This window comes from Chenopodium album, chromosome 14 (genome assembly GCF_948465745.1).
Source record: "Chenopodium album chromosome 14, dcCheAlbu1.1, whole genome shotgun sequence".
Classification (NCBI taxonomy): domain Eukaryota; kingdom Viridiplantae; phylum Streptophyta; class Magnoliopsida; order Caryophyllales; family Amaranthaceae; genus Chenopodium; species Chenopodium album.
Genome location: NC_137847.1, coordinates 49,423,673 through 49,479,393, shown reverse-complemented (window position 1 = coordinate 49,479,393; position 55,721 = coordinate 49,423,673). Strand labels below are relative to the sequence as shown.

General features: G+C 32.7%; 3 protein-coding genes, 1 long non-coding RNA gene and 1 pseudogene across 4 annotated transcripts; 1 reads left to right on the top strand and 4 right to left on the bottom strand.

Moving 5' to 3' along the window:
* Nucleotides 1–7,472: 7,472 nt before the first annotated feature.
* LOC145578238 ((E,E)-geranyllinalool synthase-like) lies at nucleotides 7,473–17,831 on the bottom strand (annotated as a pseudogene).
* Nucleotides 17,832–23,450: 5,619 nt separating this feature from the next.
* On the bottom strand, nucleotides 23,451–31,679 carry LOC145578237 (S-linalool synthase-like). The gene is made up of 12 exons (XM_081635594.1): nucleotides 31,346–31,679; nucleotides 29,551–29,746; nucleotides 27,497–27,717; nucleotides 27,235–27,358; nucleotides 27,026–27,138; nucleotides 26,553–26,779; nucleotides 26,203–26,321; nucleotides 26,000–26,098; nucleotides 25,473–25,688; nucleotides 25,230–25,359; nucleotides 24,421–24,666; nucleotides 23,451–24,072 (listed from the first exon to the last, which is right to left on the bottom strand). The coding sequence occupies exons 1-12, from the start codon at nucleotides 31,677–31,679 to the stop codon at nucleotides 23,542–23,544; spliced, it is 2,556 nt and encodes an 851-aa protein (XP_081491720.1). The 3' UTR covers nucleotides 23,451–23,541.
* A 3,315-nt stretch (nucleotides 31,680–34,994) lies between these two features.
* LOC145578236 (uncharacterized) lies at nucleotides 34,995–46,770 on the top strand. The gene is made up of 5 exons (XM_081635593.1): nucleotides 34,995–35,445; nucleotides 35,521–35,634; nucleotides 36,498–36,796; nucleotides 45,732–45,816; nucleotides 46,652–46,770. Exons 1-5 carry the CDS (start codon nucleotides 34,995–34,997, stop codon nucleotides 46,768–46,770), a joined length of 1,068 nt encoding a protein of 355 aa, XP_081491719.1.
* Nucleotides 46,771–48,865: 2,095 nt separating this feature from the next.
* Nucleotides 48,866–50,311, bottom strand: LOC145579443 (uncharacterized). Its single transcript, XR_014099144.1, has 3 exons — nucleotides 49,638–50,311; nucleotides 49,446–49,520; nucleotides 48,866–49,348 (listed from the first exon to the last, which is right to left on the bottom strand). It is a non-coding gene; the product is annotated as an uncharacterized LOC145579443 (long non-coding RNA).
* Nucleotides 50,312–54,122: 3,811 nt separating this feature from the next.
* LOC145579442 (NAC transcription factor 25-like) lies at nucleotides 54,123–55,717 on the bottom strand. Its single transcript, XM_081636690.1, has 3 exons — nucleotides 55,534–55,717; nucleotides 55,097–55,410; nucleotides 54,123–54,702 (listed from the first exon to the last, which is right to left on the bottom strand). Exons 1-3 carry the CDS (start codon nucleotides 55,715–55,717, stop codon nucleotides 54,172–54,174), a joined length of 1,029 nt encoding a protein of 342 aa, XP_081492816.1. The 3' UTR covers nucleotides 54,123–54,171.
* Between the last annotated feature and the right edge of the window lie 4 nt (nucleotides 55,718–55,721).

The following is a 55,721-nucleotide window of genomic DNA, read 5'->3' as shown; positions in this document are numbered from 1 at the left end:
CGCGAAAAGAGAAGCTCACGAAGAAAAAAAGGCAGGCCCGATCGGGCGGTGCCTCGCCCGATCGGACGCGTGTTTCTGAGGAGAAGTTTAGGCGTCGTTTAAGTTGTTTTAACTTAGGATTTTCGAGCTTAGTTTATATACGCTTTTGTTAAGAGAGTTTAGTATTCTTTCCTCCCTTCCCTTAGTCTCTCTCTTTCTCTCTTTAACTTTTCTCTCTCTTTCTCTCTTTAACTTTTCTCTCTCTCTCCTCTTAAACTCTAGTATTATTTTCTCTCTCTACAACTCTTTGTTTAGTTCCATCTCTTGTTTCCTTCAACTTTGGTAACGATTTCTTCTCCTTTAATCTCAGTTATTTATTCTTTCTCTTTCATCATGACTTGTTTAATTGCTTTATTTAGTTTATATTTAATTATGTGTGAGTAGTTTTCTTTCTAGGGTTATGGGGATCCATAAATAATATGAAGGGGTAATCTATTATTGTTAATTGTCAATGCTTGATTAATTTCCTATTGATTGATTTAATGTTATGCGGTTAGATTTGGCCAGATTTAATTCGTATGAGTTTAGCAATATTGATTCGAGATTCGAGAGATGAGAATTGATGTTTAGGCTTAGTTTCAATAGGCAGACTAATTTATAAATGGTTAGGTCGAGATTCGAGAGATGAGATTTAATACCGGTAAATTAACTCTGTGAATGTAATACGTAGCGAAAGCCCTTTATGATCTGATTAATTGATGCATTGATGATTGATTGTTATGTTTTACCCTGGAATATTATTTATTGGTGAACCTATGCCCTAGGTCTTTTATTATTTGCTTTCTCCCTACTCATATTCTTCGTAATATAGTTCCTTTAAATAATAACTTTTGGTTACTTAATAATTTAGCTTATAATAATTAATTAGGAATAGAAAGACTCGTTTCCCTGTGGATTCGACCCTACTTCCCTATCTATTATTAGTTAGTGGTTTTGGGAATTACTTTTGATTAGGTGATACGACTCTAGCCTGTCATATGGCATCCTTCTCCTTCTTAGGAACGGCTGCCAGCATGGACCGGGCATGCGCCTGGACATCTGTCCATCGGGGGGATTGATCCGTACCATATGTGAAAGGGGGTGAGTGAGCTATATAGGCGGCACCAGCTTGATGCCGGCTGTCGGACGAAGAAGTCTGTTGAGAGTGAGATTTCACTCGCAACGGCCATCCCAGCTCAGGCGGGGATTCGAAGGGAATGTATTTACCTTTAGGAGCTTGGGGGATTGCACCACCCCCAGGCGCAGAGAGGACGGATGGGACCATATCAAAGCCCACTCTAAAGCCTCCAATGGTGTCATTTCTTCCCCCGACGCGGAGGCGGATCCTCTTAGAAGAGCCTTCAAGGCCCGTCTTACCTGAAACCGCTTTGGCGGATTTTGCAGGCTTGGTTTGGGTGGAGGCGGTCTCATCCCGTCCCCGTTTGGCTAAGTTCTTAGTAAAGGATTTAGGTGCCTCTCCACCCTGCAATTAGCGAAGTATTAAATACACAACCGGCAATGTCTGTTGGAAAAAATAGCTCAATAGTTAGACAATTCTTTACCTCAGCCTTCAGCTTGGCGACCTTAGCCTCCGCCAAGTCCCTCCGGATTTGTGCAGAGGACCACTTGGGAATCTTCTCGTTAGCCACCATGTTCAAAGCTTCTTCTGCAAAAATAATGAACACATGATTGGTGCAAAATCATAATTGGCTAACAATAGTACAAGCGGAGTTAAACCGGATGTATATCAAACATACGCTTTGGAAACATCGTGCTAAGCCCACAGGCTAATTAGAACGCCTCATCTATAAACCATGCGCACATGGGAATCCAATTATTAGGGACCTTTATTACGTCCCCGGTTGAGAGTGTCTCCGTATGGAGCTCAAAAAACTTGGTTTCCATGATAGCGTCATAGTCGTCCCCTGCAATCCGGGGAAGGGCACATTCGCGACCTAGTAGGTCGGGCTTTTTATTATATCGGCACAGCTCCTGGTTCTCTCGACGGCTTGGGACAGACAACAGATAGAAACGTGTTTTCCAACCGTCATATTTGGACATTTTGTCCAATGTCATTTGGTACTGAGGGAGAGTGGTCAAGGTGTACCACGCCCTCCAACCGCCTGGGTTGTGGCTAAGATAGTGCATGTGAGCAAAAGCCTCCCAGCTGGGATTCAAACCTTGCATCTCACAGGCGACAACATACCCCAGAATATTAGCCCATGAATCCGGGGAGAGCTGCCAGACGCCCAGGCCATAACCCCTGAGTATGGCTCTCACAGCATGGTGAAGCGGGAACCGGAGGCCTGCCAGGAATGCCGCCTCATAGCATCCAAACTAGGCGTTGGCGTTCTCCTGGTCATCTTTCCAGGAGATGGTGCCTAGATCAGGCGGCACCTGGATAGTATATCCATTTCCCAGAGGTCGTTTCTGTACAAAGCTTTCAATGCCTCTTAGCATTGTCCGCCTGTATTTAGCGGAGATATGGATCTTAAAGGGATCATCCTTTGCTTCCCATTTTTTCCTCTCTTCGGCCTCGCTATCCTCAAGCGGGGAAAGAGGGGCATCACTATCATCCTCAGAGCTAGACCCTGAGGCGGAGCTTTCGTCGTCACCCGTGTCGTCGGCTGACCCCGATGCAAACTCTTCCCCGTCTCTATCTTCGGGGCCAGCTTCATCAAGGTCCATCTGGGAGACGTCTCCCTCTCCGTCTCTACCCTCATCGTATAGGATTGTGTCACTTGGGGTTCTAGGAATCCCAGACAGGGAATATTCCTATGAGCTTTCATAGCTCTCTGACCCCTCAACCGGGGTTACCTCATCAGACGACACTTCCAAAGTACCGTCTCTTCGACGCCGTCTGGTGGCTGTTTGTTTAGTTCTAGCCATCGTGTCCTGCACAAACACATAGATGGTCGGTTGAGGAGTATAAAATTGCTCCATGCACCCAGAGCCGGCACTCCCAGTCCTAGACTCAGCCGTACCAGGAGACCGGCTGACTACTGACCTAGGCCGTGCCGTGTGTGTTGGTGATGAGTCCATTTATAGAATGAATTGAAGCAAATGTAAATGAGCTGAAGGGAGTAGAGGTGGTACCTTACGTTTGTCTCTGAAAGGGGGGCAAACGATGATGACCGACTGAGATGCTGCTGAAGTCGACTTTACTTGCTTGGGGCACAGACGGTCGTAAACCGGCTGATGCAGGCGGAAAATGAACAACGCTTGTGCACGCGGGCAGACGACAGATTTTCTCTCTCTAGGATTGGTGATTTTCTCTCTCTAGATGTTTTGGAAACGTCCAAAATGAGGGGGGTAAATTGTGTATTTATAGAGGGGTAAAAAACAGGGGCATCTTGGTAATTTCCCCGGAATGTGAAAGGTTAAATTTTCACAGTAAAAAAAAAACTATTTCCTATGGCTGAGTGACATGTGTCACAGTTTCCACGTGGCACGCCACGTCACATTTGTGAGGGGCAAATGTTTTGGGTAATTTTACCCATGCCACGTGGACCAATCAAGTCCTGACACGTGTCATACTTTGGTTGGTCCGAATTGGACTAGTCTCCAATTGATATGTGTCCCTCCTAGAGTTTGGGAGAAAAAAGCGACCTTCAAGGGGCCAGATCCTGAGAAAGCCGTAATATGGCGCAGCCCAGCAGAGCTAGGTCAGAGTGACCTAATCAGGGGCACGTTTCCCCATGACCCTATAGATAGGAAAATTCCCCCATTTTCGGGGCAGGAATTAATTGTTACAACAGACCCTACATTCTCTTACATCAAAGAAGCACCTGATCTCGGAATCCGAGAAAATCTCACTTTTCATTTTCCGCACCTTTTCCTACCCACATTTAAGTACTAACTTGATCGTTAGAGGCGGAGCTCCTACCACCAGAAGTCTCCGTTTTTTTGCAGGTACAGACGTAGTCGGATCAGTCCTCGAGTTGTAACTCTCCCGAGGGACAAAAACACCAAAAACAACGACCACTAAAGGAGGAAAAATAAAATTAAGTGATGGTTTAACTTGCTTTCAGTGTCTCAATTATTAGAAAAACAACAATTTATAATTCTTTTCACTAACAAGCTATGTACTATTCAGGACCGCACTTTGGAGAACCTGATTGGAGCGGGGGTGCAGTATAATGGGGTCTATCTCTTTCGACCGGTTCGTGCTCATAATTTTCAAGCAAATCCAGTAGAAATCCCAGATGCAAGTATGTTGTGGCATAGGCGTTTAGGTCATCCTTCGATGAAAGTTGTTTTATCTTTACCTGGAGTAGTTAGTAGTAGTAAGAATAAAAAGTGTGGTGTGTTTGATTGTCATATTTTTTTTATGGGTAAACAACCCCGTAACTCTTTTCCTTTAAGTATGAATAAAGCATCTGGTTTATTTGATTTGATACATTGTGATATTTGGGGTCCAAGTAGAGTATCATCTAGTTGTAATGCTAAATATTTCCTTACTATTGTCGACGATTTTTCTCGTGCTACTTGGGTTTATTTGATGGTTGGAAAGTATGAAGTAGGGAAATTAATTCGTGACTTTTATGCTTTAATCAAAACCCAATTTAAAGATTAAAGTGTTACGGAGTGATAATGGACAAGAGTTCTTGAGTTTGAAACCTTTCTTTGAAAAAAAGGCATAGTACATCAAACTTCGTGTGTAGATACCGCTCAACAAAATGGTCGTGTTGAAAGGAAACATAAGCATATTTTAAATGTTGCTCGGGCTTTACGTTTTCAAGCTAAATTACCAAAATATTTTTGGGGAGAATGTGTTTCGGCTTCGGTTCATCTTATTAATTTGACCCCGACTCCTATTTTAAAAGGCAAGACGCCTCATGAATGTTTGTTTGGGAAACCCCCCTCTTATGATGAAGTACGTGTTTTTGGGTGTTCGAGTTATGTTGTGAATAATTCTCGTGGTAAAGATAAATTTGATTCAAAGTCTCGTCGTTGTATATTTGTTGGTTATCCATATGGTAAAAAAGGGTGGAGGTTTTATGATTTAGAGACTCATGAATTTTTTATAAGTCGTGATGTGCAATTTATTGAGGACAAATTTCCTTTTATTGAGTCATTTAATGAGTTAGAAAAAATACAATGGGAGAATTATTTTAATCAAATTCAGTTGTGGGATGATGAGGATTATGTTGAAGAAATGCATGTGCATGGGGTTGACCCCACTAGTCGTATTAGTAATGCAAACACTTTGCATGAAGTTGCTCCTACTTTGAGTAATGGCAATTTAGGAGTAGCTACTTTAAGGAATATTAATGATGATGCAGAGGTGGTTGGTGCTAGTAATGTGTAATCATCAGGTGCTAATGCTAATGCTCCTACTGTTTTGAGGGGGAGTTCGTCTACTAGTGGTGAGCAGGTGGACAATAATTCTGCTACTGATGTTGAGTTAGGTCGTGGTCATCGTACTAAATTTCCCTCTTCGAAGCTTCGTGGTTTTGTGACTAATACGGTAGTTCATCAGAAAATAGACCCCACTTCCTCGACAAACAGTACTGCTCCCGCTCCTCCATCACGTTCTTCAGGTAAACAATTTGATATAGCTTGTTATGTTGATCATAACAATTTTTCTATGAGACATAAATGCTTTCTGACAGAAGTTACAAAGGGAAAGGAGCCTTCCTCATTTAGTGAAGCTATGAAACATGAAGGGTGGCGTAAGGCAATGAAAGACGAAATTGATGCACTTGAAAGAAATGGTACGTGGACATTGGAAGACCTACCCCCAGGTAAGAGAGCTATTGGTTGTGGTTGGGTGTATAAAAATAAATATACATCTAAGGGTGAAGTAGAGCGACTTAAAGGTCGTCTTGTTGTGTATGACAATCATCAGGTTGCAGGTGTTGATTATAATGAAAATTTTGCCCTTGTAGCAAAAATGGGTACTGTTAGACTTTTTTTCTGTTGCTGCTTCTTTAAATTGGGAGTTGCATCAAATGGATGTTCATAATGCCTTTTTCATGGAGATTTGGAGGAGGAAGTGTATATGCAGCTTCCTCCAGGTTATAATTGTTCTACTCCGGGAAAAGTTTGCAGATTGCGTAAGTCTCTATATGTTTGAAACAGGCTCCTCGACAGTGGTTTTCTTAGTTGTCTAATGCCTTGAAGTCTTATGGTTTCAAAGAATCATATGCAGATTATTCCTTTGTTCAGTTATATTCAGGGTAAAATCTCTCTGCATGTTCTTGTGTATGTTGATGATCTGATTATTGCGGGTTCTTCTCATGACGCAATTACTCTTTTTAAAAATTATTTGAGTTCTTGCTTTCATATGAAAGATCTTGGTGTGTTGAAGTATTTTTTGGGCATTGAAGTTGCTCGTGTTTCGGAAGGTATATTTTTATCACAGCGTAAATATGTTTTGGATGTGTTATCTGAAGCAGGAATGTTAGGCTGTAAGCCTATTGATACACCTATGGAGCAAAACCATCGTCTGACATATGCCGAGGGGGAGCCATTCTCTCAACCTGATCAGTATTGTCGCTTAATTGGGCGACTTGTTTATTTATCTGTAACTCGTCCAGAGTTGAGTTATTCTGTTCATACTCTTGCACAGTTTTTGAGTAACCCACATGTGCAACATTGGGATGCGGCAATCATGGTACTTCACTATATCAAAGGAAGTCCTGGTCAGGGTATATTGTTGCGTCCTATGAAAGGACATGTGTTTAACGGCTTTTTGTGATAGTGATTGGGCAGCATGTCCTTTGACTCGTCGTTCTTTGTCTGGTTATATGGTTTTTCTTGGTCGTTCCCCTATCTCGTGGAAGACTAAGAAACAACCGACAGTATCTCGTTCTTCTGCTGAAGCTGAGTATCGTGTTATGGCCGTTACAACTTGTGAATTAAAGTGGTTGAAATCTTTGTTGTCATCTCTTGGTATTTTGCATCCAAAGCCTATGAAGTTGTATTGTGACAGTCAATCTGCTCTCCATATTGCTAAAAAGCCCGTTTTTCATGATCGTACTAAGCATATAGAGGCAGATTGTCACTTTGTTCGTGATGAATTGGTGAATGGTAATCTAGCTACTGCGTATGTTCCTACAGGTCATCAGTTAGCAGATATTTTGACGAAGGCACTTAGGAAGCGACAATTTGGTTTTCTTCTTAACAAGTTGGGCATTCGTGATTTACATGCTCCAACTTGAGGGGGAGTGTTAGGATATAATTATGTTAAGTAAGATATATTTTGTGAATATATTTGTATATGTCTTGTTAGGAGTTTTTGGCATGTTAGGTTAATGTTGTAAGCCTATATATATGTGTTTAATGGTAAAGGCTCATTAAGCCGTTTTCTCCTAAAATTCTTGTGAGTTTAACAGGAGGATGGTGAAATCTTTATCCTTGATTGATAATTTCCCAATGATAAACCCAAAGATATTCCATGTATTGTAAAATTTTTCCTCGCGCCACAAATGTTTAAGCTTGTATTGTTATTAAACATTAATCGTCAAACACCTTTTCTTTTCTTGAAATGGAAGTGTAAGAGGCTTAGAAGATTTCAAAGGTACATGACGGTCCAAGGGAACGAGAATTGCTTTGTTAATGTCATTAAGTAGGGAGTCCTTTGAGTCGAAATGGTTAGTCGAGTTGTAGAACATATGAAACACTTTAAGTGCGGTTAAGTGTAGCATCTTGCAAGGTTTTGGCAAATCTTCATGATCAACTCCATTATTATCCGTTATTAATGCATGTTCAAGCAGCCTCATTTTTGTTCCTTCAAGTATTTTTTCCAAATAATCGACGGCTTCTTCCATATTAGCATCATGATTTTCTCTCAAGTATAACATTACCGAGTTGATTTTTCCATCCTTAATTTCTCTCTACAAGAATCGAACATGGAGTAATATTTAGTTAGCTTCTGAAAAAAATTAAAGATTTTTGTACGTGAAATTCATAATAAACTTCTAAGGAAATTTGTAAGAAAAAGGTAGTTGAGATTTTTCTTTATAGTAGCACTCAATAACACTTTTTATTCAAGCATTTCTAATGAAAGGTTGCTTATTTGACTTCATATAGTTAATAAAGACAATTTTAATTTATCAACAAGAGTATAAGATTGTTATACCTCATAACCCTGCATATCATTCAGCAATCGACACGATTTCATTAGAAGTTTCGTAATTGCTTCATATTAAGAAGGATTAAGGTTGTGAGGGTACAATGTTGGAGTCAGAAAACACGAGGCTTGAAGTACCATTGCATGAGCAGCAACAGAAATCATGCCAATTTCCAAGTAAGAAGACATAGATGGAATATGTCCTGTTTTGCTCCATGTTGCTTCAATTAACGATGAATCAACTGCTTCGTACCACTTCGACAAAAGAAATAGAAAGAAAAATCAGTCTCATAAGCAAATACATGACGAAAGCAATAGAGAAAATCAAATAAAGAGAATTACTAAATTTCGAAGACTAGTAGTTATGTCGATTTGATGTTGATCATAGTATTTTTTTGCTAATTCACCCACAAAGTTATCGAGGATATCGAACAGGATCTTGCTATGACTTGTTAAGCCTTTGTTATCCCATCTGCGTGCATACGTGACAAAATAACCATTTCTATGAGAAAAATATAAGTTATTGCCTAAACATACATAATCACTCACTCTCGCTATCTAGCTAGCTAGGGATATGCCTTTGCACAGTTTTTGCAAGGGTTTGTAGCTCATCGAGTGAACCTTTGGTGTCAAAAAAATCATCCACAATGGTTATAAGCACGACACTCTTTGCAACTATCAATCAAACATCAGATTCATAAGGGAAGGAAGCACTAGAGGCGATGGCAAAGTAGCAATACGTGGTTTTCTCTCGTGCAAAGCCCATATCCATTAGACCCCAATCCTTCGACCATCTATATATCATTCAAGTTATGATTGAATTCCAATAAACTAAAATTAAATATATAGGCTAATGCACGGTATATGATAAATTAAATAACACCCTAGCTATATAAAACCCAGATCTAATCGAGTTAATCAATTACCTTATGAGCTCGATCAATTCTTTCTTGTACACCATTTGTCGATACTCATAATTTTCTTTACCAAGTTGAAGCAAATCCATGTTATTATGACATGAAATCCTGTTATATATCAATAAACTCTTATTATATATATAGTGAAAAAGACAAGAAAAATGACTAATTAGGTCATTTCTAATAGTTAATTATAATTATACCTATAATATGAGGCTTTTCCTAACCAAAGAGTGTTGCCTTGGTTTGCTTCAATCCACTTCCTATGATCTGAATGATCCATTCGAGCCATCCAAGCTACAAGAATTTCTTGCTTAATCTATGTAGTAAACAAATATAATTACGTTAGAAATACTGAGAACACATATATAATTAACAAGGTACAATCATATTATATTTTGCATTGGCTTTTGATTGTCTAACTTGCTAATTATAAACAATATGTATAGGAACAAAACTGAATTACCCATTCTTGAAGACGCAGCCACATCATGATACCATCATCTATTGTATTGCTACATAGGCAGGATTTTTCAAGCAATCTTCTAGAAAATGATCTCAATTCTTTCAACTCTACTTCAGTCTCAAACATAAGATTTGTTGCTCGATAGAGATTATTGAGTGTGCTTGCGAACATTTCATGATTGTCTTCAATATGTTGAAGAGCATATTCATCATTAAGGAACCAACATAACCTCCCTGTCGATTTCATCCCAAAGATCAATTAGTAAATTAAAGGTAGATTATATATGTTTAGTAAATAAATGAAGTATATATTGTTGATAGATAAAGATTTATAGTCTTACTAGGAGGGACTTTATATCCTTGTAGCCGAAGTACTTCAAATGCTAAGGAGTTCTTGAAGATATTGGCTTGTAGTAAACCATGTTGTGATGTTTCTTCTTCATTATATTTACTGATAAATATGTTTTTACATGAAAAAAAAATGAATAATTATAATTAAAACATTGTCTTATCAATGACTATTCATTTCTAAGAGTGTGAAATAGTACCTATATATGTCTTTTGATAACACCGCCATTTCATCATGAAAATGGTCAGACAATCCTAATCTTTGTAGTTGATTGACCATGTAGACCTTTATGCAATCTTCATCTATGGGATATATTGATGGAACTACATGAACAAAGATAAAATAATCATAAATACCACTAGTATTAAGTCAAATAATTTAACACTATATTATGCTAAAACACTCTAAACTTAATGAATATAATCCTTTAGTGCTAATATATATATTTCCTCTGTTTTTGTTTTTTAGTTGCAACACTTCTCTTTTCACGTTTGCCGATGCATGTTTTCAATCGTTAATATCTTTAAATACCAATATGTTAAAATTATAACATTAGATATTAAAATTGTATAAATCGAGATGAATCTAACAAGATCTCACATGACTATATTTTTACTTGAGTATATATCGTCAAACTTAGTCAAAGTGAAACACATGAATAGTGTAAAAGTCAAACTGTTGCAACTAAAAAAAAAAAAAAAAAAAAAAAACGAAGGAAGTACGATACTAACAATAATAATGTGACATTAGTTGTTACGTAAATAGCTACAATTGTGACTTATTACTTCCATGCCTACAAGCTCGAACAAGGTTATGTAGGTATGACAATGTTGCTGGATTTCTGGTTGCAATATACGCGGCAGCTGTGGCCGCAGGAGATTGGAACAAGGAACCATCGGTACTCAAATTATTGATTATAGTTGCTTGATCAATTTGGTACGGTGAAGGCAACACCTCCAAATACGAAAGCAAAGGAGGATAGTGATACTTGTTAACTACTTCTTCCCTGAAAGATAATAAAGATATGTAGACAATATAGTGGAATTAGCCAAATTAGTATCCATAATACTAGCTCTCATATGTGAGTCCATATTTAATTATTTAATAAGTATGATAATTAATAATTTATGTAAGGAATGTCCACTTTCTTTAAGGTCATACCAATAGATAAGATCATGATGATAGTAATATTAGCTAGATGATGTAGTGATAAGTTATAAAACATATTCTTGGATCTCAACCATTAGATTAATTTTTTGGTTGATCGAGTTGGTCCACTAACATGTTATCAAAGCTAGCGTGACACAAAAGTCACAGGTTCAAATCTCACCCATCCCCACTTTCAAGTGAAATATTTTGTCTAAAGTATGCAGAGGGCTTATGCTACATCCACATTTCAAGTTCAAACGACTCTCATGTGAGGAGGTGTGAATGTGTGATAGAGTATAAAACATAATCATGAGACTGAAAGATGGGTAAAATACCGTTTATTAGGTGTAATGGAATTATAAAATTAAACTTGGTATATGTGATGCAACTCTAATATGGGGCGGCGTTTAGATGTTGCATGCCTTATATTATGATGCGTACTAGTGTGCGTCAGTGCACATCAACAGATTTTATTGCGCACAAGGAGTAAAGTCATTGCAGCGGGAGCTAGTCTATGTGTAGCCCCACATAGACATCCAATGAAATTGCGACACGTCAACGTTCTTAAAAAAGAAAGAAAGAGAGTTGAGTGGGAGAGTTAAGCGGTAAAAAGGTGTGAGATTCCCGCCTAAGAAGAGAGCAACGGTAAAGGATGAAATTATGGCGCCATTTTGTTAAAAAATATTACTTCCTCGACCAAGGTATGTTATGTACTTTTAGAAACAATTTATATGGTAATGGCCAATGAAATACTAGTCATTCGTTGAATCAAAGCTGAAGTAAGAAGTTCAAAACATTATTGGGCGACATTGACGGTAAGTTTTTTTTTTATCAATTAATCAGGTTTAAAATGTATAATTGATAGTTTTTCTCTTCATTTGACATAGTGTAGCGAGTAAATTAGGAAATATGTTATATTTGATGAAAATGGTTTTTACAAGGAAATATAATTGGTTTGAAGTTATAAGGGTCGAAGAAGATATGCTTTTAGTTTTGTAATGGAATTCGAATCCATGGATTTATTTTTGATAAAATTTGGAATTTTGTGTTTTGTAGTTAATAATGTATAATGTACCTTTCTCATGAGTTTTTAAAATTATTTTTAAGCAATTTCAGTGAGATATTAATTTTTTTAGTATGAATATAATTACAATGGTATAATTATGTATTATTAGATGTACGTAATATAATTATAGTGGAGAATAATTTATGAGTTTAATTGTGCTATGCAGGGTTGGGTTGTAGTGTAATGGCAAATGTGGAGGGCAATTTGGAAAGAATCATTGATCTAAATGAGGTGTTTGAGGACTGTGAAAAAGAGGATCGGGGAATAGCAAATGATCCAGAAGTTGGAATGACCTTTGTATTCGGAGAAGAGTATGCCCAATTTTGCCACAACTATGTTTTTAAAAAGGGTTTTATGTTCTTCACTGAAACTAGCAAACTAATGGATGAGTACAGGAACGACGGTGTTACTCGAACAGGGGTAGGGAAGTATGAGACAATGTACCATATGATGCAACGAATAAGATTTAAATGTAAAATGGGGGGGGGGGTGTAAACAGAGCAAAGGGTCAAACGTCACAGGATGCAAAGTGTTTATTGATGCTCATTTAGTAGATGGGAAGATGCAGGTACGTGGTTGTAAATTGGATCACAATCACCCAATTGATCCATCATGTAGCCGACCACCATACCAAATCACTTTGCCTTTCTTAAAACCCTCGGTGAGAAGTGTAAATTCAAAGTGAAAGAGGTGAGAGATGGAAGTAGCTAATGAAACCAGAGAGTAGTCTTGTCAATCATGCTTATAAATCTTTACAAAATCTAAGAAAATAAATAAGAAATAGGAAAATAAAAATTACTTACTCAGTAATAAATAAAAATTGTAAATTAAGGTAACAAAAATTGTAAACTTAGCACTTATTTCCTAATATTCTACAACTATAATTAATGTTGTGAATTTGGGTTGCAATTATAAAATATCTATGTTGGCGAATATTGCTAAAAATTAACCATATTTTATTAAATTATGGTTAATAGCATAGATTTTTTTTTCAAAACCATATTATATGACATCATTAGTGAAATTAAAACATTTTAACATTGTTAAATTCCATAACATTACGCTTAGTAAATCAGTATAATTTATATAAATAGAGTAACTTGAAAAATTATAGAAATTGTAACACTCAAAAAATTGGACAAAAACAAAACCAGACCAATTATTTAAAAATAAAATAATAAATGGTGTATGTATTCAATTTTTTAAAAAAATATATGGCTCGACTAACCCCTGACCGAGAAACTCAAGTAAGCCCGAAAACTCTAGTAACCCCTGACCAATAAACTCAAGTTACCCGAAAAATCAAGTAATCCATGACCAAAAAATTCAAGTAACCCCTGTCGCACGGTACAACAGGCCGCGCATAAAAAATTTGTGTTACAAAAAAAAAAAAAAAAAAAAAAAAAAAAAAAAGCCTATTGGGTTAAAGCGGTGACCATGAAAGAGAAAGAGTTAATATTAAATTGTATTTTTTGGAAAAAAAATGAAAGCATACCACCTATTAAAATACGGCCGCATTTGATAAGTGTATATTTAAAATACAGAGAGAGTAGGTAACTCTTACTTTTTACAAAAATATAAAATACTATATTCATATATGTCTTCACCTTATATACACCTTATACAAATCTTATTTCAATGCAAGCTAGTTGCCTTCACATTATACAAATTAGAATTTTGTTCCTTATAAAAATAAGTAAAATTACAATAAGGTTATTCAGGTCTAATAAATAATTGCAATAACTTTAATAAGCTCTAATAAGTATAAATAAAGTCTTATAACTTCAAAAAACTACAATACGTGTGATAACATAAATAAGATCTAATGAGTTCCAATAAGTTTAATAACGTCTCATAAGTTCATAAAGGTCTTTAATAAGGTCTAATAAATATAAATAAGGTCTAATAAATTCCAATAAGTTTAATAAAGTATAGTAAAATAGTTGAGTAACTAGATATCAGAAGTTATTTTTCCTAAACTAATAAATTTATCATATCTACACTTAACCGAGCTTAAGATTTTTTTTTATCACCTTCTTTTCAAGTGTTTCTAGTGTAACAAGCTTAGATAAGTTCAATTAAGGGTATGTTCTGTATAACTTATTTTCACTTATTCCACCTGTAAGAAGTTCACATTTGTTGGTACAAGTTTAATAAGTTTAGAAAAGAGTTACCCAAGTACAAATTACAACTAAAATAAGTTTGAATAAGGTCTAATAAGTTCAGAAAAATTAAAATTAGGTGAATAGAACACACCCTTAGTTAAAATAAGTTCAATTCAGGTTTAATAAGTTCTGATAAGAGAACCTAAGATCAAATTACAACTAAAATAAGATTTAATAAAGTGTAACAAGTGCAGATAATTTCTTATTAGCGGAAAAGAAGTGAATAGAACACCCCCTTAAACATTAATACACCTTATATAACTTAGAATAAGGTGAACAATTTGGACCCTAAGTTTCAATAGGTAAAATAAGGTATTTTAAGTTACAATAAATTCTAATTAGGAAAAATAAGTTCCAACGGTTTTATATATTACACTAAGGGTCTATTCTCATTGACTGAAATTAGCTGAATTAAACTGAATAAAACTGAACTTATTAGAGCTGCACTGAACTGAACTGAACTCGAATGAATATTTTATAAGAGAAAGAAATTAGGAGCTGAACTAAATATTATGTTTAAGAACTGTATTGGACAAAATATTATTTTTATAATTGCATTTTTAATTTATATTATCATATTAGTCTATTTATTAAAGAAGATGAATTAACATATTTTAATTCGGATTTTCAGATCGGATCCAAATAACCGAATTTTAATTCGGATTGGATTGAAAAAGTCATTCCGATCGAGTTGGATTGAAAAATGAAAAACCTAATTATATTTCAGATCGGATTGGATTTGGTCTTAATCCAAACCGAAAACCGAGCGGGACACCCCTAATGCCCACTATTTCTTCTCAAATGTTTTCAATTACTACAGTTAAAGAGAATTCATCTGCTGAAAGATCTACAACAATTAACTTTTCTAAATTCACTAATTGTTATCTACATAACTACATTCACAAACTCTTTTCATTTTCAAGTTGAAAATCACATATTACAACCACATCTAAGAATTACATTAACAAAATTGACCAACATACATCATAACATTTTTTGTCATTTATTATACTACAACTAAGACTTTGATATTAATTTTGAAAATAAACATTCTTTTTTTTTCATACTAATATAATACATATACTCCTAAAACAATAAATTTTGATACTAAAATAATACAAATGATGAATTACAAAATTTTTCAAAACATTTCAATACTACAAAAATACACTTGGTCACTGTCGTCTCTTTCGCTCGCTCGTCGGCACCTTTTACTTCACCCTCCATTATTCTAGACCATCTTATGGACCACATCACCTATGATTTCGCCGACCCTCATTTCAGACTCTAAACCACATCAATTTCTCAATACGTCGACAATCGGCCCTTCATTTCCTCTCAACACCTTACTCACCTTATAGCCACCGTCGTCCACCCTCGCCTTAAAGCCACCGTCGTCCACCCTCGCCTTAAAGCCACCTTACTCAGCTTAAAACCACCGTCGTAGACCATCGCCTTAAAGCCACCGTCCGTCGACCCTCACCTTAAAGCCACCATCGTCGCCCCTCCTAAGTCTCTTCTCGCAAATATTCACCGCCAAAAGTACAATTATTTTCAAATTTTGAATTCAAAATTCAAAATTTTCATTTGCAAAATTTTCAGAACGATATTTTCAAAAATATTGGGGTGGGACCAAGTGAGCCAACTATATCAGCCAATAAAAACTTTTGTCTATGTAGGATACACATAGACTATGTCTATGTGTACCTTTTTCACATTGGGGCCGCGGGAGGTTCATTCAGGTGAAGTTTATTGACACCTCATGACCCCATTGACCTCATCGTCTTGAATGAACTAACCACAAAAAGATGAATGGTAAGGAAAACGTGTTTGACGTTTTTTGTTTATTCAGTGGGGTTACGTTGTTCTACGTACAACATACTCTTCCTAATTACACCATGTATAAACACGCACATAACCATGTTTTTTTTTTCGGTAAAATTGACCTTAATAGCATCAACTATAGGCTGGGTATAAAGAATACTACAACCTTGATTAAGTTCGGTGCAAAAAATATCATCAAATACATTGAAGATCGGAGACTTTGTCAGAAAGCATATTATTAATATTATTTTAATATATTTAACCTATTTTTTATTTTTTATTTTTTTTATATTCTCTCACAAATATAATTACTTTACTATTTTTACCCCAAGTAGTAAAATTAATACTACTCCTTGAAATGTAAACAATGAAGAAGATGAAAACCAATCCTAAAATCCTAGTCAATCAATCGGCACACGACATTCTTTAAATTGTACTTTTGTAAGTTCTGAAATTCAATTTCTTTCTTTGTGTTGAATACATCTATTTGGTTATTTATTTTTTCCATAGTTTCATGAAATTAGGATATTAGTTGGTGATATGATGATCTATTAAAATTGATGTGTTGTTTGGATGAATTTTTAATTTGTGTTATTAGATTTTGATTTATTTTGTCAAACATAATCCATTCGTTGCAATTTATTATGAACGTCATTACGAGATAAGTTAGTAAAAAGTAATTAGGAAGCACGTGCTAGGTGTATTAAAGTAATTACAATATTACATAAGTTATAGAAGATTAAAAAGGGGTGAAAATTGGTTAAAAAATATTAAAATAATAAAAATACAACTTTTTTGCAACCAACTTAATAATTTGTGATGTAAAGTGCACCCAATTACGATTGTGTTATTCTCTGCACCCAACTATAAATGCTATTGAGGCTAATTTTATCTTCTTTTTTTTTGTTTTTTTTGGTAAAACATTATATTTATTGTAGGTTTTAGTTCATGTCATTGTTAATGACAAATAGAGTAGTATAAAATATAATACAATCAAAATAAAAGATGTAAACACCAACTTGAACAACAAAATTGCTAAATTTAAAAACTGAGAAGGTAAGAATTCTACATTTTGAATATCAATTGTTGTTGGTCATAGATGTGGGCAACAACTTTTACGTCGTCCGCAAGCATCACTCGTAAACCTGTTCGCCATGCAAGATCAAGCATTCCTGGAAAAACTATAGCATACCAACGAGGGTAGTTTTCATTGTTGCCTTTTTGTTTTAGTATATGTTTGCTTGAATTCCCCCCTAAAAATGACTTCCCTGAAAAAATAAATGAATCATACGTTCAATTATTAATACGAGTATTTTTTTTTTGAGGACGACATCTATTAAATTAATTACTATAATACGCCAATATTTATTTTCCAAATCAAACAAAATAATACTGTACTGTTGTCGTCTCTAAAACATAGGCTGGACCACATTTGGTTTAATCTCATTGATAAAGATTGGAATTGGGTAAATAGACATAATCTTAGTTTGTCCTTCATTAGGCAAGTGTCTGCGTCTATACGACTATATCATATATGCAACATGCTATTATAGACCTTTGTTACTCTATATGAACGATGAACTATTTTTTGTGCGTGCGTGCACGTGCTTAGAATCCATTCCAAACAACTCGTAAACATGGGTTTCTCATAGTTTTCATTAGGGTCACCGATCATGGCTAACCACGCGGTGTCATAAGCAGAAGGAGAGACAAAAGAGCTAGGGTTTTCGATAACTTTAACGAGCAAAGTTTCCTTCAACTTCTTAATTAGAGCTTGAATAACACCTAAGGAGCTTGCCATTTTTTTTTTTACAAAAATAAAATATTTATTATATGAAGCTTTTTAAAGTTTCTTTTTATGAAGAGCATTAGTACCGTAGGGAATAGTACTATTTATAGAGCTATAGATTGCCAGTACATAATAACCTAAGTGATAACGAAGTTAGCATATACTATAGTCTGCAGTGGCGAATCTTGAAACTTTTTTTTTTGGGGGTAATTCAAAAATATAATATGAACGAAAACAATAAACTAACTTTAAGCATACATACATTAGGAATTGATTTATTTAACAAAAACATATGGGAAAAAAAAAAAAAAACAATACTCATACGAAGTACGGAGTAGTTGAGAACAGAGTACATAACATGAATCAAGTTAATCAACGGGTACTTCCTCTGCTTTTTTATAGTTGCAACACTTCTCTTTTCACGCCTTCCGATACAGGTTTCGAAACGTTAATATTTTAGATTACCAATATGAAATTATAAATTTTAGATATTAAACTTGTACAAATCGAGACGAATCTAACAAGATCCCACATGACTATATTTTTATTTATGTATAAATCGTCAAATCTAATCAAAGTGAAACACATGAATAATGTAAAAGTCAAATTGTTGCAACTATTAAAAAAAAACAGAGGAAGTATATAAATATATGATATTGTTCAATTATTCTTGAAATGGAATAGATTCCTTGAAAAACGTGCAAATACAATTGTAATTTAATGGGTTGTCAGTACTTTTTTTTGGAATTGGGTAGTTATTTACTACTCCGTATTGTAAATTAGTACTCCACTCTATATTTAGCTTTATTAGGGCCTAGGCAGCTAGGTAAGAAAAGCAATAAGTATTCTTTTTATTGGGCCTTTATATACTAAGGGCCTATTCATATTTACTGAATTGAGCTGAACTGAACTGAACTGATTGGAGCTGAACTGAACTGAACTGAACTGAACTGAACTGAACTGAATTAAGCTGAAATGAATATTTTATGTGAGAGGGAAATTAAGAGCTGAACTGAACTGAACTGAACTGAACTGAACTGAAATTAAGTAAATATGAACAGGCCCTAAGTAATTTTTTTTATCCCAGTCTCTCTTATGGTCCGTCCCTAGTAGTCTGTACCAGTAGTAGACATTAGTATGAACACACCATGATATTTTTCAACTAATTTTTTTTGGGTTTTTCTAAGTTATACCACCAAATTTTTTCGGTTTTTAAGCTGTGTTCATGACTTTTCAAACGCCTAAGCTGTGCCTTCAACCTCACTAATTTTTATTAAACAATAACCTTTGACGTTAACCATAACTTTTTTTTATTATTATTATTTTATTTTCTGATTTTTTAAATTTTTTTAAAGTGTTAAACCAATTAGAACGGGACACGTGTCAAATTAATAACGCCACGACACCATTGTTGATAAAATAACTTAACTTTCATTAACGGATATGGTTGTCAAAGGGTATAGTTGATAAAATATCGTGAGGTGGAGGGCGCAGCTTACAACTTTGAAAATGCATGGATACAGCTTAGGAAGCGAAGAACTTGAAAGGTATAGCTTAGAAAAACCCTTTTTTTTCTTCTTCCTTACTTTTTTTTTTTTACAATAATTAACAATATTATACGAAGTATATTACATTGAATAAATTCTATTTCCTTAACATGCTAGCCTCCCTCGGAATTTAAAAGGTGGGCATCGTGCCGTGTAGGGCCACCGTGGGCTGTGCTTGGCCGTGCCTGGGGGTGGCTCATGCCGGGCTGTGCCGTGCCTAGTTTCTGGCGGGCCGTGTCACATTTTGGCACACCCCATCCCACAACACGACACGGCCCACGTGCCTGGCGGGTCGTGCCGTGCTGGGGAGCGGGCCACCCCGGGTTTTTTTTTATTATAAATAAAAAAAATCGATATATATTTGTTTTGAATAACTTTAAAAATGAGTATATTTAAATAATTTTATTAATTTATGTTTATGTTTTTGTATTATTATATTACTCCGTAAGCAAAATCAATAATGCATATAATTAAAAAATTTACGAGTGCGATGAGCCGATAACACAAAAATTGATGAATAACTTATTTTATTATATGCTGTGTGCCGTGCTGGGCCGTGCCACGGGCCGAGTTATCGTGCCGTCCGCCATGCTCGTGCCTGTTTTGAAAATTTTTGTTCACGACACGGCCTATGGTCCGCAAGTGGGCTACCGTGCCGGCACGCCTCTACCTCGGATTAAGTATATATATATATATATATATATATATATATATATATATATATATATATATATATATATATATATATATATATATAACATTTACTAGATGAATATATTAATGGCAACAAACATACGCTGCGTCTCCTAATTAGAAAACGACATTTTCATGTATCCCCTTAATTTGAGATTGACTTTTTTTCATTCATTGTTCTGACATGACCTATTCGATGAAGTGTCCGAAAAAGTGAGGGTTTAACCGGAGAAGCCTAAAAGCTTATTTTTATTCTTAACCCGAATTTGAACCCATCTTAATAAAAATCTGAAAAATCTGCCTTAACCTGGCCTGATCAATCCGACATTATTTTGCGGGTTTGGCACAAGATTTTAGGCCAAGATTCGGCCCGGCCTGATATTTTTATCACTTCTAACTGTTACCATTCCTAATTTAAACCTCCCTTTTTAAGCAACAACCTAGATAACAATTCAAGCAAGACATCTTAATTGCTTTTTATGGATTCTTGTTATTATGATGCATGGATGGATTCTTGGTATTATGATCCATGCATGGATCATTATTTTTTAGTTTTATATGTAAGAAAAAGAGCCCTATCGGGTCAAAACAATTGGGAGAGTGGAGGAAAATGTAAGGGGGTCCTCTCGCCTAAATTGCCCCTAACTGGTGTTGAACCTCCAATCTCAATGGTTGAAAGTTTCGCTCCTTTCTACTAGACCAATCTTAGTTTCGTATTCATGGATCATGTTTATGTTGTTCTTTGCCATAAATAGTACTCCATATTATACTATCCCCCCCCCCTTTTTTAATTTAGTGTTTCTTTTATCACGTTTAACATTAATGCATAATTCCAACGATTTATATATCTAATTATCAATAAGTAAAATTTATAAAATAATTTGATATTATGAAAATATAATTAAGTGAGACAATTCTAATAAGATTTCTCATGGCTTTGTTTTATCATAACTATAAGCTATAAAATCTAATCAAAGTGGAGTTTATAAATAGTGTTAAAAGTTAAAACTTGTCAATTCAAAAAGTGGAATAGATTAGTTTTAATTCTAATGATTTCCAAATTAGAAAATTTAATTGGCCTTTTGACCCTAACTTCTTTCGAAGCTTATGCAAATTCAACAAGGGAGGGGATATTAGTGGATGGTGAGATGCGACAAGGGGATATTAGTGGAGGGGACATTAGTTTATAATATATATATATATATATATATATATATATATATATAAAGAGTGCAAAGATCTAGTTAATGAAAATATATAAACTAATCTAGAATTTTTTTTGTATGTTTTAAGAAACACGTGGTTGATCAAAACTTCTTTATAAATAGTATAAAAATTGAATTATTGTAATTATTTTAAACCTGCTCCCGTTGGAAAAAAAAAATAACAAAATTTAAACTTGCTTGAGTCATACATTGATAATTATTTCGATATTTTTTTAAAAATAATTTACTTCAATAACAAAATCTAATTATTGTAATTATTCGATAGGGTATTTTCTTTTTTTTTTTTCCTTTTTTTTATATTTAAAATAATTTACTCTTTAGGTTTTAGCTAAAAGGAAAGACTTACTGTCGAAGTTGACTTATAAAGTCAAGATTTCAAGAAAATGACAAAATAAAGTGAGCAAATTTAAATTTTCAACTATATTGCGCGTTTAGTTTTGTGCAATTGCATTCTACTATTCTATACTTCGTTTTTATTAGTTGACCGCTTTTGTTACCTGATCGAAGTTTTCAACGTGTTTGCTATCATCGATCGCATAATCTTTGTAAGATCATGTATTTAAGAAATGTCATATGATTGAATGAATGAAGCTTATGTCAGTAGTGACATACGAAGTATTACATATCCCTCATAATTCATACTTTTTTGGACCGTTGTCAAAAATAAAAGTTAAAAAATAAAAATTCATACTTCATCCATTGTTTTTAGTTAATATATCTAGCTAACACTATTCACAAATTCAAGTTTGATTAGCTATTGTAATTTATAATTAATCTAAAATATAGTTATGTAAACTGTTAATTAATACATTCATTATATCAGTAACTTTTATATTTTAACTTACTAATAATTAGAGGTACTAAGCTTTGAGCTTGTGTGAATAAAAATGTAGGGAAAAAAACGTGTCAAATAAAAAGAAATAAATAATGTATTTTTTTTGAAAATACTGAGTACTTAGTATAAAAATATACTCTCTTCGTTTTTTAGTATCTAGAAAGTATTGAATGCATAAAATTATCATTCAAGTAGGATATGTTGAAAAAAAAAATAGAAAAAAAAAAATCAGAAAAACCATTAGTGGGTTATTGTAGGGAGAAGAGAGCTTGAGTGAATATTATTCAAAAAACTGAAATGTGGGGAGGAAAGCATTAAAATATCGTTATAACTTTTTAAAAATGGAAGTGGAACACTTATTAAAAACCAGCTAAAAATGTGAAATGAAACACTTATTTAAAAGATAAACTTTAATGAATGAAAGATACCCTGATATAATAAAAGTTATTTAAGCTTTAAGAATAAAAGTTATCCTAAATTCAACACCCCCGATGTATAGTTTATAATGTACATCGGATGTATACAAAAGTTTTTCTAGGAAAATGGTATATATATATATATGGAAATAATAAATGAAATGTAAAATTTACTAAATTGAACGATAAGTAATTTTGTCATATTAAGTCATTCATAAAGGTGTCAAATTCTTATTTGTAGCAAATAAACCTGGCCTAAAGACGTGTACCGAATATTTAGACCTTGTTTAGTTCACCTTATTTTTATTCATTACTGAATCCATATTCTAAATTAATATTATCCTAAGATTGTTAATAAAAAACGAAAATTCTGTAAAGAAATCTGACTTAAAGAAAATAAATAGGACGAGTTTACTCTGTCCTTAGGATAATATTAGCCCTCCCATCTAAAGTTGTAGGAAATAACTATGCTAATTTACCCCCGAGATTCTCCTATTACATAGAATGAAAACACATCATAAATTTCCATACTCCATGGACATGAAAATGTGAATCTTATTCAATACTATTAATTTAATTAATTAAAAAATAAAAAAATTAAATTAACATAACCAACAATGTTAAACTGCTTAATTAACCGCGCGCCTAAGTGCTAGTCTATGATTTGTAAATATTTTGATAAATATACTACTAAACATCAACCAAAAAAGCCATAACCAAAGCCCAATCAAATAAGCCCCAATCTGGCACACTCAAGTTAATAAAGACATCCTATAAATCTCAATCTTTCCATGTGGGAGAATATTTCCACTCTAAAACCACAAATTGAAGACTATATATAACAATATAAACAAACGGATAAATACTGAATTTTCTCCTTATGCTCCATAATCTTTAAAACATTATGGTAGTTATATTTCAAATGATCACTATAAAATTTTCATCTTATAAAACATGTTATGTACAATCAGCTTTAATACTGAATTTTCTCCTTATACTCCAGCTTTAATGTGTGACAAAGAAGTTGAACTTTGATGAATAAACCTTCATCAAAGGCACCATTCGACGACTTCCAGTTGATATAGCAGGAAAGGAACAATGAAATCGATGATTTGGTTTCCACGGGTCATGGATATGGTACTTCATCGAGACTTTGTTATACGAATTGATCACTAATCGCGGCTTCTTTGGAGGGCGAAGTAAAGTTTGAGGCTCTGAATGATGAAGAGAAGTGTGAGGCTCCAATGGAATAAAAATTGCCTTGTTGATATCATTTAACAAGGAATCCTTAGAGTCGAAATGGTTGGCCGAATTGAAGAACATTTGAAACACTTTAAGGGCTGTTAAGTGTAGCCTTTTGCAAGGGTTTGGCAATTCTTCACCATCATTTCCATCCATCAATGCTAGTTCTAGCAACTTCATTTTAGTTTCTTCAAGTAGGTTTTCGACGTAATGAATTGCATCTTCAACATTGGCTTCTGGATTTTCTTTCATGTATATATATACGGAGTTGATCTTGCCATCCTTAACCTCTTTCTGTAAAAATAAACATATGGATTTGATTAGTACACAATATTTTCACGACATCCTGCCAAAATTGTTGTACGTGTTTCACCTTTTCGGTCAAGAATATTGATTTTTATATCACTTTTTAATTGATCAAATAAATCGCAACACTTTCAATTCTAAGTTTTTGTCAAAGTATGTACTTAAAGAAAGTCTACGTTGCTTTTTGTTTTATCTTATTATTATGTTCCCGTCCTCAAAAACTGAATCGTCGTACATAAAAAGTCTGAGTCCAATACAATGTATTAACTAGTCACACGCCGAAGTAGCTAGTAATATTACTTTGTTGGACTTGGATGAAGTAAAGTAAAGTGTTACCTCGTAGCTTTGTAAGTCATTCAATAGACGACATGATATCATAAGGAGTTTAGTAATGTATTCATATTCGAAAGGATTAAGTTTGTGAGGGGATAAGCTCGGTGTAACAAAGCATGAAGCTTGAAGAACTAATATGTGCGCGGCTATTGATATCATGCCGGTTTCCAAATAGGAAGCCATCGACGGAATGTGCCCTGTTTTGCTCCATGTTGCTTCCATTAGCCATGAATCAACCACTTCATACCACTTCATATAGAACAAGCAAAATAATTAGTGTATCGTTTTTGCATTGCACATAGTGTATGTCTAAGGTAATACAAAATAAAATAACAAAATTTATAAACATATGTAGCCTTAAGGGCTATTATAATAAGCTAAAAAAAGTAAACATTGAGGATAAATTAAAATTAATTACACCGATTCACATATAATTTTATCATAAATTCTCAACTTAATTTCATTTTAGGAATTATATTTAATGTTTATGTATAGCTATAAGAGCTACATGTATCATTACCCATAAAATAATGCCTTACTCGTGTAATATAGTGCACCACATATAATTTTGAGTAGTGTCTTTAAAACGTGCTTAAACTTTGAACAAATTTATGGTACTTTCTCTGTTCTTTTTTGTTTGCTACGCTTTGATCATGGTTCATTCTCTCACAAAAAGATTTCAAACGTCACAACAACTAGGAAAGGAGAAAGTAGATTGCATATACATATGGTGTTTAATATATTAGAAAATGCATGTTACACATCATGGCTATAATACAAGTAATAGAACAGTGGAATTCAAAAGAACTTACGCTTTTTCGAAGATTATCAACTATGTCGATTCCATATTGATCAAAGTACTTGTTGGCTACCTCACTCACAAAACCATCGAGTGCATCAAAAAGGATCTTGCCATGACTTTTTAAGCCTTTGTTATTCCATCTACATAATAAAATTAAATCCATTTAGTTATATGCAATATAATTCCTTATTAAAATATGTATCAATTAAGCATCTTTTATATTATGTGTGCCTATATACATGTATGGCAATACCTTTTCACTGCGTTAGCAAGGATTTGCAGTTCATCAAGTGATCCTACCATGTCGAAATAGTCGTCGAAAATGGTTACAATCACGGCACTCTTTGCCACAAGAAGGCGAACATAAGAGTCATAGGGAAGGGAAGTAGCCGAAGCAACTGCAAAATAGCAATAAGTAGTTTTCTCTCGAGCAAAGCCCATATCCATAAGCCCGCAAATCTTGGACCACCTGAGTGTTATTGCAACCGATATTAACCGAATAGATGGAGTAAAGAGGAACAAGGGATAATCCAAAATATTTTGTTTTCGAATTACTCCTATCAAGTAATACATATGCTATATATTTTCATAGTTACTTTTTCGAGTTTACAGATAAATAATTAAATATATTTATGGTCAAACTTGTTTGATGATAAGAGTGCTAGTAATTTAAAGATTTTATGGGCCTATGAGAAGTAAACGTTGTCTGATGCTGCTACGACAAGAGAAAACTTTTAAGTTACAAACTTAAAAATCTTGAGCTTAGCTTAAATTCATTACCTTATGAGCTCTCCTAATTCTTTTTGATAAACCTTTTGTCGAAGCTCATAATTCTCTTTTGCAAGTTGAATCAATCCCCCATCATCTAGACATGGTATTCTGTTCGAACAAAAGAAACCCATATATACGTTAAGGTTAAGAACTTAAGATTGTATTCTTATAATTAACTAGAAGAAATTAGTGTTGATTTATTATAAGTATACCTAAAATTTGAGGACTTTCCAAACCAAAGTGGACTGCCTTTGTTTGCTGATTCAATCCATTCCCTATGCTCCAAATGATCCATTCTAGCCAGCCAAGGAGTAGCAAGTTCGCACTTAATCTACACCACAAAGGAGAACATATATATAAGATGAATACATAATAAATTTATAATAAGTGGAAACATACTGCCTTTGGCTTAAATAATTTGAACCGATATAATTTTTAGGTTGCATTTTTGGTGCTATAATTTTCACGTTGTTAGTTTAAATTACATTATCAAGCTATCCAGTATATGACTATTAATTATATTAGGCAGGCGTCGGGTGTACAAAAACAACGTCCAATATACCTTTTCTTGAAGAGGCGGCCACATAGTGCTGTCATCTAAATTGTGACTCAAGCTAGATTTTGTTAGCAATTTTCTTGAAAATGATCTCAATTTTTGCAGCTCATCCTCCGATTCAAACATAAGATATGTTGCTCTATAAAGATTGTAAAGGGCGCTTGTAAACTTCTGCCGATTCTCTTCAATATATTCCAGAGCATATTCATCATTAAGGAACCAACAAAACTTCCCTGCCATCAAATTCCTCAAATTGTCAGCATGCATGTATGCTACATACATCCGAATGACCATGTCAAATACAGGTTTGGGCCGCACCCATAGTCCAAGAGAGAGTCCAATTCATAAGATCAAAAGTGGTTCCATCCCAAAACCATATGATAAAAAGAGAAGTAACCCCTTAGCCTTATTAAGGGTGTTAACTCTCTCTTCTTTTCTCAATGTAGGACGCTTACATGTGTTATTTGGTAGTAACTTACTTGCAGAAACTTTATATCCATGTAATCGAAGAAGCTGAAAAGCCAAGGAGCTCTTGTAAATATTTTCTGGTGTTAAACCACATAATTCTGATGGTTTATGTGCATTATATTCCCTGATGAATATTTTTTTTCAACGTTATTGTTGATGATGAAAAAAAAAATAATCAAATTGGACAATTTAAAGGTGGTTAGAAGTGTATGTGAATTACCTATGAATGTGTTCTAACATGTCATTGATAAAATTAGGGAAACGCGTTGAGAGTCCTAGTGTTTGCAATTGATTGACCATGTAGATCGGTATGTAGTCCTCGTCGATAGGATACATAGAAGGAACTGCGTAACAAAAACAAAAACAAAAACAAAAACGATGGAATTTATACAGTGCATTACCTTACAATTCTTACTATAGTAAAAGCATACAAGGCGACATAAGTAGGACAACAATTGTACGTAGTATAGTAAAAATTTTACCTCTACCATTACAATTTTGTACGAGTTGACAGAGGTAGGACAACATTTGCGCGTTTCGGGTGGCCATATATCCAGCAGCAGTGGCTGAGGGCGACCAGAACAAGGAGCCGTCGCGGTTCATATTACCGAGTAGGGTAGCAACATTGACCGGAAAATTCGGCGGCAACACTTCTAAATATGATAGCAAAGGAGGATAATGATACATGTCCACCAAAACTTCCCTGTTCAAAACAATACAAAAGGTGTAAAAAACTAACTTGTATTCTTGTACTCCCTCCGTTTTTAAATACTTAATTTATTTCTTCATGCGCGGAAAGTAATAAAATATAGAGGTAGTGGATAGGGGGAAGAATAAAATATTGTAAAAAGCAAAATTAGTTGAGAGAATTAGAGGAGAGAGAAAATAAAATTAATAAAATATGATTTAGGTTGGATCCATTAGGTGAGAGAAATGAATTAAATATTGTAAAAGATTTCCATATAAGAAAATGGAGCAAGTATTTAAAAACGACCGAAAAAGAAAAATAGAGCAAATAGTTAAAAATGAAAAGAGTACTATATATGCATTAAAATAATGTCAAAATGGGTTGTCCAATTTCAACATTAATGGCCACATATGTTGGTTATTATATGCAGTTTTTTTTTCAATAGACGACATAATAGTATTACAATTTGAGGTGACTCATAAAACTACCTAGGCTACAATTTTTTTTTTTTTATTTTTTTTTTTTTTTTAATGACTAAATCATAGTCCATAAGACAACCCTACACCACATGCCACACATGTCCACATGTGTGCGTATTATATGTAGCTGACATGCCGCATTATGCTCTATAACTATCAATTAATTTATTCCCGCTATCTGCAAATAATTAATTAGGTAGGAAGTAGGATGGAAGGGCCCGAGAAGGAATTCATGATATATAAAGTACGAAGTATAATAAAGAAATCTAAAAAACATATGAAGTAGTTTTTTTAATCCGATTATAGACTCATTACGTCCGATGCATTTTTTCAATGCTAATTATCTTTGATTGTATAAGAATAAAATATATTTTCTTAGATAAATCTAATAAAATCACACGCATAAATTTAGTATATATTTGACAATGGAATCACAATCAAATTAAGGAAAGTTTTTTTTTTTTTTTGGATTACTCTAGGCTAAATTAATGTTGTCAGAACGCAGGAAATACTTGGTTATATATGTTTGTGGACTGGAGTTAAGACTAGGGGTGCTAATTGAGTTGAGCAGCTCGCGAGCAACTCGTACTCGACTCGGTCAACGTTCGGTCAAAACTCGACTCGAGTTAGCTCGACTCGAATTCGACTCGACTCGAGATGTTAACGAGCACGAGTTGAGCAAGCTCTAACTCGACTCGATAAGCTCGTGAGCAACTCGATAATATATTATTAATATAGAATTTGCAAACAAAGTTACTATCTTTAAACAAATTTGACACTTATTAAGTCTTAATTTATATCATGAAAAAAGAAAGAGTTAATTTTTAATAATATCTATATATAATTAGGAAAATAGTATAAATTGAACAAAAAATAAATAAAGGCATATGATTATAGAAGGACCAAAATTTTAACGAGCAGATCGTGAGCTACTCGACTCGACTCGAAACTTTAACAAGCACGAGTCGAGCAGGTTTTATTTGCTCGAAACTTTAGCGAGCACGAGTTGAGCACATGTAAAAAGTTTTCGAGTTGAGTCGAGCACCCCTCAACTCGTGATCGACTCGCTCGATAAGCACCCCTAGTTAAGACATAAAAACAAAAAATTGATGCATACTCTATATAATTTAACTAGAACGTATCTATGCTAATTCACGTGATATGTTATTCGCAAAAGAAAACAACACAAAATGAAATATTGGTAGTTATTATAATACGTCTTTTGAAAAAAAAATATAGGAAATTAGTGGGACAGGTGTGTGTATATATATACATATACATATATCTATATGTGTGTGTGTGTATATGCGACTATTAATTCTAAATGGAATGAAAATTTAGCATATGTAATGGGAAATAAGATCATTACGATGTAAGTATCCCATGTTGTTGAAAAACACGGGCAACTGCTTCTTTCACCTCCTCATCAAACAAGACTTGGAGGCCACTACGTTGTGCAAGTTCGACCATGCCCGAAAAAACTATAGCAAACCTTCGAGGGGAATCATTGTTGTTGTCGTGGAGTTGAAGTAATTTCGTCGAATTAGCGTTTATGAAGGTCATTCCTGAAAGTTCACAAACCAGTGCAGCTTAATAAATTACCATAAGGTTGGCTAATAAACAACAACAAAATTAAAGTACTCCGTATTAATTGATGCGTAACCAAGAAGGCTAGAAAATTTAATTAGGGCATCTGCGAGACAGCAACAGAACAATTTTTACCTCTATATTTAGCTTATTTGAGCTACAAACAATTACAAGTATATACATACATCAAAACAAAATACATACACGACCTGAATTGCATGATGATCGAATTGCTTATATGATGATGGCTTTATTTATCAAGTTATATGTATGTATTCTTACTCGAGATTTGATTTCAGCTAGACTCGGCCTATCCAAGTTATATGTCCTTTACATCAGAATATCTAATGGTCCAAACTTTTATGTAATACCTTATCAGTTTTTAATATATATTCCGTACATATTTTCCATACATACATAAAGAAGCCAGTATATATAAAATACTTTGTGTATGTTGATCCTCCTTTGCTTAATTTTAGATCAACCTATTAGGTTTTAATTTTACCACCCCACACTTAATTAATTAATTAGCTTCTCTATTAACAATAATGACAAATAATGCAAGATCCCATGATAAGGCCATTTAGTATAGCAAGTTAATTCAAACTACTCAACAGACAACGTAGGGGCGGACCTTTGTTTGGGCTGACAAGGGCCCGACCCCCTTAAGTATTTTGGAGTTGTTCATTATAAGTAGTTTGATGTCTATTTATTGCATATAAAACTTTGTGGCATAGTGGTTAAATATTGTTATTTTGAACAAAAGGTTAAGGGATCAAATTTTGGCCCCCCTAATTTTTTGGCCCGAGATCTGCCACCTGACAAGGTTTACTTTTTAAATATTTAAGAATTAAAAAAAATTCGATGTAAAAACAAGAGATATTTTAACCTAATTTCTCATTTTTTTTCTAAAAAGCTAGATGTAGTAAACTAGTAATCGAATTGGTGGTAGATCTTAATTGCTAGAAAGGGCTAAGTTTTTTATGGTTAATCACGAAATTTGTGTGAGGTTTATTCTTTGTTTTTTAAAAAATGATATCACTAGTAGAAAGATACGAAGTATAAGACATCAATCTACAATAAAAACAGATTTTAACATAAGATGAGCATATGAAATTAGAATGATTTACTGATTAAAATAAGATTTAGCACAACTAAAAATCCATATTTTATAGTTGTATGTATTTTTCCATACATCCAAACTAAAATATCTCACATATTGTTAAAAAAATGTTAGATTGTTGCAAAATAATGTTTATTTAGTATACAAAAGTTAGTAAAATATCAACAACAACAAAAAAAAAAAAAAAAAAAAAAAAAAAAAAAAAAAAAAAAAAACTTTATTCTTCTATAAAACTCCATACTGACCATTTTCCCTCTCAAACACCAAATAAATGTTTATTTTTATACTCCGTGGTAATTATATTGTTAGATACGGTACCGTGTAACACGTTTATTTGATATTATTATTATTATTTTTTTTTGGAGGAAACATGTAACACGTTTAGTTTAATTAATAATTAATTAAACACATCAAATTAATTAAGATCAATTAATCAAGTTGGTAAAAAATTAACCTCTTGCAATATGCCCATGGCCCAACTTCCAAGTCTTTAATGCAACCATGCAAGCCAAGGTTGCAATAAGAGAATAAATAGTGGGATTGCCATGATAATCTAGCTCTCCCCAAAACCCTTCCAACTTTTGGTTGTTTAGAATCCATTCCAAACAACTACCAAACATGGGTTTCTCATAATTTTCTTTAGGATCACCTATCATGGCTACCCACGCGGTATCATAAGCTGAAGGAGAGATGGCAAAACTAGGGTTATCGATGGCTCGAATGAGCACCGTTTTGGTTAACTTATGAGCTTGAGCTTGAATAATAGCATCTTGATGGGAATTTGCCATTTTTGTGGAAATAAAAAATGGTTTAACACAAGAATAGATTGATAGGAGTATTTAATTGCTTGAGGGTGAGTGGTTTAGTACTTTAGTGTACAAGAATAACCAACATATATATAGACGTTATTTCAACAAGTTAAACGTACTTTCACTACGATAAATTCTACAGTCGTTCACATTGAAAAAATTAAAAATATAAAGTTGTTTAATTTGCTGCTTGTATGTCCACATTACATTACTATTGCAAGCAAGCTATAATAATGCAATTATTCCCTGCAATCGTTTACCAGGAAATTTCTGCAGCCTTTATATTTAATTTTTTTTTTTTTTAAAAAAAAAAATTTATTGGTATTAAATCTATTCCTCATTTGTATATATTCTAGCCGTTTAGTGAATGTCATAGAAATAGTGACATTAATATTCCGTCATTTGGATATAGGGATGGCAATGGGTATTGACCCGGTCGAACTAACCCATTTTCTGGGTCTAGTTTTTAGACTCGTTGGGTTTGGGGGTCTAAAGTTTATGGGTCAAATCTAGGTTTGGTTCTTGTTAGAGATATGATATTATATATTTCGATATTGATGATATCAAATCTCTAACAGTTTTGGGTCCAACGGGTTGGGAGACTCGCCCCATAGACGACCCCTGTTAATAATTTTAATTTTTGCTAAGTTGTAAATTATTTATCGAGTCATAATTTTTAATGTTTTATCCTTGATTTAGTAGTTGTAGTCATGATTTACTTTCGTTAATGTTAAAAAATATAAAAATAAAATTAGGGCAAAAATATATAATAGTACAAAAATGAAATTAATAAACTACAAAATTTATCTACACAGTGTGTATATAAAGATTCATTATGGACGTTATTTGCAGAGCGTGCGTGTGATTAACTCATTAAAATACTAATCTGAACCCATATTAAGAAAATTAAAGTTGCCATCAAAAATTAGATTACGTCTCAATTAACATTCTAAATTAAGGTGTCAATTCTGGTAACTGTATCGAATTTTGTTGAGCCTAGTTAAGTCAGGTTTAGTTTTGATTTGAGGGCCTCTTCTCATTGACTGAACTCAGCTGAACTGAACTGAACTGAACTGAACTGAACTGAACTCAGCTGAACTGAACTGAACTGAAATGAATATTTTATAAGAGAAGGAAATTAGGAGCTGAACTGAACTGAACTGAACTGAACTGAACTGAACTCAGCTGAACTGAACTGAACTGAACTGAATTTCAACGTAAGAGAACAGGCCCTGAGTCAGGCTAAATTATTGAGCTCATATAAGTCTAAATTTTAGCTAGATCAAATTACTTTCAAGCTGGGTTGGGTCGGATCAGGTTTATTTTTGGCACCTCTAATTCCAATAATAAGGTTGAGTAAAGCCTTGTAGAGGTAAACCGGGTATGTAGTACAATAATCTTACATCAAAACCAGTTTTTGCGGCCTATTACAATTTATAAACCTAATTTGTGTTATATTTGTTTCTTTTTTATGCTCTTACTACTGTTTAATCAATTCATATTTTTTTTACTACGGAGTATTAATATTACCATTTATAAATTATGTATTAAATAAAGAAAAAAAAAAACTGATATACTTAAACCACACACACCTTGTTCTCTTAGATTTATTTTCAAGAATTTAGTTCAACTCCATTTATTTTATTCTAGTCAGATACGACCTGTCCAATTCAAAGTAGCGTCCAGTTGTCCAGTCCAACTCTATTCATATACTACCTCCAATTTTTTTTAGTTGCAAGTTTGGGGTATTATTTGAGAGATATAAAATATTCCAAAGTTGCAACTAAAAAAATTAGAGGTAGTATTAAAAATAACCTTAAAGTACAAAATAAACATATACGAGTACTCCGGTAAATAGAGCAGCATAATTGTATATACACACACACCATTTGTTTTGGGCTAATAAGCAACTGAAACAAATTTGCAATTCTAGCTTTTCATCTGATTTTGGGAAAGAATTGTTTTATTTAAACCTATTTATATTTTATGTTAACTACATTTATTTTTGTTTGAACTTATATGAATTTATTTATATTGATGATTTTTTTTTTTTTTGAACTAGTTATTTCTAAAATAAGATAAGTAATTATTTTGAATGAACTTATTATGTATTTTTGAAATGTGATAAGTTTTTGTAAAATGAAACAAATAGACCCTTAGTTAGTCCAAATATTAGGTTAATTAAATGTGGTTAAATATTAATTTTTATACTCTTCCTACATTTATTTAACATACATTGCTAGATTTATCTCTTTAATTAGAAAGTTCTACAAATATTACAACATTTATACCTATTTCATATAAACACATATCTACCATAATTTCACGCTCTAAACACCTAATATTCTTATTTTGAATTAATATAGGCACTTGTTGTAGCTATATTAGTTAGTTTTACTTGATATATATCCACATGGACAAATTTGTAATTTTATGGAACGATGATATGCTTAGTTGCTTACTACATAGCTTGTTTTAGAGGCCTTTGAAAATTATATTAATTGTTGTAATGTCCAATCATCCTTTGTTATGGAGGCTATTGTAATGAGGTTAGTATTAAAAACATACACGTTTGAAACGTACTTGTAAAAACTAACCAAAGCCAACATAGAAGTCGATCTATTTGTTAAGGAGTCTATTTGTTGTGGAGGCTGATCAATAATACATTAATGCTGCACAAAATTATTAATTCGAAGTACTAAAAAAGGGCCCATGTACCTTAAATTTCAAACAAATGCCGTGGTTGATAAGTTAATCGCAGTTTCAATTGTACAAATATTCAAACGTCAAATATCCTACAATAAGAATAACGGAACATGTAGAGGATCAACCTTGCATTAATTAAGGGTTGTGATGAAAAGATTTGGAAGACATTTTCCCCCCAATTCAAGACCAATAGAATAAGGAGAAGTGAAATCACATTTTTTGTGGAAAATTCTTTCCTTTAAACCATCTTTATCAGGGCCGGCCCTGAGAGTAGGCCCCGAGTGCGGCCGCTTAGGGCCCACACCAAAAGGAGGCCCACAAATAAAAAAAAATCAGCTTCAATACTTATAGAAAGCTGCTCCGTACTTTTACTTGTTATAAAAATACAAAATAAAAAAAATAAAAAAAAAAAAAAGACAGCTTACAAAGTACGGAGCGGCTTTCTATAAGTATTGAAGCTGATTTTTTTTTATTTGTGGGCCCCCTTTTGGTGTGGGCCCTAGGCGGCCGCACTCGAGGCCTACCCTCAAGGCCGGCCCTAATCAAAGACTCAAACAACATGAAAATAGTATTGAGCATATGACTAATATGAATACTTGGAATAAATTGAGAATGAGATTGGATAAAAATGAAACAATTGATAAGCACTTGCAAGAAGAAACTATAAAAGAAAAGGAGCGTTGGAGACAAGTTCTACGTAGGATATTTTCGATTGTGAAATGTCTTGCTAAGAATAATCTTGCCTTTAGAGGAACAAATGAAAAATTATATCAAAATAGCAATGGCAATTTCCTTGGATTGATTGAAATGATTGCAGAATTTGATTTAATAATGCAAGATCATGTGAGACGCATTCAAGATCGGGAAATTCATTATCATTATCTTGGACATAAAATTCAAAATGATTTTATTTCTCTTTTGTCCCAAAGTGTTAAAAAGTCTATTATTAATATCATCAAAGATGCAAAATATTTTTCTGTAATTCTTGATCACACCCCTGATGTGAGCCATCAAGAACAAATGACTCTTATAATTCGATGTGTAAATATGTCAAATAATAAAATTAAAATTGAAGAGTTTTTTTTGGAATTTTTAAAAGTTGATGATACATCAGGGTTAGGACTATTTAATGAGCTACTAGATGTGTTATCTGCCCTTGATCTTAATGTTGATAATGTTAGGGGACAAGGATATGATAATGGTTCCAATATGAAAGGAAAGCATCAAGGTGTTCAAAAGAGAATTTTTGAAATTTTATCCTAGAGCATTATGCATGCCATGTGCTTTGTCATAGTCTTAATTTAACTCTTGGTGATATGGCTCATTCTTGTGTTAAGGCTATTTCCTTTTTTGGTGTTATACAATGCTTATATTCACTCTTTTCGGAATCTACAAAAAGATGGAAAATTTTACTTGATAATGTTCCCGGTTTAACAATGAAATATTTGTCTAATACTTGTTGGGAAAGTCGAATTAAGAGTGTTAAAGCTATTAGATTTCAATGTCCTCAAATAAGATTGGCATTGTCGGAATTATATGATTCTTGTGATAATGATGCAAAGACAAAAAAGTGAGGCAGAGAGTTTATTTAATGCAATTGGAAGTTTTGAGTTTTTGCTTGGTATGATATTTTGTTTGCTATAAATATGATTAGCAAAAAATTGCAATATAATAATATGTGCATTGATGATACAATAAAACATATAGAAGATGTTTTTTCTTATTTTGAAAAATATCGAGAAGAAGGTTTTACAAAAAGTATGATTCTTGCAAAAAGTATTGCACTTGAAATGGATGTTGAACCCATCTTTCCAACAAAATGTATTATGAAAAAAAAAACATTTTGGAGAGAACAATGAGGATCAAGATGAAAAAATGTCACCCGAAGAATCATTTAGAGTACATTATTTTCTTGTTGTTGTTGATATGGCAATTACATCTTTGAAAAACAGATTTGAGGAATTGAAGACATTTGAAAGGATTTTTGGTTTTTCTTATATGATTCAAGAAAGTTAAATTCATATGTTGATGATGAGTTAAAAGAATGTTGTGTCAGATTTCACACTACCTTTTCTCATGGCAATTTATCAGATGTTGATGTAGATGATTTGTTCTCTGAATTAAAGGTGTTACAATTTACTTTGCCAAACGAATTCATGTCTGCCATTGATATTCTTAAATTTGTTAAACTTGCAGATTGTTATCCGAACGTGTCCATTGCATATCGAGTTCTATTAACGATGCCTATGACCGTGGCAAGTGCAGAAAGAAGTTTTTCAAAATTGAAGTTGATCAAAACTTACTTGAGGTCATCAATGTCACAAGAAAGGTTGAATGGTTTGGCAACATTGTCAATTGAGGCGGATATGTTAGAAAACATCGATGTTGATGTAATTTTAAATGATTTTGCATCAAAAAATGCTAGAAGAAATCGGTTTTTATGATTTTTTAGGAGGGAGAAATTTAATTTTAAAATTATGCAAAGTCATTATTGTGTATCGAGACTTACTATTTTAATAATATAAGTTATTTTCATTGTGTTTTTATTTAAATTTAGGAAATTTTGGAATTTGGTACCTTGAAAATGGGGGGTGTTGAATTTTAGTACCCGTTTAAAACTTTTTTTTATTTTGGTACCCATTAAAGTGTAAAATTATAGGTTTTGGTACCTCCGTTGATGTTCCGTTAAGTTTTCCGTTAGTAGGGCCCATTATCTAATTATTTAATAATTAAATTTATTAAAAAAAAAAGAAAAACTTTTAAAAAAGAAATAAAAAAAAAACCACCACCCACTGCCAGTACTACCACCCTTCCCCTGTGCCGGCTTCCGGCTGTTGGTGGCCGAATTCCCCGGGAGCCGGCGCCAGCGCCGGCCATCCCACGCCCTCCCTTTCCCTCCTCCGATCTTAGCTATAAGGGCCCATAACCCCTATTTTCCCCCTTCATCGAAACCCTAGCGCAACCACATAAACTATAACACCCCCAAATGTCCCTCTACGGAAATACTAATATAATACGTATAATTATACCGTAGAGAAAGACTTAGGCGTATTACCGCCGCGTGATTACGCAAGGCTACTCAACTTACTAACAAAACAATACTTTGCAGCAGAAACTTCAAAACTCTCCTTTATTAATAATAACTATGAATAGAAACCAATGTTATGAGTACTCAAAAATAGATACAAAGACCACGATTCCTAACTTAGTGAAACCAAATCCCGGGACTCCAATGCATCAATTTATTCACTCCTCCTGAAAAAACATTGCTTACCATTACGGTAAATAGGGCAAACCAAAACAAATAAGAAGTACGGGTTAGCAAATATGCTAAGTACGGTAAGTGCAAGATAATTAAATTCAATTTATTTGCAAACATGCTTTTGAAATCAATTCCAATAATTAATCCAATAATTCCAAAGTCATGATTCAAAACCAATTCTTAATATTCAAATCCCAATAATTAATAAAACCAATTTCAATTATTTTAAAACCAATTTAACTAATTCCTCTCCCAAGTGTGCACACCCCCCAAGCTAGTCTCCTTATGTTACAAGGCTATTCTTGAAGAAAGACCCGGTCATACAAAGTTCAAGGCCTTATCAAAATACCAAATCCGCATAGTGGGATTACTAACATGCTTATAAAGCATAAATAATAAATATAATTCAATGATTAAATAAATCCTCTTTAAATCCAATAATTTCAACTTTTAATAATAATAATTCAAACTCCCTTTTTTTTTAGAAATCCAACATGCTTTCAAAACCAATCCTTTTTAAAACATGAATAATAAATTAATTAATCAAAACATGTTATAAAAATCAATACTCCAATTTAATTATTAAAACCAATCTTTTAAACATACTTTTATTTCATAAACCATAATTCAAGTCAATTTAATTCAATCACCATAAAATCATTCAAACATGCTCATTCAAATCAATCTTTTTTTTAAGGTATCTAACCACCTAACGTACCTTGATCCTCGCTTAGCAAAAACACACAAAAGGAACCTCAAGATTCTTGATCGAACACACCCTACAAATAAATATAACCTTAATCAATATAAGATTAACAAATAATCACAAATAATGAAATTAAAAACCCCCCAACTATATGTACATGAACCTTTTAAATTAATTTTCATAAACATCATTAAAAATCTAATTTTATATAATTTAAACTACTCATAATAATTTTTATAAATCCCCCATAATAATAATAATAATAATAATAATAATAATAATAATAATAATAATAATAATAATAATAATAATAATAATAATAATAATAATAATAATAATAATAATAATAATAATAATTGAATAAGAGAAGAAAAGAAGAAAAGATAAGAAACCAAGGAAAAGAGAAGAATTGGATTTTCGTTGGAAAGAATAGGCAGAACTTGCAGAGGCTATAACTCCTTCGATATAACTCCGAATTGGGTGATTCTTGAGCCTAACCTCAAGGATTTTTCGAGAGAAACAATATTCTATGAAACAGCAATACCCCAAAAACTGACCAGAAGTGCCCGAAAATTGGCTTCAAAGATAAACGGGATGATTTTGTGTAAAAAGAGGAGAAGAAAAGAAGAGAATTAGTGTGAAGAATGTGAGAGGTATGGAGGGGTATTTATAGGCTAGCTCATGCAAGAATTATAACAAGAGAATGTAGGAAAAATTATGGCAAGTAGGGTTTAAGGGATTACTTGGAGAAGTGAGTAAAGATTTAAGGAAAGTTTTGATATTGAAGAGATTGTGTGTAATTGAATATGGAAGGTATGTTTGTCATGAAAAATATTAAGGAAATTGGAATTACTTGGGGAATAATTAAGAAGAATGGATGGCAAGAAAATATGATGATTGGATATTAAAAAGATGGAGAATTAGAATTAAGGAAAATAGGAGATTTTAAGGGGATAATTAAAAATACAAATTACCAAAATATTTTTCCCAAAATCTACGTGGGATGGCCGAAATTTTTGAGCTTTCCTAAGCTCATATTTTCGGCCCTCCTATTTAGTACTTTAGGAAATTATTTTGCTAGTTTTAAGAAATTAAAATAATTGTGTAAATAATATTTATTGTAATAAATAATTAAATAATAAAATATCAAATATTCACCAAATAATTTAACAAATAAAAATCAGATTTTCACATAGGAAAATCCGAAATTTATTAGCCAAATAAATGGGATTTTCGGACTTATTGAAATAATAATAAAATATAGCTTTTGCCTTAATTAAAATATCCAAAATATATAAATAATCCGGTTTTTAAAAATGGATAATGGATAATAAATCTTATCCAAAATAATAATTTCTTTTTAAAATACTTTTGGTGCCAAAATTCAAATATCGTTTTGGCTCCAAGATTTAAATAGTAAGTTAAATTACTAAAATACCCTTTTTAGAAAATAATAATTAATTAACTAATTAGGAAAATACATATAAAAATACGGGGTATTACATAAACCACCGCCTTCCCTCCATCCCATGAACCCCGAATCGTAGCTGGGCATCGTGGCTGGCCGCGGCGGCAGCTGCTGTGGCTGGGCTTCGTTCCTGGCTACGGCGGCAGCTGCTGTGGCTGGGCTTCATTCCTGACCGCGACAGTAGCTGTTGTGGCTGGGTTTCGTTCCTGGCCGCGGCGGCAGCTGTTATGGCTAGGCTTCGCTCCTGGCCGCGGCGGCGGCATCTGCTGGGTCTGGGCTTCGTTCCTGGCCGCGGCGTTAGGATGCTGTGGCTGGGCTTCGTTCCTAGCCGCGGCGGCAGGCTGCTGTGGCTGGGTTTTGGCCTGGCCACGACGGCAGGCTGTTGTGGTGGTTGCCGGCAGCCGCAAAAGGAGGGGGAGAGAGGGGCTAAGGGTGGCAAAGCCCTACTAACGGAAAACTTAACGGAACATGAACAGAGGTACCAAAATCTATAATTTTACACTTTCATGGGTACCAAAATAAAAAAAAGTTTTAAACGGGTACTAAAATTCAACACCCCCCATTTTCAAGGTACTAAATTCAAAAATTTTTGTTTATGTAGGGGGCCCTCTTCTTACATTATACCTAGGGCCCATAGATTCCCAAGAACGGGGCTGCATCTTATCCAAGACAATCGATAACTACAATATAATCTGTTATATTACACTACTAGAAAAGTGCCGATTTTCGACGAAAAAAATCCCTCGGAAACTTCCTGTTTTCCGTCGGAAATAGGGTTTCCGACGGAATTCTGTTGGAAACTGTCGTCGAAAAACCCTTTGTGGGAAAAGGGCCTTTTCCGACAGAAATCATGCATCGGAAGACATATTCCGGCCCGGGAAAGTTCGTCGTAATTTTCGACGGAAAACAAATCCGTCGGAAAATTACGACGGAATTTCCGTCGGAAAATTATACCAAAAAAAATAAAATAAAATAAACCCACCCCACCCCACACCACCACCCACCACCACGTCCAACCCCCACTACCACCCCACAAGCCGCCACCACGCACCGCACCATCTAAACCAACCAGACACTAAGCCGCCACCACCACCTTAACCCATTCAACCCTAACCCACCTAACCCGAACGAACCCACCAACCAGACCCACCACGACCCTAACCCAATAACCCAGATCTACCAACACCTTAACCCATTCAACCCAAACCGCCACCCACTAAATTAACCCACCCTACAAAACCAAACCTAACCCAGACCCAAACCCTAACCCAGACCCGACCTAAAACACCCAAACCCCTAACCCAGACCCGACCTAACCCAGACGCAAATCCCTAACCCAGACCCGACCTAAAACACCCAAACCCCTACCCAGACCCGACCGAACCCTAACCAAACCAACCTTCTCTCACCACCCCTAACCCACCCCACCCTAACCTAACCCTTGGCCCTGGCGGCACCCACCACCACCTCCCTCGACCCACCCTTAAACTGACCCTAAAACCACCAACGAGCCACCAAAACCCAAATTTAAAAAAAAAAAAAACTTTAAAACAAAAGAAAGAACATTAAAAACATCAAAACATACCTTTAATTATGAAATTAGTTTCGAATTTCACCAAATTTAGGTTAATAAGGCTTAATTCGACAATAAAAACTCTAGATCTAGAGTTTTGACTGTCGAATTTAACCTTAAAAACCATATAAAATAAAAAACGTAAGACAATTGGCGCGGCAAGGGAGTTTATAGGGGTGGCAGCGGCGTGAGACGACGGCGGTCGTGGGTGAGATGATGGAGAAAGAAGAGAAAGAGGAGGGAGAAGGAAAGAGAAAGAGGAGGGAGAAGGAGAGGAAAGAAGAGAAAGAAACATCAGAAGAAAGGAGAGAGAATGAAAAGGGGGAAGTGAAAAAAAACGGCTGAGGGTGAAATAAAAGGGGGGCTGAATATTAGGGTTTGAATTTTTATTTTTTTTAAAAAAAATATATTCCGACGGAATATTCCATCGGAAATTTCCGACGGATTTTAATTCCGTCGGAAAATTACATTTTCGACGGAAAATTCCGTCGGAAAGCCCATATATTCAGACGGATTTATATTCCATCGGAAATTTCCGACGGACCTTTAAAATCCGTCGTAAATGTCCGACGGAATAAAAATCCGTCGGAATTTCCTATGTTTCCGACAAAATTAGGTGTCCGTCAGAACCAATCCGTCGCAAATAGGCCTATTTCTAGTAGTGATTATTGACATCTCAATACACATGACGAGATGCAACATTATTGAAATAAGCCACTAGTAGTTTGACATATATCATCCATGGGCAGCATAATATTATGTTTTATACTCTATTACGCCTTCTCACATGAGAGTTTGTTGGGTTTGAAGTATAGATGCGATATGAGCCCTACTCATATTCAGTGCGAAAGATTACACTTGAAAATGGAGAGTTGATAAGATTTGAACCCGTAACCTTTGTGTCAAACAGGCTCCGATATCATGTTAATTAACATATCCACTCAACTAAATCTTAAGCAGATGGTTGAAACCTAGAAATATGTTTTATACTCCGTCATTAACTTATAATCTAATCATATTTTTAATTTTGTTGTTGTAATTATTTCCCTAATTAAGACAAACATAAAGGAAAACTATTACTTTCTAGATCCTCTCCTTTATTTTTTATTTTTTTTTTCGGGTTTTTCACCATATACCATTGAGTTTTTTGTTTATTCACCATATTCATCATATACCCTCGAGTTTTCACAAAAATAACCCATATACCCTTGATGACTAATGATTGTTAACTTTGACAATCATTAGTATGACTCGAAACCACCCTAAATATATTCCTTTATCTCCGAAATCACTTACATTTATTTTTCCCACCCCCAAAACCACCCCAATTTCTTTTTCTCATCCTCAAAATCGATCATATGAATATGATTATGGAGATTTGAAGTGGTTTCAGGGATTGGACAAAGGAGATGAGTGGTTTTGGGGATAGAGGGAGATATCTAAGGCGGTTTTGAAGCATAATCAATCAAATCCCACTCATCTTTTTGTCATTAGGGATATATGGTGAATTTTTATAACAACTCAGGGGTAAATGGTGAATTTGAAAATTTTCATGGGTATATGGTGAATAAACAAAAAACTCAGGGGTATATGGTGAAAAACCATTTTTTTGTTTTTTTGTTTTTTGGAATTTTGAAAACGGTTAAAGAGGATTTATATATATTGATGGTTGTGATGGCGGAAATTTTTCACATATTCACCTCCCAAAACATTTTATTTTGAAGGAATCCTCCCTAAACATTAACTAAACAAATTAGTGGAAAAGGGTAGGGATACATTTAGTTCTCTTGTACACACCAATGAAGTGTATGTTGCTAACTCAGTCAAGGTAAGAGGGAAAGAAATAAAATGATGGACCACTTTAAAATAAGAATCCCTTTCAACATTTTTTTTTCTACACCAAATATACCCCTAATATCTCCCCAAATTAGTTTTAATTTAGTTCATGTAGCTTTATAAATTTGATTATATATATATATATATATATATATATATATATATTACTTTTTATTTATTTATTTATTTGAGGAAAACTATCAAAACTTTTACTAACTAAATTAGTTCATTTTGCTCTATTATATAATTGATGGAGCAGAATATTAGTGATGTAGTATTCGATTAAGAGTTGTTTAAATTTATAATTGTGTCATAATGCCCACAAAATTTTAGATATGTAGAGGATATGAGTACAGTGTACAGACATTACTCACATTGCAAGTCTTGAGCAAAGTCTCAACATGAGTCTTGCTTAAGATTCTTGCAATGAACTCATTTAAGACTCATGTGAGTCTTACACGGAGTTTGGAAAAACCAAACCCATGTCAAGACTTTGCAAGGCAATGAAAATTGGCCACCTCACCAACCAAAAGTTTACAATAATTTATTTAAAAAAAAAAAGATATTTTAGAAAGAAATAAATAAATTTTGAAGAGGATTAAGTGAGTCTGAAGTGAGCTGAGTCTTGAGATAATGTGTAAATTTGGAGAAAGTCTTGTGTGAATCTGAATAATAAAAAAAGTATTTTAAAGTTAGTGAAAAGCTGATGTGGCAGAATCTGAAGTCTGGGTTCGAGTATGGGGATAATAAACTCACCCTTAGACACTATACTTGACTTCGGCTCTAGCAAGTAGTGACGACCAACATCTTCATCACCTCATGTGTCACATCTTTTGCACGTACTTGTAATTTTACTTTGTGTTTATTTAATTGAGGTATACTCCCTCCGTTTTTAAATATTTGTTTTACTTTTTTTTCCGATCATTTTTAAATACTTGCTCCATTTTCTTATTTGGAAATCTTTTACAATATTTAATTCATTTCACTCAACTAGTGGATCCAACATTAATCATATTTTATAAATTTTATAATCTTTGTCCTCCAATTTTCTCAACTACTTTTATTTTTTATAATTTTTTATTCTTCCACCAACCGCGGCCACTACCTTCATTTTTTATTATTTCTTCAATTTCTCCTAAAGCTTCGTATGTAGAGAAATGGAGCAAGAATTTAAAAACGAAGGGAGTATTTTTTCAATCTTACTTTGCTGAACTAGAATTATTTTTACTATATTGAAATTATATTTATTAAAAGAATGGCCCCTGCTTTTTTCATGTTATACATATTTCATTTTATTTAAGATTTTAAGGTATGAATCTAGTGGCTTTGATTTCTTCATTCTATACTATTCTCATTCATATATATATATCTAATGGTCCTACTCTTTCCATGGTTAAGAACTAAGGAAAGTTTATGAGTTAGTACTAAGTTTACATAAGTTCTAATCAAGCGTAATAGAAGATACATTCGAATATTAGAACAATGATATTATAAGTCTAGTCATGTTTTGTTCTCCGTCCGTTCCATAGAACTCTTTTCACTTTTCGTCTGAGGTTATTTCATAAATATATTAGAGTATTTTACAGGCCCTATAACGATCTTTTCAGATTTAAGTACCAAATTTTTATTTTTTTTTTATCAAAACGTTACTTCATACAATTTTTATAACACCATCTCTAACGGTGAGATTCAAGTTTGAGTATTAAAATACAAAATGAGTTGTTTTTTTTACCTTCAATGGTGATACCATACCTACTTCTCAATTTAACAACTCATATGAAATTTAATTTTTCAATGGTGAGACTTTCTAAAATATACAAATGTCATTTTCAATTTATGGCCCATCAAATAATGTAAGATTAAAAAATAAAAAATAAAAAAGGTAAAACTTAAATAAATTACAAAATATATTAGAATATTGACAAGGGGCCCATACTTTTTGTCAAATGAGACTCAAAGTTGAGTATCTAAACTTAGCAACTTTCTTTTAGAGTTGCTAAATTTAGATACCAGATTATTGGTATACATTGCAAATAATACTCTCTCTCTCTCCTAAAAATACTCACTTGAGTTTCACCATTGGAGAGGGTCTAAAACCGAAGAAGTAGTCAATTACCATTTGACTGCGCAGTCGCAGCACAAGACCTCTTCAAATTGCAGAAGGCTTCACCAGCCAAGAAGCCCATAAATTATGATTCGGCCTAAACGAACTTGGCCCTTATGATAAAAACTAGTACAAATTTTTCACTACACTCTAGGGTAGGCAGCTTCCCCTACACCCCCTCCCCACTAACTACGTCTAAATGCCATCTTTTGTGGTTTTTTTTTTTTATTTTTTTTAACTTTCCATTCAAGAAAACCAAATATATATTTTATAGATCTAATTTTTAATTTTCTCTCTCCTATTTTTCACTGATTTTATTTTCTCTCTCCTCTTTTTTCTACATTGTTTTTAATTTTCTCTCTCTTCTTCCATGTAGATCTCAAACTCAGTTGCATTTGAGCATGATTATGAGTCAATTTTCCCTATTGGAGTTAGATTACTTGTTTCGTTTAAACATCAATGTAAGTAATTCGTATTTTAAATGATAATCAATCAATTGATTTTGATAATGCTATGTTTTTCGATTGTAATTGTGCGATTATAATGTTTTGGTTTCATAGTTTTTGTTCTACTGATTTTAATTTTGATTATAATGCTCTGGTTTTGGTATTGGTTTTTGTTATTAGTAGTTGATTCAAAGTTTTGGTTGTATTATTCTTCTAATTTGATTCTTATTTGTGTAATTGTTTTTATTTTTTAATTTTGATTGTTACCTTTCCAGTTTTGTGCGTCTTATATGAATATCTATAGTTGTTATAATTTTGCCAAATCGATTATATTTATCACATTGGTGTGTCATTTAAAATTAATCTTAGTAAAAAAAAATGATCACTTGTGTAATAGTAAATGTTCATTTATGTTTAAAGTATGTTTTCGTAGTAAACTATAGGTTTATTGTAGTCGTATACGAAAATATATGTTGTACATGTGAATTTGAATGATTTTCATTCTTTTAAAGACGCTCATGTAAATTTTAACTAGTGAACATATTTTAATATTTATTCCCTCAAAAAAAATAGTTTAACATTTGTTATTCTGTTTTGTTGTAATAATGTTCAATTATGCAATTATAAATGTTTATTTATATATACACTTGTGTTTATGGAATTATAAGTTGTACATGTAACTTTTAATGATTATCACTGTTTTGTATTAATAATGTTCAGTTATGTAACTATAGATGATCATTTATATTTTTACATATGGTAATTTTACTGTAATTGATCAAATGCATTATTGTAATTGACCATTATTGCTATTGTATTTGTTCATTTATTACATGTTTAATTATTGCAGTGGGAATAGAGGATGCTGTTATTTTTGAAGAAGCAAGTCACATTGATTTTTTGGGGAAACAATTTCCTTCGGAAGATGATGCTTATGAAATGCATAATGAGTATGCTTTTATGAAATGATTTATTTGTTCTAATAAAGGGTTATAAATATAATAAGTGTAGAAATATTAGATCCTATGAGTGACTTGATACAATAACTGAATGTTTACCTTTTGTACAGTTTCCTATCGATCGTTAAGGTGTGTTTATGAACATATTCTAATATAGTTAGTGAATGATGGTTCAAAGTCGTCAAAAAAATATTAGTATTATATATATACTATTTAAATATTTGCTTTTGAACAATGTGACTTGTAATAATACTTTGGGAAACAAAAAAGTTTATATCCTTTATTAAAATCAAATAGAAATTGTATATCACCAAAAATTAAACTATTGAATATTAAATATACAACTCAATTCTACACATACTGATGTTGCGCGAATCCATGCATTCTTGATTTTCTTATTTTTGTCGTCTGATCTTCCTTTTTTTTCCTTGCTAAATATCCACGATTCTTTGTTTAACTAATAGACAAAAACAAGATTGTTTAGTTAGATTTGAGCAAGAATAAGTGTTGAAATGAACTAATTTTCATATGAATATGAAAATATAACAATTGAAATGATTGATATGGAAATGAACATATATTAATATATAAATGAACATGTATATTTGTAGAAATGATCATCTATTAATATGGAATGAACAACTATTAATACAATAATGAACATATTTACATAATTGAATATGAAAATGTACATCTATTAATATATAAATGAACATGCATTAGTTTAAAAATGCCTATGAAAGATATCATTCAATGAACATGAATTATATACGTAAATAACACTTGAAGCTATCAATATGTGATTTATAATACATCCATCTAGAAAAAAGACATATATTGAAACTCAAAATTTAACCGAGCATGAAATATTTGAAGAAGATGACCAAAATATAAATATTTATCAAAATTCTAGTAATTGTATATTAATATGTGAAAACCATATACTTTTATGCGATTGAAATCTACCAAAATATAAAGAATATTCATCTAAAATAAATTTCCACTCCAAACTATGAAAAAGAACGAATATTTATATATACAATGACTATGTAGTAATAATTTTCCACTCCAAACTCTGAAAAAGAATGAACATTAATACAATGACTATGTTGTAATATATAAATGTAGTGATATATTTATATTAATCATCTATTAACATGTGAATGATTGTATACTAATATATATATGAACATTTATTGAAAACAGAAATGAACATTTAGTAAAAAAGAAACACTACGAACTAATTCAATTAATGCTTTCTTTTCTCAAGAATCTTTGATGTTCTTCTCTGAAATTATTTCCTTCAACTGCTCAAAAAAAAAGGAATACTTCATAGTTCATACCCAAAAATCAAAAGCTACTTGTTCAGATTACTAGTTTTTAAATGAAAATTAGTAAAAATTACTAAAATGCAATAGTTCATACTCTTTTTCTATGTTTTATACTTCGATGATGATCCTGTAACACAATTGCAACAAAAAATTACTAAAACTAGGGTTTATACTCTTTTTCGAACTAAATATGAACAAAATCACTTACTCATTTGAATTTCGACCTTGATTAGTTGAATTATGTAGTAACTGGACAATTGTTTTTGATAATTTGTCATAAATTCATGGAAATTTTCAGATTTGAAAATGCAAAAAAAAGATGTAGAGAGAGAAGATGTAGAAAATGGGTGAGGAGAGAGAAAGTGAAATGATAATGGTATTTTATAATCTGTAAATATGGGGTGGGGGAAATAGTACGGATATTACTATGTAGTTACTGTAAAAGTGAGTATTTGGGGAAGGGATGTTAAACGATGAGTTTAGGGAGGGGTGTAGGCTAAGATGCCTAGACTACAGTCTAGCCATATATAATTATAAAAACTAGTGGCATCAAAAATTCAAAATGCAGAAGGCTTCACCAGCACAAGAAGCCCATATATGGGCCTAGTATAGTAGTATCTAGTAAACTTTTCTACTAGTACACGGTATAGTACAAGTACTAAAGTAGATGGGGAACTCACAAGGCCGTCCCAACAAAATTGGAGGCCTTATGTAAAATTTAAAAAAGAGGTCCTTAAATTAATTAAAAAAAAAAAAAAAAACTCATCTTTAAAGTTCTAAAATAAACTGATGATATATAAAGAAATAGTTATTACAAAACAAAACATGTCAAAGTTCTTAAAACTACTAATTATTCATTACATATTAATTGAACATTCAACTAAAATCAATCTATCAATCTTTCATGTGAAAAGAACCTTTCTCCTTGCATTCTTGGAAGCAAAATCTTCGATTAAATCTTCATAATCAACATTCTCCAAGAGATCATTCTCGATTGCTATCAATCTTCATAATCAACAATTGCGACACAAATCAATCAAATCACTAACTAAAACAGAAAGCAATAACAAGAACAATATTATCTAAACTACTGACATAAAATTAGGCTAAAAAAATGAAATAATAAAAATAAAAACAAGGATGGAGTTTGGAGACAAACAACCTGTCAACCTATACGGCGATACCAAATTCATCTCAAAAACTCCTGCCAATTGCAATATTCCAACAACTCCTTGCAATCTTAACACGATCTTATACCTGCCGAACATGGAAAACAACAATATTAATTAACTAATTTTCAAACAAATTATAAACAATTACAATTACTTAAATAGCATATAAATTAGACTTATACCTTTAATTTGAGACAATCAAGTGTTCGATTGTTCGGCAATTGCAAAAATCAACCAATTTTTGTTCTTGTTAATGACTAATGAAAATTGAGACAATTAGAAAAAAAATTCCCCGAAACTGTAGATTAATTCATAGAAATTAAAATTGATCTCAAAATTGGACGAAATTATATAGAGAGTTTGAAATTGATTACCTTTTTTAGGATAATCAATCTTTGACTGTTTGGATTTAGGAAGGAGTTTTGAAATTTTAATAGGGTGATATGAAGAGTCAAACAGAAAAAATCTATACTTATGATTTATAGAACATTTATCCATGGAAATTTGGAACAAATTAATGTAGAGCAAGAGAGATTTTCGGGAAGGAGAAAGATTTTCGGAAGGATTAATGGAAATTTTTTTCCACAATTAATGAGAGGATAATTGACTGGTACTTAGGTATCTCGTATAAGCGCTTGATCAAAGATGGGAAGGAAGGTAAAAATGGGCCCTCATTTTTTTGGGCAGCTGCTCATCATGCCGCACACCATAAGTGCCAAAGTCACAAGTTCGAGTTCCGCCAACTACCTTTCCTTAAAGGTAGTGCCATAGTGGAGTTCCCTTATCCCCAACCCCTCTACTCTTAAAGGTTAACCCACGGAGCTTAGCTGGTTTAACCTGTGGGATGTGTTGGTTCAGTAGGGTCTTTCATTTTAGCTTAAAATGTATACATAGTATTAAAAAAAAAAAAAAAAAAAAAAAAAAAAAAAAAAAAAAAAAAACCTCAGATATTATCTTGTTGTTATAGTATTATCTTATGATTTTACTGTGTCAATTATTTTGAAATGATTTGACCCAAAAACCAGCTAACATCAAGTAGATTAAGCTACTCTAGTACTCCACCAATTATACTTGTATTGTATATGACTATATGGACATATGATGCTTAAGTTTTTTTTTTTTTTTTATTATTGAATTTTTGCTTGACCATAGGGCAGAGAAACAATTTAATTACACCTGGTTGGGAAACTTAATGAAATATCTAGAAAACAATCTACACAATTAATTGATTGGAAAAATTAAACTTATATATTTTCATTGTCAAGTTAGTGTGATTATATATGAAGTATTATTTTTTAAGTTAAATATTAAAGTCGTCATTCGTCAAATTAAATTTAGTTACTGGATTTCTAAAAATATTACACGTTGTTAAAAATAAATACAAGTATTACGTAGTATATGGAGTAAAGAGCGAATATGTAATAGTATACCAGGTATTTATTCCATTCAAACTACTCATTAGTTCATTATTAACATCTAACATCAAATTTATTTATAATAGTAATCACAAACATGACTAACAAGTTACAACAATTGTTTTTTTTTTTTTTTTTTTTTTTTTTGGGTGTGGGAAGAGAGGGGCAAGCCACACTAACAACAATTGATGAAAGTATGATTTAGAAGTGATTTAATTAACATCATCTCCATCTCCAAGATACACAAAATTAACTTAATCAAGATTATATACGTGGCGAGCAACGATAGGCAAAGTAGAAACACGTCGCCCACTAAGAAATGAGAACCATAGAATTATTAGAATCACGTTGTTTTCATTAGCTTATGTCAAAATCTACACACTAAATGTAAGTCTTAATGACATCAAATCTGAAAAGGCATTTTGTACACTTTCCTTAAAATGGAAATGGGATCTGGAAACAGGATTGAAAGAGATTAAATATTTGATTCCCCTTGATTAAGTAAGCTATGGTCCAACATGTTGCACTTGAGGTTTCCCGATTTGTACTATATTCCCTAGTAATCAAATTAATCTAAATTATTGGAAGTTAGATATTAGAAGGGGTGCAAGATTTGTTCTTAGGTTGATAAATTTAAAGTTGATGTCGATGCTAATTAGCTAATTTTGTTGGTGTAGTTGTGGGCGATAATACCTAGCTAGCTAAAATCCGGGACAAAAAAAAAATAAAAATAATTAATCCATTGTTTTTTTGATTCTCTATACATTAAAAAAGAAACCCACTAAAATTAATGCTTGTAATGCACGGATATATATATATATATATATATATATATATATATATATATATATATATATATATATATATATATATATATATATATATATATTATAGGTTTTTTTTTTTTTTTTTTTTACCTTGACCATCCAATGGTCAAATGATTATATTTCATATTGTGATTTTTTTAAAAAAAAGATCAATATTTAAGAATTTACAGTATTTAAATTTATAAAAAAAATTTCAATACAACCTCCGATATTTTTAATTGCGACTTTGGGGTATTATTTGAGAGATATAAAATATTCCAAAATTGCAACTAAAAAAAATCGAAGATAGTATTTTATATATGGGGATATATATTTGTGATAAGGAATCATTGAATGAGAATGAAGATGAACAGACATGATAACTGTTTGAATTATTTGAAGAATAGAAAAGGCATGATTTTGAGTTAATTAAGGGGCATGATATTGGAAAAAAGAAAAAAAAAAAAAAAAAGGAGACATTGGTGGTATTTGCAAGAAAAAGAAAAAAAAAGTGATATCAGGATTCTTTCCTTTCAAAATTTCATGTTATTAAAGAAAATATTACTATAAATATTTGTATAAAATTTTGTCAAAAAGTACCATTTAAATGTTCACTTTTGAAAACAACTATTCCGTACTATTTATTTATTTATTTGAAAAAAATACTACAAAAACTTTGAGTAGTACTACCACATTTAACTTTCTAGCAAGAATCCCCGGTTGAGTCAGCTTAATTTATAAGATTTCAATCAATTGTGGGAGAGAAAACAAGGAAATTTGGTAGCCGAACACAATTAATGTAAATTGTTTTTAATTTCGCATTGTAATTGAATTAATTTCTCAATTAAATATTAAAATTAGGGTTCATAGGGAAAAGTTGAATTTAGGGTTTTGTAAAACTGGGAATTTGAGACAATTGATGTGTATTACCTAAGTTAAGGTTAATTTAGACCAATATTGTCACTTAATTTTATAAAGTACGCCCCCAAAAAAAATATTCTTGCCAGAAAAACAACATGTGGTAGTGCTACTCAAAGTTTTTGTGTTTTTGCAAAAAAAAAAAAAAAAAGGCAGTTGCTTCCAAATCTGGTCACTTAAATGGTAGTTGTTATTTAACAAAATTACCCTAAATATTTTTACGAACAGTGGCATATATAGTTATACTGAATTACTTTTGTTTGATATAATACATGTATGGAATTGATATGAAATGAATTGAACTAGATGGAGCTAAATTGAGTTGAGTTGAAATTCTAAACAACTTTATGACTTCAACAGAACACAACGCTTATTAGATATATATTTTTATATGAGATAGATGAAAAGTTTGAGAGAGAGAATGACGGATGAAAAGGAAAAAAAAAAAAAAAAAACTAATACAATGAATTAGGATTAATTTTTTTTTTTAAAAAAAAAAAAAAACTACATGGAAAGACCAACAGGAAACGTACACGTAATTGTAATTTGTGTTTAGAAATACTAATGAGTAGGTATAAATGTCCTTCAAATTGTGTGTATAGCTTTTAATTTAGAAATAAACACATTAGTCAAAAGACCACAATGCAATTTTACTATAAAAAATAGGTCATACATATAAAACAACATAACATAAAGCAGTATTTACGTACATTGAATTTGAGACAAAGCTATAAATAATTTTAAGAAAAATACAACCTAATTAAAAAGGAAAAATAATACGAAGTACGTAGTAAGGAAAGATCAAAAGTAAAAGATACATGTGGCATTATGGTAGCGGTTTATATTATTAAATACTATGTACTTCATACATGTGTTTATCCCTATCCCTATCCCTATCTCTCTTCTCTCTTATAATAATAATAATAAAAAGTAAAACGTAGGAGATTGCTCTTATGAATAGTGCACAGACCATTACATCCCTCAAAATGTTTGTTTACCTTCTTATCCCGATGTGTAATTAATTTTGCAATTTTTCTTAAGATCCATTAATTAATCTGAAATTAAATGGAGAAATGGAATAATAAAGTTTAGAATTTTCTAAATTTAATGGGGGTTATGGTTTAATTACATGACAACATTAGTCATTGGACAATGAAAGGTTGCTGATTTATGTGGGCGTTATTTTGAAATAGCTCAACTAAAGTTTAGAATATTGCACAACTACACAACATCCAATACATTTATCGTTTATATGCAAATAACTTTGATAAAATATTAATTATACAAACTGGCATAAGACATAAAGAACATCGTTAAAAATTCTTCTCAAAGGGCTAGTTATACCGCGCGCGTTGGAATCCCTAGTATTATTAAATACTATTAGTATATGCATATTTATTTATTTATTTATTTATTTATTTATTGATTTTATTTTGAAACATGCATAGTCATATATAAACCTTATATTAACGTGTTATTGCTCCAAATTCCTTTTATTTAATTTAAACTAACATGCATGTATTACTCTTTTTCTCTTTAGTAACAATGATTTAAGGCATAATGACATGCAAAACCAAAAAAATTACCCCTAAATGTGCAATAAACTATCAAAATCCTGTGTTTTCGAAGTAAAAATCTAACAATAATACATATAAAATTATAAATCATTAATAGCTATATGTGTATAGAGTGTACTTTAATTTCTTACACTTGTATTTGCTTCAATATGAGTATAAATTTCCCATGATTTTGATGAAGAAATTAAACAACTATGAATTCCATGTTCCACCAGAAAGCTGAAAAGGAGGCCTTAGAACACCATCACCAATGTTCCCAACTAGTAAGGGACTCCCCATACTAAAAGGGGCACCACTAGTATTATTAATCCCTTGAGGTAGTTGGCTTAACATTGATACAAATGATGAGCTATTTCCATCTGTCCCGGTACTCCCCGTCGTCTGATCGGATTGTGGGTGGTGGAATCGCCGGCCTGAGGATGATCCGACGGATCCCATCGGATCATCCCAGTATAGATGCTCACGCTTCTTGTTGTCATCCCCTTGCATTCCGTACAAGTCATGCCTTGAGGTTGAAGGGCCTAATTGTGTGAATTCATATATGTTTTGATCATTGTTAGTGTGATCCATTAGTAATGCATTAGAAGGTGTGTTTTTTGAGCATATTGTTCTCATTAGCTTTTGTTGCTTTATCATCTCCTCAATTAGATCGTCTCGTTCGTGTTCCATTGGTCTTTGAGTGTTGTTTTTCTTGTAAATTCGGCATAGAACCCAATCATCAAGCTAGTTATCAATCACCACAATAAAAGAGGAAGAAATTGTTTTAGTACATACAATACAAATATACCAATTTATTTATATTGACATGCGAAAAAATGCAACTATTATGGTGTATTGTAATATTATTCTAAATCATAAAAACAAAATTACTAATGAACTAACAAAATCAATTTTGATCATAAAAAACCAGTTTAAGTATTATAAGAAAGTTACGGCTTTAATCATTTCAGTTCGATGAAAATAAGGTGAATTGAATACGATCAATGGTCTAAGAAGTTATACATATTTTTTATACACAAGACATAGAAAACAAAAATTGAGCTCATCATAGCATGACTAACAAAAACAAGTGCAAATCATTGAAGAAGCTAAGCAAATAACGATTAAGCATACATACCCGAAGAGAGGCCTTCTTGGAGGGATGATCGACGAGAGGATGAGGAAGCTTGGAGCTAGAATTAGCATCAATAACGCGATACTCGTGCATAATCCAATCAGTTTTGATCCCTCTAGGAGGTTTACCACCATAGAAAACAAGAGCCTTCTTAACACCAACTTTTTGGTTACCATTAGATGTTAATATTGGCTTATCAGTTCCTGTAGCTTTCCAATAACCTGAAGTTGCGGCTCTATTTGGCCGGGCCCCATTTGGGTACTTCCGATCTCTAGGACTAAAAAAGTACCACTCTTGTTCTCCAAATATCGCCTTACCTAAACAAAATAATAAAAGAAATAATCATATCTATCGTATCATATCATAAAATAATCTTTATGGTACGAAAATTAAATATTAAATAATTTAATTGTTTAATTTGTATGCGTATGTACACGTACTAGGAAGCTCCCAAGGGTCGAACTTGTACAAATCGACCTCAGCTATGATCGCCACAGGAAGAGGCGAGGATGAAGCCTTTCGTTTGAGGTAGTGAACAATGAGTTCTTCATCAGTCGGATGGAATCGAAACCCGGGAGGTAGCTGAGGGTAAGGTTGTGTAGTTGAAGAGTCTGTGCTTTCCATAGTT

What these genes read in the sequence shown, in the direction of transcription:
- LOC145578236 (XM_081635593.1), top strand. Translation starts at nt 34,995, where the DNA reads ATGAATACTTGGAATAAATTGAGAATGAGATTGGATAAAAATGAAACA. An exon ending in AATGACTCTTATAATTCGAT is followed by an intron (nt 35,446 to 35,520) that starts GTGTAAATATGT and finishes ATGATACATCAG; the next exon opens with GGTTAGGACTATTTAATGAG. An exon ending in TGTTTCGTTTAAACATCAAT is followed by an intron (nt 45,817 to 46,651) that starts GTAAGTAATTCG and finishes TAATTATTGCAG; the next exon opens with TGGGAATAGAGGATGCTGTT.
- LOC145578237 (XM_081635594.1), bottom strand. Translation starts at nt 31,679, where the DNA reads ATGGCAAATTCCCATCAAGATGCTATTATTCAAGCTCAAGCTCATAAG. An exon ending in ATGTTAGAACACATTCATAG is followed by an intron (nt 27,139 to 27,234) that starts GTAATTCACATA and finishes AATATTCATCAG; the next exon opens with GGAATATAATGCACATAAAC. An exon ending in CTTGCTAACGCAGTGAAAAG is followed by an intron (nt 25,360 to 25,472) that starts GTATTGCCATAC and finishes TTTATTATGTAG; the next exon opens with ATGGAATAACAAAGGCTTAA.
- LOC145579442 (XM_081636690.1), bottom strand. Translation starts at nt 55,717, where the DNA reads ATGGAAAGCACAGACTCTTCAACTACACAACCTTACCCTCAGCTACCT. An exon ending in CGACCCTTGGGAGCTTCCTA is followed by an intron (nt 55,411 to 55,533) that starts GTACGTGTACAT and finishes TATTTTGTTTAG; the next exon opens with GTAAGGCGATATTTGGAGAA. An exon ending in CCAAGAAGGCCTCTCTTCGG is followed by an intron (nt 54,703 to 55,096) that starts GTATGTATGCTT and finishes ATTGATAACTAG; the next exon opens with CTTGATGATTGGGTTCTATG.